The sequence below is a fragment of the Canis aureus genome, chromosome 32, assembly GCF_053574225.1.
Source record: "Canis aureus isolate CA01 chromosome 32, VMU_Caureus_v.1.0, whole genome shotgun sequence".
Classification (NCBI taxonomy): Eukaryota; Metazoa; Chordata; class Mammalia; order Carnivora; family Canidae; genus Canis; species Canis aureus.
The window spans coordinates 18,252,291-18,324,379 of NC_135642.1; positions in this window are offsets into that span (position 1 = coordinate 18,252,291).

Here is a 72,089-nt window from a genome sequence, read left to right on the forward strand (position 1 = left end):
CTGAAATAATATTCCTTTCCACCTGACTTAAAGCAAATCCTCTGGAAGGTAGCTTATGTTAATTGACTGAGTATTTTGAAAGAGTGCAGGCAAAGCCATGTAAAATGTCTTCATTTAAATAAGCTTTACGTCCTTTTATATTGTAAGCTGAGGTGTTTAAAGGTAAGATGATTGGAAATTTCTAAAGTTGCACATAATTCAAGAGAATGTGAAACATGTTAGAATGAGTGACTGACACAGAGGTACAGCGTCCGTTTATTCTAAATATACAAGTAATATCAATTATAGAAGACAACCAACAAAAGATCTTAAGCTTGTCAGGTTGGGTTTGTGTGACTGCTTCTTTTCATTAGAATTTTAGTAACTGGGAAAAATGCCAGATTCTAAACCCTAGAAAACGGTATCTTGAATAGGATAGCATATACCAGTAGATCTTAGCACTGCTCAGGAAAAAAATCACTTAAAGATTCAGAAAATGTTTGTTCATCTATGCATTCAGATGGAGAATCTGAACCTCCACCTTTCTGTGTTTGGATTTACATACCTCTGATGGTTGGATGTAGGCAGTGATTCATACCTTCTGCAGTGAATTCTTTAATATCGCTTTGGTGTTTTTGAGAACAATTGTTCTTCCCCCAAACCTGTGAGATTTTACTCTCCATCATCACAGAAACTTCTGTCATGGTAGACCATGATGATTTACACTTGTATTTTGTGTGGGAAGTCATCTTCTAGATACTTAGAGAGTCAAACTTAACTGGTTCTCCATGTGCTGACACTTTTAAGTTTTAGCAGGCAGTAAATTCTCTCTCTTAAATTTTTGGAATAGGGTAGAAAATCAGAAGGATGAATAGGATGGCTCCTCAAATTCTACATTTAAATTAGATTGCAGGTGTCCTATAGACTGCTATTCTGTCTTCCTTTGCTTTGTTATATTTACCTCAGAGGTTGAGGCTTGCAATAGTATCTTTTTGTGATGAAGACTTAGGTTAGGGAATGCAAGTAGGGAGTGGGATTGGGAAATTAATTGAGATAAATCCACAGTGGTCTTTTTCATGGCCTCTGATTTAACTCTAACAATAACAACAAAAATTAGTGGGAAAAAAAAATCCCAGCATAGCCTAAAATCCTGCTTGACGATCCATGACTCACTGAAGGGCTTTTCCCAGACTACCAATTTCTATTTCTTTGGCTGCTTTGGGCAATTTATCAAAAATGTCTTGATTTGATCTCTTGATATATGGATCTGGATTTCCCATGCTACCTTTAATTAATATACTGCTTAAGATATAAATTACAGTGTTCTAACAATTAATATTTCCTATATTTTCCAAATTTTTAAAATTGATTATAATTTTTACTGTCAATATTTAATTCATACTTGTAAAGGAACAATTTTTGTATATATTTAAATCTTTGCCTTGCTAAGTCAAGAGGCCATTGCCCTGCAAAAGGACAGAATTGGTTACCACATTAAATAGGAGGTTCAGTGATCAACTTTGCATTTCAAAGCTTAACTTCTTGACTGCTTTAGCACAATAATATTCTTGAAAATCAGGTATTGTTGAGGAAAAGGGATTTTCTAAATCCATTAGCTGTTAGTAAATCAAATCCGTTAACTCTCAACAAGTCAAGAAACAAGAATGGTAGAATAGATCAGAGAGGTTTAGTGCATTTCACGGGGTAGAGCAAACTCAAGATGAGACTGAGAAAATGGAAAACCTGCTCCTTTGGCCCTTTATAATTATGTCAAGAAAAACAGTTATGGACTTAGGGAATGAGGTGGCGGGTTTTTAAGATCCTGACCCTTGACAGGAGAAAAGCTTATGCAGTGGACACCAATGAGGGGTACTTGCAGGTTCTTCCAAAAGCCTAGGTGGGACATTCAAATTTCAGTAGTCACGCACAGGGCTTATATTTAGCAGGTCTGCAATGGCATGCTTATATCATGTGTTTATAGTCAGTATCTCTTCTGATATTTTTATCAACTGGGCATCTGTTTTGATTGGTTCATGCTATGATATACTCATTGCTAAATATTTTGAATTTACTTCAGGCTATCTACATAGAGAGCAGACTAGTCCTACTTCTCTATTTCTGGGACCTGAGAGCATTTGAAGTTAACTGGCATGGATTGAAGCTCCTTCTATTCACTGTTGTAAACCCATGGTCAATCTACAAATTATCTCAGGAAAGAATGGGAGAAGAGGAATAAATGTGAAAAGACAGAACATGTATGATAAAAAGACTATATCCTCCAGAACATGATGAAATAAATAGTCCTACTAGTGACTTAACTTTGAATAGACCCAGTACTTAAGCTAGAAAAAAAATAAAATATTGTGAATTAGGAAGTCCAAATGTGCAGTTTAAAGAAGAATCATATGAGACAAATAAAGAAACTATATGTTCTTTTCACATCTCAGAATAAGGTGAATAAATCTCCTCCTACCTCCTACATATGCTTGCTGATTCCTCTATGGCAGCAATAATTTTGGAACTATGGCCCAAGCTGACCTCTGATTCCTTTGGTTCATTCCTCTTGCTTCTCATATGTGTTCAGAAATCTATAGGGAGGCACACATTGCTTTGCATTGCCTCCTTCTTTAAGTGTCTCGCTTACACTAGACTTTTCCAAGTCTAATCCAGAGGTGGTACCATCAGCCCATTGTCTTTTCTATGTTTCCTTCCTCTAACTGCATACATCTGAGTGGGTCTATTTCCAAACCTAGTAATCAACCCATTTCTTTGGTTTTGTCTCTTAACCTCTATGCTGTTCTCCCTTTTTAAAAATGTGGATCCCATTGTGGCTAAGATCATGTTGTTCCCTACAGATAGTGATTTAAGACAGTGAAATAATTGAAAACAGCAGTGCTTTGGATCCCATCGTTTTCATCTCTGAAATTCCTGTTGCATAATTCCAAGGGGAACTTTTAACACTGTAGGTACACAACACAGGGACCTGCATTCTTCCTCACACTTTGATGAGGTAATTTTTTTTCTGTCATTTGGGGGAGGGTGAAAAGAATTCGTAAATTAATACACAAGAGAGCCAATATTCAAACTTTTTTTCTAAATCTAGACCCAGATTTTTAATTCCACTTCATTGGCACCAATATTTTTATGACATTTTGGTAGCAAACGATAACAACAATATATGGTGACAGGAGAGAGGGCAGCTATATATGTCAATATGTTTTGGCCTCCAAGTAACGAGATTTTGTTGGGTGTAGTGTGAAGTCCCTTCCTGGAAAGGAACTTTCTCTAGAAGCCTCATTCTGAAGACTTTAAACAGGTAAAAGGGAGAGGTGGAAAAGAAGAACTCTAACCTCTTAGGCATTTTCCCTTTGTTGGTTTTGCCTGTGTACCTAAGCACCTATGGTAGGTACTTGGCCTTTTAAGGCCATTGAAAGTTTCCATCTGCAAGTCCAATTGTTTGTTTATTTGTTTCTGTCTATTCCTAACCCTCCCACAAAAATATTTGAGGTACTAAAGCTGTTAGGATAGTTCAATGGGCCTATTGACTAATGAGGTTTATAATAAAGTGAGGAAGAAATCTATGAAAACAGGTTGTTTCAGCTGCTCTCATTACCAGCCATGAATCACCCCACCTGAAGAACTCCACTATTCCAGTGAATTAAAAGTATCTTTCCAGCAAGGTGTTTGCTGGGCAATCTTGGTGCAGATTAGGTTTTAAAGTAAACAAGGCAAAGCTTAAGCCACTGACAGCTCTACCTGAGGATGAGTGCATGTATATGTGCCTTACCCAAAAGGACAGAGAATGCCAGCATTCCTGTTTTATTTGTAAAATGTTTTAGAATGAACATGTAAATATCTAAGTGTGCATGTGTGACATTTTAGCAGTTCCTTCAAGAAAATTATGTCATTTCAAGGTAAAAACCTCATTGCAAAGGAATTAAAAATGTATTTTCCCACACTGAACTCTGCCCTGGTAAAACATTCCTCAAATATTTTTTCCAAAAGAATTTCATAAGCTAAATGAGATATCTCTCATGCCTTCACAGAAGTAACACAGAAAATTTATTCTAGAGTATTTTCTCGAATGTGTAAGCTGAGGTATCTAATAAAAGTAGTTGACATTTATTAAATTAATGCTATATGCCTTGCACTCTGTTAGGTTAGGTAGTTCCATATATTAATCTCATTTCATGCTCATTATGAAGGTTCATATAATTGATACTATTTGACAGATAAGAAAACTGGGTCATTGAGAGTTTCAAATAGTGTGCTCAACCTTTAGCTTGTTGAGGGTGGGACTGAAGCCAGCCTCAGAGACTACACTCTTCATCATGTTTCCTGGCCTTCTGAAGCAGAGCAAAGTGTTCAGTAAACTTGAAAGCAAGATTGCTAAAGGAAGGAGCATGTGGAAGATTATCTCTGTGCTTAAGTTGCCAGAGGATAAGGTAAAAATCAGTGAGATGAATCAAAGGACCTAAGTTTTTTTTTTTTTTTTTTTAAGATGTATTAATTTATTTTAGAGAATGGGAGTGAGTGAGCAGAAAGAACAAAGGGGGAGGGAAAGAGAAAGACAAGGAGATTCCGCACTGACATGGGGCTTGATCTCAAGACCCTAAAGCCATGACCCTGAGTTGGTTGCTCATACAATTGTGCCACCCACATGCTCGCAGAGGACCCAAGCTTTAATCCAGTTCTTCTGCTTCCTCACCATGTGAATATCTGATGTACTTACTTTATCAATTTGTTGGGAAGACCAACTGCATCTCTGCAAAGTGTCTTAAGAATAAAGAAGGGTGGAAAACAAAAGCCAACCAACCAACATTAAGTGATACATATTCATGGTAGAATTGGCAATCCTTCTCTGGTTGGGATATTATGTTTTATAAAATTCAGCTATCTGTTAGAAATAAAATGTTTACTAAAAAGCATAAAACATGCCTGAAGGAAATCCAAAGTCCTACTTTTAATTTATAGTTTTTCTCATCTCAGTCAATGTTAACTATTGTTAACTATTTTATTCTAGTGAGTGGTTAAAATGAAGAAAAACTCATTATATACTATTTCCACCAAATCAAAAGTTCTAGAGTTGAGTCATCAAAAGTTTCAACCTGGTATTAGAATACAATGCATTCATTTTACTGTTCTACTTGTGCTGACATTTTCAGGCTAAATTTAAAAAGCATGGCAGGTTTTTGTTTTTTTTTAACTGCCCTAAAGACATTATGGGGATACATCTTACACATTTGTACAATCAAGAATTATTTTGTAGTGCATAGAAACCAGGAGAGTTTGGGGCAGCATTCTAATTCTTGATTGTTTTGAAAAATATTGCCAGAACAATATGATGACTTAATGGTATCTTCTTTCACTAGAGCTGCATGGTTTCTCTGGGTGTGTTTCAAGGGAGAGGGAGAAGAGAGGGAGGATATAGGAGGCAATATGGAAGCTGTACTCAAGGTAGTCTCTGTTGAAACAAGAAAAATCATCTTCTGCCTTGGCTTATCTGTTTAGTAGAAAGCTTGTGTGATTTGCATTTTAGAATGCTCAGTCCTTTTAATTTACTTCTAAATAATTTGTTTCTACATTATGCTGCTTTGTTTGTAGAGAACAATACTTACACAAGTGTTTCACGAAGCAAAATGAACTAACGCTGCACTTTACAAAGAGAATTTCAAAATAAAAACCATTAAGGATGAATGGCATGTATTACAGAAATCTCTACCATATGTCTGAATAGGTCTGTTGTACAAGCTTATTTATGAAATTCATAGGCACTAATTTATCTAAGAAAGAATAATAATGCTTTCAAGCCAAAGGGGGGGAAAATGGAGTAAATAGAAAAGACACATTAATAATCTTTCCTGTATCCCTGGTCTTCTTTTTTGGTCTTTTTTTTCTTTTTAATTTTCCATTAAGAGTCACATCAGAAGGGTTGGTTTAATAATATAGATATTATTTAAGCTCACCAGAAGTTTGGTGGCTGGAGTAGCTGGTTTGGAGGATGGAAGAACTTGGTCAAACTACATAATTTCTTGAATGTATGAGGCTATAAAGCATATTCTGTAAAAATAAAATAAAATATGTGTATCATTTACTATAGTGCATGACATATTTTAAGCACTCAATGATGGCTCTTGTTTTGAGGGAGGATTCATGTTGGAGAATAGTTAAATTTGTTGGAATAACATAAACATATGTGTGTGTGTATATATATATATATACACACACACACATGCATACATACATCTTTGGGGATGAGGGAGAAAGAGTCGTAAAAATCACAATTTAGGGATGCCTGGGTGGGCTCAGAGGTTGAGCATCTGCCTTCAGCTCAGGCCGTGATCCCAGGTCCTGGGATTGAGTCCCACATCGGGCTCCCTGCAAGGAGCCTGCTTCTCCCTCTGCCTGTGTCTCTGCCTCTCTCTCTGTGTGTCTCTCATGAACAAATAAATACATCTTTTTTAAAAATCACAATTTATTAAGCACTTACTATGTTTTGGATAGTGTAGCAGGAACAGAGAAGAAGAGAAAGCCTTGTAAGAGGGAGAAGGAGAACATCAAAATTAATACTTAGCTGACCTATATTTTTGTCTTCACATCCTGGAACATGCGGTGATTAAAGAAGTGACCACATATGTCCTCACATAGATTTCTCTTTTTGAGAAACCCAACTGTCGAGGGAAGGTATAACTTTAAAGATTTATTTATTTATTTGAGAGAGAGACCGAGAAAGAGAGAGTGTGCACATGGCAGGGGAGGGACAGGGGGAGAGGAAGAGAGAAACTTAAGCAGATTGAACACTGAGTGCAAAGCCTCACACAGAGCTTGATCTCACGACCCTAAGCCAAAACCAAGAGTCTAATACTTAACTGAATGTGCCACTCAGGTACCCCCCATCAAGGGAGGATATAACTTTGAATAGCCAGTGTCTAGCATATTAACATTACATAGTTGTGCCCAGTAAAAGATTTTTGAATGGATGAGTGAATAAATCAATTAGGATGAATGAATGAATGAATGAATACATGAATCTCCAACATAAGTCCAGAGTTTTTATGAGAAGAGTCAAAATATTTATTGAGGACTCTCTGTCATACATATATCATTGTCACTCTGCCAGTTTTGAAATGCATAAAATATTTACATAATAAAAATGATCATGATCAGAGATGATGAAGTTTTGGTAAATATGATGTGTTCATTCCTTGCTAGTGGTATTACCAGTTGATAATCCCTTTAGTAACATGACCATCTGTAGCAAAAGCCACAAATATATTCATATGCATCGCCTGAGAAATTCTTCTTTTATGGAAACATTTGAACAGGAACAAAGCATGCTGAATATAAAAAAATTATTATAATCAATATTAATAGCAAAGAGTTGGGGACAAAATAAAAGTCTAGTAAAATAATGATTTAATAGATTATGGTACATTAACAGAGTTTAATACTATGAAGCCATTTAAATGATAATTATGTAGAAACACCAAGTTATGTTTATGAGACAATTTTGTGAAAATAGTGAAATGTAAAATACTATGTGTATCATTGTCATAATATAAATATAGTATGTATGTATAGATGATATGGATAAATAAGAGTAGTTGTGTCAGGATGATAAGTGATTTTGCATTTAAAAAACATTTATATTACCTTTCAATATATTTCTAAAAATTATCCCATTTTCTTTTGTCATAAATATATCTTGTGTTGCCTTTTTATCTGATAATTCAGTGTCTTTATAGGGCCTGAGATTCATCATCAGTTGTTCTTAACATCACTGTCCTGAAATTTTGGAATAGATGACTGGGTTAAATGTGTCTCTGGCTATATATTTTGAAGGTTGTTTTAAAACATAAATCCCTAAAACACATTAATTTTCTCTTATAGTATGTTTTCCCAGAAAGTCAATTTAAGATAAAAAGTCAAAAGCTTTTTACCTGGTGGTAAAAAGTCAAAAGATACTAATGTGCGTGTGTATCTTTGTTAATTTGGAAGCAGCACATTACACTATAAAGAAACTCTTGGCCAGCAGTTGGAGCTGCTGATTTTACAGGTGAGGGAACTCTGGCAGAGAGATGAAGTGATTTAGACAAGGCTACAATGCCAGTTAATGGCAGAGCCAGGATCAAAATGTACATGTTCTGAGTGAGCTGAGATCTTTTCCAGCCACCCCTCATCTAGAATGCTTTCCCTATCATCCTAAAATGAGCTGTCAGCTTCCTTTCAACTTCAGAGCCCATGAAGACTTTTCTCTACCTGTAGTATCATATCTGTATGACATTCCTGTGTCTAAGGAAAACAGGTGTTTTCACCTCAGCCAGTAATTGCTACTTTGTATACAATTTTACAGAGATAAATGTATAACTCTCAGGTAGTCTTGTCTGCATATACTCATTGGTTGCATCTTCCTGAGATCAGAAGTTATGCTTCTCAGCTCTATAGCATTAATGTGTTCACCTAGCTATAGCATTCTTCTCTGCCTCAGCAGCCTTCCTGTGGCCCCCCCTCCCCACCATCGCAGGCAGAAATCCTGGTCACAGCAAGCTGCTCCCACTGGGGTAGCTTCCAAAAATCCACAAAGGACAAATTATTGTTCCTGATTTGCTTCAGACGCAAACAGCAAAAAACCCTCTCCAAAATGCTTGAAAAAAAAAAAAAAACCCAAAAACCAACAACAAATAAGAGAAAAAATAGCTTCAAGGGAAAACCTACTGCTATCCTTAAAGGGGGCTCTAGGAAAAGACTTCAAAAAAGATATTTCGTTGCTGAAGATTGTTTGAATATTAGCCTGTGGTGGGCCAATTAGGCAGCAGTGAAGGGGGGATGAGTGGGCAAATTCATTTGAGGGTCCTATGAAGCCAACCTTGAAAGAATTTTTAAAAAGCTGTACTCATTTGATTTAATGAATGTGGTGAAATGAATATAGATCTCTACATTGATGTGTAGTTTGTCTAACCAGGCATGATTTAACCATGGTTTCCTCCTTTGCTCCCATTTCTTCCTTTGTGTCAATATAGTAAATAAGCCCTCTTACTATGTCCCATTTACAATGTTGTGGGAAAAGTAATGATTCTTTTATAATCAGACCGATAGGTGATAACTAGTCAGAAAACTTAGTGTTTTGGAAAACCATTATTTTACTGTCGTTTTTTTCAATAAGATTCACCCGGAAACCAAAAAAAAAAAAAAAAAAAAAGATTCACCCAGAAACCTAGGCATTAAGTATTAACTGAGCATCTACTATGAATCAAGCACTAGTCTCATAGTCTCACTCATAGAAGGTCAAATCTGAGCAATGCTATGTTCTTGTCCTCAAGGATTTAATAGTGTGAGAAGAAGATGCAAAGACTTCAGGCTGTTTCAGGCTGATTAACAGGCTGATTTCACCAATATATCTGGCTATGCTTTGTGTCCTTCCTCCTCTATTGGCTTCTGTGAACCTGGATAGTGTCTTTGATATATAAGGTCAAGAGAGAAGGGTTCTAAATCAATGGCTTCCAAACATGGGTCTTTGAATCTGCCTCCAGATTAACTTGTGCTTTTTGAAATTATTCAGTCTAGTATGGATCAGAGTATCTTGAAGAGAGAATTCTGCTGTCTCTAGGTGATCCTGATACTTCATCAGGCTAGAAATCAATGACAGAGGAATCACAAGAGGTAGTGATTGTGGAAATGAATGAAGTAAATAACCACCAGCAGACATAGATGAGCAATATATAATTAAATGATTAAAGATGATGATTAAAGACTGTCACCTGTGGAATCAGATTACCTGGGTTTAAATCCCATCTCTGCTACTTAGAACTATGAGATTTGGGGCAAGTTTAGAATGCTAGCTGGTCTTTTAGTTTCCACATTTTGCAAATGAGAAAAATAATTTTAACCTACTACAGGGCATTATTATAGGGATTAAATGAGTAAACATATTTAAAACATTCAGAACAGTATAGGAGATCTAGAAAACATCCAGTAATTGTTATTACTATTACTAGTCCTCCTCATTATTATTATAATTATTATTATCATAAGGAAGTTTATGCATAGAGTCTTAGAAAAATGCAGATGAGGGGTAGGAGTTGGCCTCTATTTAAGCCCCCAGGGTAAATAAAACAAAACTACTGGTACACGAGACCCCTTAAACCCATTATATATCATAGACCAGGTTATTTTTACCTTGTGGTTCTATAGAAGCTTATAGGTTTTGTGTTTTCTGTGCTCAGTAGATGAGTGATATCTAGCCACTACACTCATCACTATACTGTACTGTTATGCATTCCATTGCTTTCTGTTTCTTCAGTTCAAAGATCATAGGATCCATAGAAATTATACAGCATGGAAGAAATATTGAAAAAAATTTAAAGATTTTATTTATTTATTCATAAGAGACACAGAGAGAGGGAGAAGCAGGCTCCATGTAGGGAGCCTGATGTGGGATTCAGTCCCGGGACTCCAGTATCACACCCTGGGCCGAAGGCAGGGGCTAAACCTCTGAGCCACCCAGGCATCCCAAATACTGAAAAATATTTAAGTGTCTTCAGTTCTTTTCTCATCATAGATTTATATGGGCCCCCAAATAATACTAGTGTTCAATTATATTTAAGCTAATTAATCATCTTTCAACTCATCACTGGACAGAAGTTGATGTGGGCTCTTAGGAAGTATTTTGGCATCACATTCAAAATGGGTTCTCGGACAGCCCAGGTGGCTCAGCGGTTTAGCGCCGCCTGCAGCCCAGGGTGTGATCCTGGAGACCCTGGATCGAGTCCTACGTCGGGCTCCCTGCGTGAAGCCTGCTTCTCCCTCTGCCTGTGTCTCTGCCTCTCTCTCTCTCCTCTCTGTGTATTCTCATGAATAAATAAATAAAATATTAAAAAAAAAACAAAAAAACAAAATGAGTTCTCATACCAGGGCTGCTCCTGACCACCAGAATAGTCTTGAATATATTATGCAGTATTTCTGGGATTATTATTGTCATTTGCAAATGAGATTGAGTTGACCTCCAGGATGACTAAAGTGCATCCCTATTTCCCCCAGTGGTTTGTCTCACTCTGCCTCTTGTCCAAACCTGAGTCACAATAAGGCAAGAATATCCATTAATATGTAGTCTAGTTGGCCCAATTTGAGAATCCTAATCGGGCATTGACCTAGCATGTGGATCTTTCCTTTTTATCCTTTTTCTCGTTGAGATACTCACTGTCTTCTGTGGTTGCTTGCTCACAACCATTCTGTTATTCTAAACAGGTAGGGTTATCTAGTGTTATCCAAAGTATCATCTATATGGAATATTAGTTAAATGAAATATGAATAAGTACATGAGGAAAATATTTCCATGATAAAAAAGATTGAGAAATAATATGTAAAACAAGGACACCTGGTTGGCTCAGTGATTGAGCATCTGCCTTCAGCTCAGGTTGTGATCCCAGGGTTCTGGGATCGAGTCCTGCATCAGGCTCCACACAGGGAGCCTGCTTCTCCCTCTGCCTATGTCTCTGCATCTCTCTGTCTCTCAAAAATAAATAAAATCTTTAAAAAATATGTAAACAAAATTTAAACTGGCTTATTTGTTTGACTACTCAGGAGTCTGGAATATGTAAATGTACACTGTGAATTACCATTAGGAAGATATAGTACAAAATGTTTCCAAAATGTTTTGATCATGAACCCATGGGTGAGTGTTCCATGGATATATAGTTGACTCTTGGACAAGTGGGTTTTAGGGTCACTGATCTCCTGGGCCATAAAAATTTGTGTATAACTTTTGACTCCTTGAAACTTTACTAATAGGCTACTATTGACTGGAAGCTTTACTAATAACATAAACAGTCGATTAACACACATTTTGTATATTATTATGTACTGTATTCTTATAGTAAAGTAAGCAAGAGAAGAGAAAATATTATCAAGCAAATCATAGGGAAGAGAAAATACATTTACTGTACTGTACTATATTGTATTTATTGAAAAAAATTAGAATATAAGTAGACCCATACACAGTTCAAACCCGTGTTTTTCAGAAGTTATCTGTACTTTTGCAAATGCAAGAAGAGTATTACCAGTTTGGGCTTTTAAATAAGAGTTAACCATATAGCAACCTAGTTTTCTATCTAAGGTTCTTTTTTTTTAAGATTTTATTTATTTATTCATGAGAGACACACACAGAGAGAGAGAAATAGGCAGAGGGAGAAGCAGGCTCCCTGTGGGGAGCCCGATGCAGGACTCTATACCAGGACTCCAGGATCATGACCTGAGCCAAAAGCAGATGCTCAACCACTGAGCCACCTCTATCTAAGGTTCTGTAGGGAAAAGTTACTTACCTGAAGACACATTCATCAAAAATAGCAAATTTGAAAACTATATATTTATCCCCCACTACACTATAACACATTCTGTTCTTTCAGTTCAAAAATCTCAGGAAAGGTATACATTTTCTGAATATTTCATTTAAGAATTTATACAAATGTTGAATGTGAGGAAGAAATCTTAAGTCCATATTATTTCTTGGTTCATATTACCTATTCAGGTCCCCACCAACGTTCATATGCCAAACAAACAAGGGTTAACTTTCTTTTTTTTTTTTTTTAAGTATTTTATTTATTTATTTGAGAGCAAGCAAAAGAAAGCATGAGCAAGGTGGGAGTTGAGCATGGCAGAGGGAGAGGGAGAAGCAGACTCCCTGCTGAGCAGGGAGCCAGAGGCCATTCCCGGCTCCATCCCAGGACCTTGGGATCCTAACCTCAGTGGAAGGCAGATGCTTAACCCACTGAGCCACCAGATGGCCCAGGGCTTAACTGACACTTAAGTTTCTAAGAGGCTTCCAATCCTTAGTCTTTTAGTATAAAAAGGAAAAAAAAATTGAAATTATTACTCATACTTGATTCATTGGGCCAAAGGAGTAATTGACAAGGGTCCATCAGGCCCTTAAAGTGGAATGGCTGGCAGGTTTTGTTCCAGTTGTGAATGTTAGTTTTTTTGTCCTGGAAGAAAGAAAATGTACTACACTCCTTTGTTTGAAAAAGGGGACTGGGGTAAGGAAAATGAGGTAACAAGTCTGCTTGTGATAGATGTCCTCTTTCTGAGAAAGTACTAGATCTTTTCCATCATGACCTACCTTTACATTTCAAACTTTAATATTTTTGAATATAGTTAGCTTCTTAAACATTTCTATAACATTTTCTTTTTTTTTAAAGATTTTATTTATTCATGAAAGACACAGGTGGAGAGAGAGGCAGAGACACACAGGCAGAGGGAGAAGGAGGCTCCATGTAGGGAGCCAGAATCTCCAGGATCAGGCCCTGGGTCAAAGGCAGCGCTAAACCGCTGAGCCACCTGGGCTGCCCTCTGTACATTTTCTTAAAAAAAAAAAAAAAAAAAAAGGGGGAGATATTGCTCGCTTTTACTGTGTCCAGATGTTAGTGGAACTTTGAATGGTTACAAAATAATAATTCTTCCAAGCCATAATTTATTTTTTTCTGCATATTTCTGTTTCAATCTGCAGGCAGGGGAACACACAAAAGAAGGTAGAATTTTGGAAAGTCATCATAAATAAATGGAGGATATTATGTGACTTTTTTTTTTTTTTTGAAGATACAGGCTGTGATTTTTTTTTTTTTCTTTTAGGATAGGCACTCATGACCAGTGATATTTTTTTGACCCAATTGTTAGATACCCAAACCAATATCACTCTATTATTTTAGAAGGCTGCTCCTGAAAACCCAGCCATTTGGCAATGCGAATTTTGCAAAGAAAATGATAGACCAGTTAAACTTTCATCAATAGTATGAAAGGTTATTTATAAAATGACATATACTGTATATGTGTGTGTGTGTGTGTGTGTTTAATAGAAGTAGGAAAGCAAGAGGATTACAATGTCAATGCCCATGTAACTCCTGGTGATAGTTTCTAAAAGTAATACATGTACATGATTAGAAAATTTAAATTATACTTAAGTATAAAATAAAATGTCATACCACCCTCCATGGAGGTAACTACTATTAAGAGATTTTTGTGTGTGATGCTTAATGGTGATGATAATAATAATCTACCAGCATTCATCCATCACTCTGTATTCCTTGTCTATCAATTTGACAGTCATTCAAATTTTCAGGTTGCCTAAAAAGAAATCATAGCATGCTTATACTTGTACACTTGACTGTTTTCACATAACTATATTTCTTGGATCTTTTTTCATTCTAATAATTATAGATTTTCTTCATTCTTTTTAGTGGCTACACAATTATTCTGCCACAAAATCTATCACAAATTAATCAGTGGGGCCAATTTTTAAAGTTGTTTTGTAGGCAAAATAAGAGTATATTTTCCTTACTTTGTTTTAGCCCATTGATAAGACAAAGTAGTACATTTCCAAGAATATGTTTTCTTATTAAGATACATATATATTCTTTAAATGTGTGATCCTAATTTGACCATCTTTTGAGATATATATAGACTAAGTATCCATTAGCATTAATAGTAATTATAGGAGATTTGAAAGTCATAATTGGTAATTATTCTCCTTATACCATATCTATAGAAGATTTGGATCAGAAATTGGTTTTCTGCTGTGATCTTGAATCAAAGAGGAAAATGCCTAGCCAAATTTACTTATAATCACAATTTTTATTATAATCTGTCCCAATCATGGGGATAAGATGAGGAAAGGGAGAAAAGGAAATAATTGTGAGTTTTGTGTGCCAAGGATTGTGTTCAGTGTTAACACATACGCTATCTTTAATTAAGAGACTATTGGTATTGATTATTTAATAATTAGCTTTCCTGAAGTTATTTCCAGCCAGTATGAGATGGATATTGCAGCAGTCAAGAGTCTATTATTTCCTTAAATGTACTTTCATCCATAACAGTTCTGCCTCATGACTGCTGGTAAAAACAACTAGAAAGGAGATAATGCTAAAAAGGCCAAGATGGACGGAGATCCTTTCTAATATCAACAATAACCTTACAGGTCTGTAAAAAATGCATAAAATTAATCCATTCACCCAAGCCTACCAACCTAGAAAACCTTAATGTCAGCCTTGAAAATGATTATGAATACTACGTACAAACTTAGGGAAAAAAAAATTAGGACATATGAAAGGATAATTAAGAAACAGGCAAATTAAAATTTAAATGAGGACTTTCAACAATGGCAATGCATTTCTTCACTGACTGTCATTGGACATTATCTTTTCTTTCATCACTTTGTTGTGTGTACCTGGGAAAAGGCTTTGGGAAATTTCACTTAAGACGATAAGAAAGAGGTTAATCAGTCAGACCTTTCTGCTTCCCAGACTGCTATTTTATTTCTGACAGTGACATTCTCACCTGCACTTCAGAAGGTGGCTGATTATGAACATGAAGTATTGAGCACAGTAAGCATTCAATAAATGGTAGCTATTGTTATGATGATCACTGCTACTACAGTTTTAGTTTTGGCAATTCACTCATTTCTATCTTCCCTTAATAATGAAACTCAGTCATTCATTTTCCATAATTCTGTTTCCTTTTTTGTCTATACCATCTTTCAAAATAACACATTTTGCATGTTTGCTGGATATATAAAGTAGCATTTCCTCTTTTTATGTGCTTCGTGACATGGGACTTCATTCTTAAACTCCTTTATCTTGAACATGTGAATAGTAGCCATAACTATACTGTGTCAAGGAGTAGTAGAAAGAGGATGGCATGAGATATCACATAGATATGGACTCAAACATTTTCCAAGCTTCTGCTGTTAGGTCAATAGCAATTTTGGGGCTGTGAATATTAAGTGAAGTGACAAATGGAAAGCGTATTAACAAAGTGCTTGGCAGATAGTAGGTAGTGAAAAAATATTATTTTTCTGCTGTAGCATCACTCTTGTTTTTTACACTATCCCATTCCCTTTCTTAGCATCCCAGCATAAGAGATCCTATGGTTCTAGAGTAGCACTGTATAATAGAACTTTCTTCAGTGATGGAAATGTTCTATATGTATAGAACACTAGCCACATATAACTATTTAAATTTAATTTAATTTATATTAAAGTTTCAGTTCTTCATTTGTACTAAACACATTTCAAATGCTCAGTAGCCACTGGTAGGGGACTACACATATTGGACAGCATGAATACAGAACATTTTTCTTTTCCTTTTTTAAAGATTTTATTATTTATTTGATATGTATAGAGACACTGAGAGAACACAAGCAGGGGGAGTGGCAGAGGGAGAGGGAGAAGCAGGCTCTCTGTTGAGCAGGGAGCCCAATGTGGGGCTCAATCCAAGGACCCTGAGGTCATGACCTGAGCTGAAGACAGACACTTAACCAACTGAGCTACCCAGGAACCTCCATTTTTCTTTTCTTAAAGTTCAGTTGGACAGCATCTGAAACTATAGGCTATGAGTAGGACTAGTGTGACTGCAGAACTGAATTTTTAATTTGGTATATTTTAGTTCATTTTCATTTATATTTGAATAGTCACAGCTGACTACTGTCTACCTTATTGAACAGCACAGTTCTAGAGTATCACAAATGCTAGTCGACAACTTGGCAGATTGGCTTTTTGAGAGTTTATCTGATGCCAGTTGTTTTGAGGAATGGGTAGATTGATCTATTAACTCCAAGTGTTTGTAATCTGTTTTTGGTTCTCTTTTTCTACTGTGATTAGGTTTAACTCTACCCACATTTGATATTTTTCTGTGCTTATCTGTTCCTAATTTTTTAATTCAAAAACTCTTATATATCTGATTGGATTTTTCTGAAATCACTTATTTTTAAACCTAGCTACAAAATCAATAAAGGGTTTCTTGTGGTATGCTTAACATTGTTTGGTGAATGACAAGGTTTAGAGAAAGTATATGAGAAAATAACAGTCTGTAGCAAGTAATCTTAACCACAGAGACACAACACACTGATAAGCTGTGATCATTTCTGTGGTACGTGGTAAATAATTTGTTTCTATTAATACAGTGTCAACATTTGCAAGGTGTTTCCCTTTTTGTTTTAAGAAATTAAAACAATCCTGATCACTGGTATAAGGAAGTAGGTCTTATTCATTTACATTCTATTTTGCTCCTTGAGTGGGAAAGAAAGGTGGTGTAGAGTTGTGTCTGGCACACTGATGGTTGCTCCCATACCTGGGTTCACTTATGAGATTGGGTCATTGATCAGAATGTCATCCATGTGTGTCACCATGGAGAAAACTGTTAAAAGCACCATAAGCAATATGATGTCAAGCTGTACATTATACTGATGTCTGGTTATGGGGACTAATCATTTCTCTCTCCCTGCCTAAATCTTGTTATTAAAAAAAAAAAGATGGTAGCTATTTAGTAATTAGACCATTTTAAATGTAAAAAGTCTGACTTAAATGAATGTGTTTTTAAGGCAAAATAGGGTCAAGGAATCTCTTGTTGACAGAGAGAAGGGAAAGGTGATGCAGTGGGAGAGGTATTAGGGGGATTAGGACAAAGTTGAAAAGCACAGAGTCTGGAAGGCTTCACAAGCAGAGACGTTTAAAACATTTAATGGAAAAGGAGGAAAAGGTCACATGAAGACATGTCTGAAGGTCAGGAAGTAATATAATATTGCTAGCAGCATGCAGAATGATTATTTAACTGAGTTCTTGAATGTGTTCAGGTTTTTGTAGATTCTGAAGACACTTGTGTTTAGAATATACATAATGAGGGAATTTGGCATCTGTTCTTGTCTGGTTCCTCTATTTTACTTATGGGCAGAACAAAACTGTTATAGAAAAGATGACATGTTAGAAATTCTCATAGGACTCTCTAATCTTCCAACCCAGATACAAATAAATGACCATTTATAATGACATTTCATCATGAGGAAAACTGTGATCACTTCTATTTCGTTTTGATATTAAGGTAAACTGCATGGGAAGATTTATATTTCCCAGTTTTCTCTGGTTAGAGTCTGAGTTCATTCTAGAAAATGCAGATGGGCACAAAGACCATATCAGACCCCCTGATTGCTGGAGGAAGGGGGAAGTTTGGCTAATGTAGTATCATATGCCCACTTAGTTTGTTCTTTCTTTGCTGACAGTTACATGGATTTAAAAGTCCATTAGGGAAGAGTGGGTTCTGTCTGTAAGCAGTGGAAGCACATGATCTCATGACTGTTCTATAAACAGACCTAAGCTTCATTTTAGACAGGAATAGGTTTTCATTTATTTGGAGGCTAATTATAAATTGGAGCGATGTTCCTTTTGATGGACAATTCAATTGCATTTAAATTCAAATTAACATCTGCTGTTTATACTTTATATTGTGTAATCTACCTGAATCTAGACAGAAGCTATTAAAGATCTGTAGCTAGAGAATCTTTGTTCTCTGAGGAGTTTAAAGGAAAAATGAGCATTTTCTAAACTCTAGTTATTGGAACCAGGTTGTAGTTGCCCTTGAAAATCAAGGATGCTTTCCTTTGTCCACAGATGTATTAAAGGGGATTGCACAAATAAGCACAAACACATTTTGCTACAAGGAGGACTTTTAAAAATGTTTGATACTTTTCAAATAATATGTGTTTTGAATGAATAATGCCATACGTTATGCTATTTGTATATTTTCTGTACAGATATTGTCTTATTTAATAATTTTGTTTATATGCAATCATAAGTAAATTTCAACTCATAGATATATTAATTCTATATATTAATTTATAGCTGTACTTCATTATATATGAACCATGTATTTATAAATGGTAATACTTGTCAGTTGGTAAATGGTATAGATACACATGTATGTACATAATAAATTGGGATCTCAAAATTTAAAAACTGAAAATAATTAGCTATAGCTCAGAGTTTTGAGTATTTTGCTTTTTTTCCCAACAACTCTCATTCCTTATACACAACATGATAATGTTATAGACCACATAGGAACTGAGTATTCATATGCCAAATGCTTGAAGAATGTGGTTCTCACCTAAGAAGCACGTAAAGTTTAATGACAGAGGAGTAGGGAATCAATGTTCCTATAGAGTTGTGGGGAAAGACTATATAATCCACTTATAAGTGTTATTTTTTAAATTATAGGGTCATAGAATTGGCATTTCCCCCAAACATAATTAGATAATTTGTAAAATGACAGGAAGTTCTTCTGTCGTAACACTCAGGACTAAAATTAGTCCTGATGTCTAATTACAACCCTGCAGAGGTAACTGATCCTGTTGAATGGTCATTTTTTATCTTTTAGATATAGTACTAGGCTGATTTACCTTATTATTTGAAGATTTTAATGTAAAATTATAATAAAATTATTTAAAAATGCAACAGGTTTTTCATGAGCTTGAATAAGACTGCAAGGTTTCAAATTATGTATTTACTAATTATTTGTTTGACAGACTATAGTTTTGAAGCTGCAAAATATGTAATCAATGTTAATTATTAATAATTGTGAACTGAGATGAGTAAATGTGAACCTTTACAAGGCTCTCAGGAGGAGCACAGAGTTTGGAGGTTCAGTGTTCCAAATCCCTTGAATCCTCCCAGTGCAGCATCTAATTCTCTTTAAATGTTAAAAGCTGCCTCATGCTCCCGAACAATCCATCTCCCCAGAATTCTTCCTGGTTTACAAAGATAACAATGACCAGAGCCCTACCTCTACATTTTTCTTCTGTTGATGCCCAGGTGCTCTCTAAAAAGTTGGAATGAAGAGGTAAAGGCAAGGTTGGCAATTTCCAGAAGAAAGTGATTGGCAGCCATATGGGACACACTGAGCTACCTTGGAGAGTTAGCATGAATGTGGCATTAACAATGACCCCATGTGTTGCTCTCAGTCTTGTAGGATCAGAAAATGATTTCCTACCTGAAACAGACTTAACACTGTATATTAACTATGCTGGAATTACAAAAAAAAAAAAATAATAATAAGAAAGAAAATGTTTTCTTTGCTCACCAAAATTGGATCTATCTTTGAGAATTCAAAATAACAAAGATTCAAAACAAGCTTATGTACACGGACATACATAATTCTGAGCAGTATATTTAAAAACTAGATTGCTAATGTGTCACTTCACTAGAGGAAATGAAACTCTTACACATCGCAGAATATTCCTTTTTTAAAAATAATTTTTAAAAATATTTTATTTATTTACTCATGAGAGACACAGAGAGAGAAAGAGGCAGAGGGAGAAGCAGGCTCCATGCAGGGAGCCTGACATGGGATTCGAGATTTGGGACTCAATCCTGGGTCTCCAGGATTACACCCTGGACTGAAGGTGGCGCTAAACCGCTGAGCCACCCGGGCTGCCCAAACTTCATAGAATATTCCTAATAGCATAACCAGAACATATTCTCTTGCAAGATAATTTAACAGAAAGTCAGATCATAATCAGAAATTTGCATAAGAAGATGAAGTTGAAGTCGAAGAGGTGGCTGATTAGTAGAAAGAAAAAAAATACGCAAGAGGCATGAAAAACAAAGAGGCAGTTTGTTAATTTTGAAAAAGCTTATACAAATCAATAAGAAAAAAGATGTGAGTTAAAAAAATGGGCAAAAAGATAACTACCAAGTGAAAACAATTCACAGAAAAGTTAAGTACAGATAACTAGTAAACATATACAAATCATGAATATCACACATACTGAAAGTCAAACTAAGATACAGTTTTTGTATTGGGTTTGGCAAAAAGGTAATCCAGTAATATTTAGCATTGGTGAGGTTGTGAAGAAAGAAGTTATCTCAGACAGTATAAGTGGAACTAGAAACTGGTGCAACATTTTTGAAAGGAAATTTGACATTGTTAATCAAAAATTTTAATTATAAGACCTTTGACCCAGTAACTTCACAGTTCAGGAGTTACCCTAATGATATGCTGCACAAGTAAGTTATCTGAATGGGATATACCTTGCAATAGCAAACAATTGGAAAACACAAAATTCTCCATCAATAGCAATTACTAATAAGTTAACATTTTGCACAGAATATTCTGCATCTGTGAAAAGAATGAGTTTCACCTATTGATGATGTAGAGAGAGCTTTAAGGTGTATCATTAAGTAATATACACAGCATGCAGTATAAATTCTCCTTTGTGTATGTGCAGTAGTCATATGCTTTACTGGAAGAATACAGATAGAACTTTAGGTGGTGGGAGTTCCTTAACTTTCATTTTATATCTTCCTGTACTATTTGAAAAATTGTGTATCATTTGTCTAGATTTCATTTAATTACATATATTTAAATAGACAAATTGTTTGTGTATATAAGTGTGCATATGTATAGGCACACACTTCTGTAAACTATTTTTTAGCCAATACCTGTAAAGGATACTCCACATATGAAGGTAACTCCTCCTGAAATCCATTAGCTGAAGTCTTGTTTCCTGATCACGTCTTGATTAGTCACTGACTTTACCACATTGAAAATGTTCTTTCATTAGTTGCTTGTTATGTGACTTTGGATAAATTACTTAATCTTCTTGAACTTCTAGGTTGTTTTAATTGCTGTTTATTTATGTTTATTGGGGAAATGCCTATGTCAAGGAGATGCTATACGGATTAAATAATAAAACTGCTATGCACATAGCTCAATGCCTGGAACCTAAAGGATGCACCATAAATGTTAGCTATTTTCACTTATCCGATACTTTGAGTTTTTTTTTTTTTTTTTTCCCCTCCACATTTCCCTTCTCCTCTTCTTCATGGTAACTTTCTGTTCTACCACATGAGGCTCTGCTCCTGGGACTCAGAGTTCAGGTACTTTAGTCAACCATGTTTTGGGTTAAGTATACTCTTCTGAGGTGGCTTGAGAATCTAACCACCGTCTATAAAATTGTTTCCAGAATATGACTCAAATTTAGTTTTGGAATGCAATCCTTTGAAAATTGGAGGGTTCCTGGACGGTGACTAACAGCATCAAACAAAGATGCATTCTTTCTCAGTTTTGCTTATTATCTACAACTCACAGTCATGCTTTTTACTGCCTCCGAAGAGTATGATTGAGCTCTTGATAAAAACTCTGTTCAGTTGAAACACTATGATAGCCAAAGTATTCATGAAGATTATGCTGTGCCTTCAGCATAAGGAACTAGCAATGTCAATTTATTGAGCACTTGCTATATGCCAGCCACTGTGTCAATTTTTTGATAGCTACTATCTCATTTAACCTGCAGAATAACCCTCTGAGGCAAGCATTGCTCTTACCATCTCCTAAAACATGAAATAGACTCAGAGAGTAAGCAATATGGACAAGGCTTTATACGTTGTAAGGGACAAAATTGAAGTTTAAATCCAGGACCATCTGGTGCCAAAGCCTATGCTTTTTCTAGTGGTTGCTAACTGATTGAAGTGTGCTACTCCAAAGCTTCCTACTTCTTACTTCCATAGCTGTTCTTGATTTTTTTTTTCTTGTCAGCATTGGCACTATAACACTTAACCCTTCATAGTCCTCCTGTACAGCTTTAAACTTGCTGTTTAAAGAAAGCTTTTCTGACTTGGTAGAGCAATTTCTCAGGGACTGTCTTATAAAAAAATACTTTTTTATTGGCAGGAGTCATTATTCTTTGTACGGTTGCCCATGTACTTACTAAAAGCTTTTGGAATGGCTTTTCTATAAGTCTACTGTGTCAAGATGCTCACCAGTCAGTTGCCAGAGGTGGACCATGACCCTAAAACTCCTGCCCATACACAAAACACATTCACTAAGATTCCACGAGGAGGTTAGAAGCTGCCAGGTCATAAGCACTGTTGCTCTAGCATTGAGAAATTCAAGGTTTTAGACAACATGACATAGGATCCTTAAGAATGTGTTTTTTATTGCTCTTGTATTGTATTTCCTGTCAGAATCTCCTACTAATTTCTCAAGGACAAGAAACCTGATGTTTTTATGCTACCCACATGCCTTTCGGTAATTGTTTTTAAAAATTGTGAACTACAATGAGCCCAGATAGAGTTCTATTCTGTGCTTTACTTATCAATTAGCTATTGGGGCATAACAAACCATCCCCAAAAGCAGTGGCTGAAAACAACAAGCTTTTATTTTACCGATGTTTGAGTGGGTCAGCAATATAATTTGGAGTCTACTGGGTACTGCTTTAGTCTTGGCTAGACTTCTGTATTAATTTGTGGTCAGCTCAGGTCAGCTGTAGACCAGCTTTACTGATTTTGACTTGGCTCTCACACATCTGAGGCCTTGGCTAGGACAAATGGTCTGACTTGATGCTGATCCACATGGTATCTCATCCTCTTGCAGGCTAGCTCTGGTTCGTTCACATGGCTGCTGGGCAGTCTTCCAAGACAACGAGCAGATGCAGAAAAAGTCTTAATGCCTGGGCTCAGAACTGGTATACTGTATTCCCTGCAATATTTTATTGTCCAAAGCAAATTGTAAGGGCATCCCATTTACAGGAAGTGAGAAACTGACTCCACTCCTTAAAGGAAGGAGCTGCAAAGCCACATTGCAAATGGTGTGGATGCAGGAAAGAGTGGAGATTGGCCCTTTTTGCAAGCAATCAACTAACACCTCTTTCTTTATGGCTCTTCTCTACCTCTCAACAAAGTAATTTTTAGCATTTAGCTAACCTGGACTAAGGTGCTATGCCAGTGAGAGGTAACTTCAGTGACAGGTACACAATGGTTTATTCATGATGTTTGAAAGATATATTGTGATCAGAGTGATTACCACAAGCTGATGTCCTCAGTGAAAAGGCTGTAGAACACTCTGATCTGCCCAGGATCCATGCTGACGACTTGGGATGTGCGAACTGCTTGCCACACAAGGAGTCTGGAGTTCCTGAACTAGGTATGAGGGGATGGGCTTTCTATAATGTTATGATGGAATGGATACTTTCTCAACTATCTCTTCTAGTAAAAAGCAACAAAAAATCCCCCCAAAACAAAACAAAAACCGAAACAATCCAAAAAACCAACCAACCAACCAACCAACCAACCAACCAACCAACCAACAATAACAACAACAAAAACCAGGGTAAGTTATCGAGGCTGTATGGATATATTTTCCTTCCATTGTATTCATTCTTGGTTCTCACTGCTGCCAAATAATTGTAGCTATTCCACAAATCAGGTCTTTTTGGTTTCTCACAGGTGTTTGCTAACTAATATGCTACCCTAGCTAGATAGCTAAATAACTTGATGTTATAAAATACACATATCTCCAGCAAATCCTAGAGTGGCATCTGCAAACTTGTGTTCTACAGAATATTAATCCTCCATGATGACCCTTGAAAACTGGATCCTGAGATAAGATAGCTTTGATAAACACCCCTTGTTAAATTAATAATTATATATATTGAGTGAGCACGGTGCATATTGAAGTATCAGAAAAATCTGCCCTAGCTAGTGTGGTAGTTTTTCTCATATTCCTTGCCACACCAAGCTATTATCCATCTTTCTTTGCCCTGCTGTGGATCCCCTGGAGGCTAACCCTTGGGAAAAGTTTTACCCAGGCTTTGTGCCAGCTGACCTTTTATGGAGTTTGGCCAATAGAAGATCTGCAGAAGATAAAACAGCACGAGGAGAATGAATTTTTCTTCCCAGCTTTTTTTTTTTTTCCCCCTGCTTTGGTGTCAGTGAAGTGGCAGTGGCTGACTTCTTCTATGATGGTAGGTCTTATAGGGCAGGTCCTCCCCATGGCTTCAGTCCTCCCTGCATTCTAGAAACACTATTCCTCTTCCCTCCACTCAACCACAGGCTTCTTTGTTGTTGCTCTCCCCTTGGGTGTTTCTGCATCCCTTGATTGTTTTATTAACCCTGCCTGCACTTCCTTAAGAAATTGCAACATTAAAGTCTATCTTTAGGGATTTTCTTCTCCTGGGGTTCAAGGACCTCAATGACATTATAGATAGCAAAGAGAGGATCAGTGAGCTTGAATGGGAAAAAAAAGACTGCGCTATGAACTGGCTTAGTAAAAAACTTACCCCTTTATTTTCACCATCTGAAAGAAATTTATCACTTCCTTCAGTTATGAATGTAAGTAAAAGGCATTCACAGTACCTGACTGTCATCAGCAGGTATCAGTTTTTTTTCACATCATACTGCAGTTTTGATATCTGGAAATATTGTTCATTGTTATCAGTGGTTTGAAACTATGTTCATTTTGAGACCTGATGCTTGATCATACTATTTAGATGATGTAGTATAGAAGCATATTTAATATTTATTCCAAAACTAAAACTTTTAAAAAAAATTTGTTAACTGAATTTTAACTTAATTGGTATCCTTTTATAATCTTTATGCATTTCATTTTATGTATTTTCTGAAATGGGTTTCATAGGCTTCACCTGACTTCCAAAGAGTTTCATCACACATATATTACACACATGCACACACACACCCATGCACATACACATGAAATTAAGAACTCCTAAATCATCTGAGTGAATTATATATCCTGCAGAATCAATACAGATATAACATGAGTTTTCCAATTATTTAACCAAGAAACCCATTTTTCATGTTCATGGATTAGTATTTAATGGAACTAGTCTTTTACAAAACACACTTTAGGAAAAGATATCCTACAGGAATGAATAACCCATTATATGAGATTTCCAGATAGGAGCAATCAGTCACAGAGATGTCTGCTCAGAAAGGGATCATTGCCCCTCAAGTCCCACTGGATAAAGGACTCAGGCTTCTCATACTTTCTCTGCCACTTGAATTTACCCCAACCTGTTTCCTTTTCAGATGCCACTTATTTTCCTTTTGGTTCCATGCTCTTGCCAGATGCCACTTATTTTCCTTTTGGTTCCATGCTCTTGCCACTTATCCCCTTTCACGTGAGAGTGTCTGCTTGAAACCCTCTCCATATCCGGAACCTTGTTTCCCAAACAGTCCATTTTCATTCCCAAGGTGAGAACACACTTATGGATTACAACACTGGCTACAACCAAACACACCAAAACAAGAGTCATCCGATAACCCCAAAAAGCCTCATACTCACTTTTAACCTGGAACAAATATGTTAGCTATTTTGCCTTTGTCACTAAAAAACAGAATTTAGTCCTGCCAGGGTAGTCAGTCTCACACATTTTCCCCCTTCAGATTAACCATGCAGAGCTCTAGATGACCACTAGTGTAATACCACAACTGAATGACCTTCTCCGTTAACTTGCTCTTTGAGAACAACGTTTCCCTTTATGTATTTTAGTATTCTCAGATCCTAATACCAGGAGTTTGATTATGCTTATTGGATTAATAAATGAGATGCAAATTTCCGCCTGGGCAAGGAGGGTTTGTTTTGTCAACAGAGTTAGTGACTGAAAAACCATGCTAAGGGAGACCACTCATGGTTTATTGATCAGTAGGTCCACTAAGGACTGGGTGCATAGTGTGGGCTATTTATTGACGGCATATTTCTCAGAGGCAGAGACAGAGTCAACACATTAACCCTTTAGAGAGATAAACTAAAATGCTGACCATTCTCCCTAAATATTTTGTTTCTTTGTAGATAATTACAAAATCTTTACAAGGGTTGTGACTATCTTCTTTGATTTTTTTTTTTTTTTTGGCCTCAAGTAATAATACTCTCTTCTTCAAGGGATAGAGAAAAATTTGCATTCTTTTGATTACATATATGTAATATATCATCGTGTATGTGTATATATATGTATACATATATACATATTCCACAGTTTCCACTCTTGGCTAACCATCCTTTTTCATTTCCCCCATCCTAATTTTTCTTATTTTGAAATATGAAAAATTCTGTTTTAAAATTATCTTCTTAAAGTATTAAGAATGATATGTAGTATCATAATTTGTAAGTTAGTTTTATCTTTTAAAGTTAATTTTCCTACCACACCACCCTTTGAATAATATTTTCTACATTTCATCTTGTCTCTTTTATTTCTGTAATTTTTTCCCCAAAGTTATTTATAGTCAGTTCTCCAGAGATGTTTGAGGGTCTTACTGAAGTTTAAGTTCTCTCCAAATTTTCTCCTTTTGATTTTCATTCTTATTTGTCACCTGTGGCAGTGCTCTTTAAGGATTTTTGAACTGTGCTTTACATGGCCAGTTTTCCAACATCAAACTTGTGTGTTGTCACTTTCTGTCAGATGGGCTTTAAGTTACTCTTGAGCTTTGAAGGTAGAGGCTTAAAGATTGCCTTCCTCTGTGTGCACTTACCTGTTGATAAATTATGTGATTGTGTACCTCTGCTTACTCTTTTTGATGGTCAGTAGCTTATTATGAAGCCTCAATTCTGACTGGTGAGTAAAACTATAGGTAGTTCAGCAGAGGATATTGTCCTGCAAAACATAATTCTTAGATGCACAAATGGCATATATACTTTTTGAATTATTCTTTTTATGTCTCCAATTATATTCCCTTACTCTATTCCCCCTTCATTACCCTCTGAAGTGCTATATATTTATATATATAAATATAAAAATATATATATATTATATTTATATATAAATATAAAAATTATATATCTATAATTTACAAGTCTGAGCAAAAATGACAAATTCTCTTTTTCTTTAAAGTTTGCTATAAAGTTGTGACTAAAATGCAAAAGCATTTTAATTCTGAACAAATTTGGTGCTTATGGTAGAAAGGATGGAGTACTGTTTATTATTATATTTCCACCCTTTAACTTTCATCCTAACCCAGACTTCCAGGGCCAGGTTGAATATCATCTCCTTGGTGATTCCATTCTTAGGCTGGTCCCACCAGAATTAACTCTTCTTTCCCCCATGCTATAGATAAAATAATAATATTAATTATGAATATATCGTAATACAGATAATTGTATTCATTGGCACTTAATGTTTTCCAGGCAGTGTGCTAAGTACTTTCCATATAATAGCTAGCTTAATTCTAATAATAACACTGTGAGTTAGGTATTATTATTGCCTCCATTTTATGCATAAGGAAACAAGTGCAGACAGACTGCAGATGGAATCTGATCTCAGGTCTCACCTTAAAAACTTAGCAGCCACTCATTTACTGTTACTTTAAAAGAAAGATTGTGATTTATTCACCATTTTATTCCCAGTCACCCAAATTCTTGTCACATGGTAAGTGCTCAATGAGTATTTGTTGAATAAATGACTATGCAAGGAAATTCTTCGCATCAGTAATTATTCAGTTAAATGTACAAGTACTTCTGGGATCTACTAACAACTACAACTCACCAAAAATGCTCTTTTATCCTTATTTAATATCATCTTGACCTATTTCTTTTCACTCCAAACCAATACTTTTACATTTCTTAACTTATTTATACGTTCTCTCCCCGCCCTGCCCCTTACTGCTCAGTACAGATGTAGGGATATTGGAGGGAACTCTGCTTGGTTATGTATTGGCAGAAGATCTTTAGTCTAATTTCTGAGGTCCTGAGTGCACTCTTCTCCTTCCCAATACACCTGCCTAGAAAGCCCTTGGCATCTTCTAGTCTCAAGCAGAGCAGAGGACCAAGTCCCCGAGTCATGTGGTCTGCCCAGATTTGATGAGTCTGGCTTTTATAACTGGACACTTGAGTAAGAAAAGGCACACCTCACAGAGGTCATATTTATATAGGAGCCTAAGCAGCGCTCCTTTTCCCTTATAGAATACATGCACACAAACACATTATTGTTATAGGTTGAGTTGTGCCTTTCCCTACTCCCAAAAGATGTTGAAGCCCTAACCCACACATCTATAAATGTGATGTTATTTGAAAATAGGATCTTTCCATATAATCAAGGTCATTAGGGCAGACTTTAATATAATATGACTGTGTTCTTATAAAAAGGGGACATTTGGACACAGACACAGATATGAAGAATATCATGTTCAAGATGAGGGCAGAGATCTAGGAGATACATCTCCAAGTTGAGGAACTCCAAAGACTGCCAGCAAACCACTAGAAGCTGGGGGGCGGAGACGTAGAACAAATTTTCCCCCACTGCCCCTGGAAGGAGTCAACCCTGCCAACATCCTGACCTCAGAATTCTAGGCTCCAGAACTGTGAGAAAATAAATTTCTGTTGTTTAACCCATCTAGTTTGTGGCACTTCATTATGGAAGCTTGAGGAAATGAATGCAATTATCTATCTATATTAGACCATCTCCCTGTCTAAAGCATAGATGAAATCCATAAACAAACCAAGAAGTTATCTAAATAGCTACAATAGATGTCATGGATAGACCCAAACATGAGTACTGTGCTACCTTTAGGCCCTCACAGACAGCCTGTTCATTCATTTTTAACTTACAGTTCTATTAACTGTCTTTGTTTTTCAAATCCATACCTGTAGCAAATGATTCAAAGGGCCAAGAGGGGTTCCTACATAGACACTGCCTTGGAAGGTGGCAATAGAGACTGATAAAATAGCAAGGGAGGAGAAGTCAGAGAACCCAGGAAAAACAACAGTATCAGAGACAATCAGGGAACATTGTTGCCTATAAAGAAGTCACACCCCGAACAGGATGAGCAGGGTCTGGCTCATCATCCATAGACTTCGTCTTGGGAGTCTCCTTTCTCTAACTCTCCAAAGCTCATTCCTTCATCCCATTTTTTTAAATCTTTGCTTTGGTTTGCACCAGGAATCATTGTTCAGGCTTATATTCTGGTTTCACTTTTCTAATTGTCCTTTCTGGCTCAACCATGCTCTCCTTGAATTTTTAACCTGGTAAGTCTGATGGTTCGGTATGTATCCTATACCCGAAAAAGTTTTTCTTCCAAGCTCCCTCCTGCCAGCCAAGGGAAATAGAACTCATTTGTTAAAATGCCCACGACCACAAAAAAACAAAGTGATCAGGAGCTCATTAGGGTAGAGACATACATCCTTGAACACATGATTATCCTCAAGGGCATTGCTGTATTTACAAAGTACTATATGATTATCACGGAGACCCTAGGTCATAAAAAGATTAAAAAGACAGCTACATGTATAATAATACAACTTCGAAAAGCTTCTCCTTTTGCTATATAAATCATTAAAAAGCTCAGTTGCCTTAAAGTCACGGTGTCCAAATTAACTCCTTATGGGTATTAGAGAGCTGTTTGTAGCTCTCTGTGTTTTGTGTTCTCTCCCTCTCTTTCTTTTTCTTTCTCCTTCTGCTTACCTGCTTCCTCTCCCACCTGTGTCACACACAAGCCCCTCCTTTAAAGATGCGGGCCAGCCTTACAAATATACAGGACTAGAATGAAGCTCACTTGCCAAAGAATCCCCACACTCAACTGATTCCCATTTAGTACTTTCCAGTATTTGTTCCAGCTATAATACGAATGACGTATGGCATCGTGTGAGCAAATATTGCTGTGGCAGGAATTATAGGTAACGCCTCACCTTGGGCTGTAAATCTACTTTGAACAACAGCAACAAAAGCATGTTGGAATGAAGCCATTGAAGTTGACATTATTATAAAGAAATTGATCTATTCTTTAAACACTGTTTGTTACTTCAACTGTTACTAGCTGATATGCCACACAGCTATTTGAAACATATTGGCTACCTGGAACCATGCCTGTGGAAAGAGCATCCATGTGGTATTCAGAGGAATCTAGACCACCCATGGCACTGGTGTTTTTGCCCTAAGGCAAGTTTACTGCCTATTCCCTGTCTCAGCTTTATCTATAAGATAATAAACTGTTGTCACGAGATGGTTATGCAGATCAAATAAGGTGATGCATGATAGCACTTAGCTCTGTCCTAGCACTAGTTAACCCTGAGAAATGTTTATTTTCTTTCTATTGGCTTTGTTTAATCTGAATGAATTTCTTCCAATTGAAGCCACGAGTCTATAGAAAAAAAAAAAGTAAGGCCCCCTTTACTTTCAGGTACTTCGATGTAAGCCCCCCTCTTTCCCTGTTTAGGGTTTTGACACCTTTGAGTTCATCAGATGAATTAATTCTCACTCCAGAGAGCTGAGGCCAGGAACCCCCAGTGAATGAAATGCAGATGGGTGGGGAGTTTCCTTGAGAAAACTTAGAGGAGGGAGTAAAATAAAGGAGAGGCAGCAGAACAAATCCTGGCAAGCTGAGTTCAGTGGGCCAGAGGCCAGACCCTCTATGGAGTGCCCAAGTAGGTCTCTCAGCATAAAGATGGGGAAAGGGAGCAAACTATTTGCTTCAGAGTTTTGCCTAATGATGAATAAATAACTATGAATAAATAACTCCCTTTGTATCCATCACAGCTCCTAACAAATTGCCTTACATATGGCAGGCTCTCAGTAAGTGTTTAATGAATGGATGATTTATTCAATTAATCACTGAATGTTAAATTGGAAGGGCCCTGAAAGATCATATAATCTCAGATTGTCACATTACAGCTGGGAAACTGAAGCCCAAAGACTGTCACTTGTGAGCAATACTCAAGAGACAGGACCCAGATCTACTGACTCCAAGATGCTGTAGCACAGACCTTCATTTCAAACTGGAATCAGAGATTGCATTGGACCAGAGATGCACTTATTTTGTAATTATAAAAGCATCCCAACCACCAGATTCTATTTCTTTGTCTTAAAAGCTCAGACTGTCTGGATATCCTATGGTGTGCTTTGCATTCAAATCTCTCCATGTGGTTCTAGTGAAGTTGAAACAAAATGGGGATACAGTTGATGGTCATGGATATATATTGAAATATTGATGAGGGTCAGTAATTGTGCTCTAAGAGGTCTTATATGCCATACAGCTGGTGAGGGAATTGGCTCAATCTGTCACAAGTGATCTCGTTCCTTTCCCATTTGCCTGCTGTCCTTGGTCCAGATGCTACACTTCATATTCATGCTGTTTACCTCTTTTACATAGCTTTGTTACCAGCTTTTGGCTTATCAAATTCTACTTACCTTCAGTAGCAGATGAAGTTGTATTTGCTGATGGAGTGCCCCTTCCTTGACTCTTCCAGTCACATTGGTCTCCCTCTCCATTTTACTTAAAGTCTTTGCCATTTTTTTAAAGGATTTTATTTATTCATGAGACACACACACACACACACACAGAGAGAGAGAGAGAGAGAGAGAGAGAGAGAGAGGCAGAGACACAGGCAGAGGGAGAAGCAGGCTCCATGCAGGGAGCCCGATGTGGGACTCGATCCCAGGACTCCAGGATCATGCCCTGGGCCAAAGGCAGGCGCTAAACCACTGAGCCACCCAGGGATCCCCCAAAAAGCCTTTGCCATTTGGACATCATTTTATTATTTATTGTCTCATGCGTGGCACAGGATATCTTCTGTGCTTCTATCCTCTTCATAAGACTAATGACATATTAAATGTTCACTGAATGAATGTTTGGTCAAAGTCCATTTAGATTAGAGTTTCCAGATAAAATGCAGACCACTCAGTGACATGTGAATTTCAGGTACATAATGAGAAAGGTTTTAGTATAAGTTTGTTCCAAATAATACACAACACTTACATAAAAAACAAAACAAAACAAAACAATAAACCAACCTCATTGTATATCTGAAATTCACATTTAACTGAGTATCCTATATTTTTATTTGCTAATTCTGGTCTGTTTTCACTTCAGGCCTCTTAAAGAAATTCTCCTTTCACATAAAGACTATTTGGAAATTAAGCAACCGACTCAATTTTTTTAGCTTTTAACCCTTGGGGCATAGGTCTACTGGGGTTTCTTGATTTATCTGCTCCGGCTTTTGCTGTTTGATCCTCATGCCCTCATTTAATAGACTTTATTGCAACATATCCTTATTGTACCATTCTTCTCATAACAGAATCTGATATATACAAAATTGTATATCTTGGATTGAAATTCACAATACATTTTACTAATCCTGGATTTCCATGGTTACATATAAGAACAATTAGCATGTAAAATTCGAACAAAAATAACGTCACTATCAAAAATTGAGATACAAGTGCATAGGCATTAGTATTACATGAGAGTAACCATTTGCCTGTTCTGCTTCCATCTTGCATCTCTAGTACCTAGCACAAGGTAGGCACGTGTTCTGTAAATGACTGGCTCATGGTCGGCCTTCTCTACTCTCATCCATCCTTTTACAGACACTAGAGTCACAGGCCACCAGGATTTCTTTCTTTGCACCCTGCTGTTCTACATTAGTGATTCTCAGGGTGTGGTCTCTGAACCAGCAGCTGTCAGCCACACGGGGACCTTGTCAGAATTGCACAGTCTTGGGTTCCTTCTCAGTCCCAGGCCTGAGAAGATCTAGGAAGGATCAGCAGCTTGGGTTTTAACAAGCCCTCTGGGTAATTCTGACTCATTTGTAAGGAGCCACTAGGACGACAAATGGTTTCCTATATTCTTATCTATAAAATGCAGATAATGGATATGTGGGTAATTTTCACACTGCTTACATGTAGTTGATGCAAATAAATCAAAGTCACTAGTCTGATTTTTACTAGGCATTTCCTCTGTTTTACTGTCTTTTTTCTCCTCCCACATTGTCTTCTTCCTCACAGAGTAAGCCTTGTTTCTTCAATTTTACCATGTTGGTACATTGACAAGAAAGTTCTGGTCATCTTTCCTTTCCCCCTCTCCTTTCTCCTTCTCTTCCTCACTTCCATCTTCTTCCTCTTCCCTCTTCTCCCCCTTTTCCTTTCCTCTCTATTTGGTTGACATTTTCAGTTTAGGCACAGAAATCCTTCAAGTAAATCCTTTCTCTCACTCACACAAATGACCCTGGACTAGCATCTTCTTTACTAATACTGAAAAATCCTCACTCACCCAAACTGGCTGCTCTTAACCAATCTTTTTTGTCCCCTTTCCTAGTTCTGTAGCTTCTACACACTTCTCTCTTCTCATTTGGCTCTACCTTGATCTTTCAGATCTCAGCTAGTGCTTGCTATTCTAGCAAGTTACCACCCAACAAACAACACCCACTAAAATCCACTTTTCATCACCATTACTCCCACTTTTCCTAAGCAGGGATGCTTTTAAATTCACACACATAATTGAGGAAATGAAATTTGTCGCTTATACTTTCCAGAATTGGCCATTCACTGAGTTTCTATATATTTAATTCATAATTACTTTTGTTTTCTACACAGGACAATTCTTCTATTTCTTATTACATGAAACTGTGCCCCAGCAGTTTATCCCTTCAGGAGATGTCAGTTAGAACAAGAAGTATTTCCTAATTCTTAGCCTGCATTTGTTGTTTTCAAAAAAAAAAAAAAAATGTGTTAGCATAACCCATAGGCTAGACAGAAATTAGAACCTTTCTTTGGCAATTGATTTTTTTTCTTACATAAAATTCGCCATTTAAAAATATACGTTTCAGGGATCCCTGGGTGGCGCAGCGGTTTGGCGCCTGCCTTTGTCCCAGGGCGCCATCCTGGAGACCCGGGATCGAATCCCACGTCGGGCTCCCGGTGCATGGAGCCTGCTTCTCCCTCTGCCTATGTCTCTGCATCTCTCTCTCTCTCTCTCTCTCTCTCTCTCTCTCTCTGTGACTATCGTAAATAAATAAAAATCAAAAAAATATATATACGTTTCAGTGGTTTTTAGTAAATTCATAATTTTATGAATTTTGTGAGTACTAATTCCAGAACATTTCTATCACTTCAAAAAGAAACATCTTAATAGCAGTCAATTCCAATGTCTTCCTTCCTCTAGTTCCTGGAAACCACCAAGCTACTTAGTGTCTCTTTAGATTTGCCTTTTCTGGATGTTTCATTTAAATGGAACATACAATGTGTGACTTTTTCTCTCTGACTACTCTCATTTAGTTAGTATAGTTCAACCATGTTTTAACATATGTTAGTACTTCAGTCTTCTTTGTGGCTGTATAATGTTTAACTATAAGAATATACCACATATTGCTTATCCGTTTATTAGTTGATATAATTTGTGGTGAGGATTTTGTGTGGATACTTCTCTTGAGTATGTACCGAGGGATGGAATTGCTGGATTAGATGGTAAGTCTACGTTGAAATTTTTGAGGAACTGTCAAATTGTTTTCCACAGTGGCTACCACATTTTATATTCCCATCAGCGATGTATGAGGGAATTTTTCCTCATTCTAACACTTGTTATTTTTTTATAAATATATATTTTTAAGGTTTTATCTGTTTATTCATGAGAGACACAGAGAGAGAGACAGAGATGAAGGCAGAGGGATTCAGTCCCAGGACTCGGGATCACAACCTGAGCTGAAGGCAGATGCTCAACCACTGAGCAACCCAGGTACCCCTAACACTTGTTATTTTATGGGGTTTTTGTTTTTGCTTTTTACTATTATAGCCAACCTAGTGATTATGGGGTGGTATCTCATTATGACTTTGGTTAGCATTTCTCTAATAAATAATGGTGTTGAGCATCTTTTCATGTGTTTGTCATTTGTGTATCTTGTTTGGAGAAATGACTAGTCAAATATTTTGCAAGGTTTTAAATTAGGTTGTGTTTTTTTTGTTAAGTTGTATATTTTGAATTCTCTCTTTCTCTTTATATATGTATACTATATATGTGTGTGTGTATATATATACATATATATATTTATATATCAGATGTGCAAACATTTTCTCCCATTCTGTGGATTATCCTTTCACTTATTCATAGTGTTCTTTGACACACAAAAAATTTTAATTATGATAATGTCCAATTTATTTTTATTTTGTTGTTGTTACATGTGCTTCTAGTGTCATTTTTTAAGAAACCACTGCCTGAATCAAGCTCATGAAGATTTACCCCTGTGTTTCCTTCTAAGAGTTTTACACTTTTAACTTTTACCTTTAAGTCTTTAATTCATTTCGAGTTAATTTATATATATATATGAAAAGAGGTAGTGATCCAAATTTATACTTTGCCATGTGGATCTTCAATTATCCCAGCACCATTTGTTGAAACAACTATTTTTTTCCAATAGAATAGGCTTGGCATCCTTGTTGAAAATCAGTAGAATGTAGACATGAGTTTTTTTCTGGACTCTTAATTTTATTCCATTTATCTCTTTATTTTTATGCTGGTACCACACTCTTTTGGTTACTGTATCTTTGTAGTAATTTTTGAAATCAGGAAGTGTGAGTCTTCCAACTTTGTTTTTGTTTTCAAGATTACTTTGGCTATTTGGGGTCTTTTGAATTTCCGTATGAATTTTAGGATTTAGCTTGCCCATTTCTGCGAAAATGGCAATTAAAATTTTGTTAGTTTTTGCATTGAATCTGTAGATAAACTTGGGGAGTAACACCATCTTAATGATACTGCATCTTCAAATCTGTGGACATAGGATATCTTTCCATTTGTATAGGTTTTCTTTAATTTCCAGTGTTTTGTAGTTTTTGCTGTACAGATTTGTACTTCCTTGATTACATTTGTTCCTATGTATTTAATAATTTTAAATGCTATTATAAACAGAAATTATCTTTATATCATTTTCAGATTGTCTATTGCAAGTGCAAAGATATCAGTGGAGTATTAAATCATTATGTTGTACACCTGAAACTAATATAACACTTTATGTTAACTAGCTGGAATATAAAAAAATAAATCTGTGGATTTTTGCTCATTGATCCTATATCCTGCAACTTTGCTGAATTCTTTTACAAGCTCCTGCTTATAGTGTGTGTGTATGTGTTTTCTTTAGGACTTAAGGCATAAAATATTATGTTATCTGCAAATAGAAATAGTTTTACTTCTTCCTTTCCAATTTGGATGCTTTTTATTTTATTTATTTTGCTAGCTTAATTGTCCTGTCTAGAACTTCCAATACAATGTTTTGTTTTGTTTTTTATTAATTTTTTTATTTTAATTCCAGTATAGTTAACAATGTTGAATAGAAGTGGCTAGAGCAGGCATCCTTGACTTATTTTTGGTCTTTGGGGAAAAGTTCATTCTTTTGTAATTAAGCATGATGTGTTTTTGTAGATGCCCTTTATCAGTAAGGAATTTCTCTTTATTTCTTGTTTATGGAACATTTTTTTTTATTATGAAAAGATGTTGAATGTTGCCAGATGCTTTTGTTATATCTATGGAAATGATCATTTTAAGATCATTTATTAATAAAGTTTATTACATTCATTGATTTTCATATGTTGAACCAAACTTTTATTCCTGGAATAAATCCCAGTTATTCATGGTGTGTAATCCCATTAAAGCTGCTGGATTCAGTTTGCTAACATATTTGCATTTATATTCATATGTAGGCTTTTATTTCCTGTGATGTCTGACATTGGTATCAGGTTAACACTGCTTTTGATAGAAGGAGTTTGGCAGTATTTCTTTCTTTTCTATTTTATGGAAGAGTAAAAGAAAGATTGGCATTGGGCAGCCTGGGTGGCTCAGCGGTTTAGCGCTGCCTTCAGCCCAGGGTGTGATCCTAGAGATGGGGGATCGAGTCCCACATTGGGTTCCCAGCATGGAGCCTGCTTCTCCCTCTGCCTGTGTCTCTGCCTCTCTCTGTCTCTGTGCCTGTCATGAATAAGTAAATAAAATCTTAAAAAAAAAAAAAAAGAAAGATTGGCATTAATTCTTTAAAAATGCTTGGTAGAATTCACCAGTGAAGCCGTCTGAAAAGAAAATCCTAGGATTTTTCTTTTTTTGAAATTTTTTGATTACTAACTCCATCTCTTTGCTTTTTCAAAAAATAATTTTATTTAAATTCAATTTATAACAGAGGTAGAACTCAGTGATTCATCAATTGCATATAACACCCAGTGCTCATTTCATCAAGTGCCTCTTTAATGCCCATCACCTAGTTACCTATCCCCACTCCAGAAACCCTCAGTTTGTTCTCTATAGTTATGAGTCTCTTATGGTTTGCCTCCCTCTCTTTGTTTGTCTTATTTTCTTTTTCTTTCCTTTCCCCTGTGTTCATCTATTTTGTTCAGATTTTTTATTTCTTCTTGAATCAATTTTGGGTAGTTTGTGTATTTTTTTATACTCTGTCCATTTCATCTGGGTTATCTAGTTTTTTGGTATACAGTTGCTCGTAGTATACTTTACATATATATTTTTTACTTCTGTACAGTAACATATTTTTATTTCAGTAGTAACATCCCCACTTTTATTCCTGATTTTAATAATTTGAATGTTCTCTCATTTTTACTATGTCTGTAAAGCTAAAGGTTTTCCAATTTTGTTGATCTATTCAAAGAACCAAGTTTTGGGTTATTCAATTTCCTCTATTATTTTTCTGTTTTCTTTCTGTGCTCTAGGTTTTATTATTTCCTTCCCTCTACTTGCTTTGGGTTTGGCTTGCTTTTATTCTTCTAGTTTCTTAGGATGCAAAGTTTAGTTATTGATTTGAGAACTTTATTATATTTTGTAGGAATTTACAGCTATAAATTTCCCTCTGAGCACTACATATGTATGTTGTATTTTCATTTTTATTTATCTTAAAGTATTTTCTAATTTCCCTTGTGACCTCTTCTATGACCCATTAGTTATTTAGAAGTGTTTTTTTTCCTATAAATTTGTGAATTTTCCATATTTCCTTCTCTTACTGACTTCTAATTTTATTTCATTGTGGCCAGAGAATATACTTTATATGATTTTATTCTCTTTGAGTTTACTGAGACTTATTTTGTAGTCTAACATATGCTCTATCCTGGAGGATGTGTCATGTATGCTTGAGAAGAATGTACATTGTTCTCTTGTTGAGTGGAATGGTCTGTAGATGTCTAAGTCTAGTTGTTTCACAGTGTTGTCAAATCTTCTGTTTCCTATCTGATCATCTGTCTAGTTTTTTTGTAACTGCAAGTTTGGTATTAAAGTCTCTCACTATTGTTGAACTTTTTGTTCCATCTTTCATTTCTAGCAGTTTTCACTTTATGTATTTGGGGGCTTATGATAAGTGCATATATGTTCATAACTTTTCTTGAAGAATTGATTCTTGTATCGTTAGATATGGATTCTCTTTGTCTGGCATGTAAGTTTTTGTCTTGAAGTCTATTTTGTATAACTACCTCAGCTCATTTTGGTTATTGTTTGCATGGATTATCTTCCCCAGTCCTTTATTTTCAATTTATTTATTGATGTAAATATAAAATATAAAATTGAATATAAAGATCTACAAATCTAAAGTGAGTCTCCACTCAATAGCGTTTAGTTGGATCTTAGAGAAATGAACAATTCTAATGCTGGGAGAAAGCAAGTACAAGACGGTCCTGGAATGTCTTGTGCCAGAAAGCAAGAAAGTGTTCCTGGTTCGTACAGCACATTTATTAGAACTGATAAACTAATATTGATTCATTATTATTAACTAAAGTCCATAATAGTTTGCATTATAATTTGCTCATTGTGTTGTGCAGTTCTTTGTGTTTTGACAAATGCATAACATCAGTGAAACTGTTCTGTATAATACTGCCAGATTGTCTTCCAAAGCAGCTGAACCATTTTGCATTCCTACCATCAATGAATGAGAGTTTCCATTTCTCCACATCCTTACCAGTATTTGATTTCTAAGGGTTTGTGATTTTTTTATCCATTCTGATAGATGCGTGGTAGTATCTCATTGTTGTTTTAATTTGCAGCTCCCTGTTGGCATATGATGCTGAGCATATTTTCATATGATTATTTGCTATCTAGTCTGTATATATTCCTTGGTGAGATATTTGTTCAGATCGCTAGCCCATTTTTAAATGGGGTTGTTTGTTTTCTTATTATTGAATTTTAAGAGTTCTTTGTATATTTTGGATGCAGGTCTTTTATCAGATGTGTGTTCTGTAAATATCTCCCACTGTATGGCTTGAGTTTTCATTCTCTTAATGGTGTCTTTCACAGAGTAGAAGTTTTTTATGTTAATGAAGTCTAACATCAACTTTTTGTCTTTCACAAATCATATTTTTGGTATGGTATCTGAAAACCTATTGCCAAACTCAATATCACCTAGATACTCTCCATCTTACCTTAGAATTATACTTTGGTATTTTAGGTTTATGATTTATTTTGAGTTAATTTTTGTGAAAGGTGTAAGATTTATATCTATATCCATTCTTTCATATGTATATCAAAGTGTTCTAAGCACCAATGTTGAAAAGACTGTCTTTTCTCCTTTGAGTTGCCCTCGCTTCTTTGTCAAAGATCAGTTAACTATTTTGTGTGGGTCTATTTCTGGGCTGTCTATTTTACTCCATCAATTCTTTTTGGTCTTTTCTTTCACTAATGCCACTATTTTGATCTCTATAACTTTATAATAAGTCTTGAAGTCAAGTAGTATCAGTCTTCAACTTTGTTTTTTTCAGTACTGTGTACTATTCTGAGTTGCCTTTCCATGTAAATTCTAGAATCTTTCTGTCAATATTCACAAAATAACTTACTAGAATTTTGATTGGGACTGCCTTACATCTGTAGATCAAGTGGGGAAGAACTGACATCTTAAAAATATTAAATTTTCCTATGCAAGAACATGAAATATATCTCCATTTATTTAAATCTTTGATTCCTAATATTAGCATTTTTTCACTTTCCTCATATAAATCTTACACATATTTTCTTCAATTTATACGTAAATGTTCCTTTTTCCTTTGGTGCTAATATAAGTGTTATTTACTAACCAAAACGCTTGGTAGAAAAGGCTGGGGATTGAGATACTTTGGAGAGTAAGAGCTTTGAGAAACTCTGATGTATTTCTGGGATTCTTGAAGGTCATGTTCAGGCCCAGGGCTCTGTACAAGCTCAGAAAGAGCTTAGAAGGCCTGAAGCTCCCACCTCTGGTTGACCTCCAACCTCTGTGTATGCAAGACATAAAAGCTAGAGGCTGGAACATCTACCTGTGTTTTTGACAAAGTCCCCAGGGGTAACAGCTTTCATACTAGGCAAGTTCCTAATTAGATGAGGTAAAGACAGGCCTTCAGGGATCCACGAGACAGACAAAGAAGAAGTCTTTTGGGGCATTTGGGTGGCTCAGTGGTTGAGTATCTGCCTTTGGCTCAGGTCGTGATCCTGGGGTCCTGGGATCAAGTCCTGCATCGGGCTCCTTGCAGGGACCCTGCTTTTCCCTCTGCCTATGTCTCTGCCTCTCTCTCTCTCTGTGTCTTTAATAAATAAATAAATCTAAAAAAAAAAAAAAAGAAAGAAAAAAAGAAGAAGTCTTTGCTAAAGTGTTGCATTCTGCTTCCTCAGGTATTCGTACCTGGAATGTGTGCTATTATTTTCAAAGCTGCTGTTGAGCTGGGTATTGAAGGATATGAATAGTATAAATTAAGACCTAAGTTTGCACTTCTTAAGTAGAATTAGCCAGTTTTTTTTTGTTTTACCAAATCTTATCTGGATTGCTGCAAGCTTTCAGTTAGATTCTAGAGTTCTGAAAAGGTTGATTCTGATGGTTTTGCCATAGTTTTCATTGCTTTTATGGAGGGGCAAACTTTTGGAGTTCCTTAATTTTTCATTTCATAACATCTGAGAATTGATTCTTTTTTTAAAAAATATTTATTTATTTATTCATGACAGAGAGAGAGAGAGAGAGAGAGAGAGAGGCAGAGATACAGGCAGAGGGAGAAGCAGGCTCCACGCCGGGAGCCCAACGCGGGACTCGATCCCAGGACTCTAGGACCATGCCCTGGGCCAAAGGCAGGCACCAAACCGCTGACCCACCCAAGGATCCCCTGAGAATTGATTCTTGAAGAAAAATGAGATCCTCCCTTTCCTGGATAGCTTGAGAAATGGATTGCACACATTGGGTATGTTTAGTTCTGCCAGAAGAGGGAGGATTCACATGGGGTTCTCTCTAGCCCTGTATACCTGTATTAATCCAATATTGAATATGTAGTATTTTAAGTACTTAATATTATGATTCACAACATTCAGTGTGACCAATATTAGCAATAATGCAATTAATAACCAAATCATAAATTTATAGTCTTTCAACAATAGTCATGTATATTATCAGTTTATTTTTTATGTCTACCATATTGTATAAAGGAGTTATTTTCTTAATAATACTCTATATTTTCTTTCTAATACTCCGTAAAGCTCAATTTATCATATAGTCACTGAAGGAATTTGTCAGAACCCAAGGTACAAATAAGTGACAATAACGTTGGATCTATTTTGCTAGATAATGTTTGTCTTTTGTTGAATTAAGTGAATACATACACAACAAAATACTACCAGCCTGAATAAATTTCTGTGCCCTTAAACAGGGTTTTATCAGAGTGGTTCTGTGGCAATATCTAGGTTATATAATTCAACACCATTCTTAGGAAGAAAGTTGAACTAGCGGTGGATCTAAGCAAGCTATCTAGAATCCTGTTCAAGTTTTCAGTGTAGCCTAACATCCTTTTGCCTGCCAGGCCACAAAATTACTAATATTTTTGTATGTTCTTTTCCAAGTGTAAGAATATGGCATAGACATCTTGAAACTGTCCTCTGTACTTATTGGTGCAATATACAATAGTTATCCCAGGAGTACCTGACAAACCTCAGAGGAGTTCTAACTTACCAGCATTGGAAAACAAACTGTCATGATAATGTTCCTAATAATTGTCCCACCTGTCCTTTCTTCAAATTGAAATATATAGGGAGGCAAGTAGTTGTGTAGGACAAAAGATATAGGAATGTTAGTCCAGCTCTGCTGCTAGCTAATTCTGTGGCCTTACTGACTGTAATTGGCTTGGTACTCTGGTCTTGCATCTATAAAGTGGACTGGATTAGTGGCTGTCCAGGTGTGACGTGCAGAACTCAGAGGGCTCTGTGGAATTATTTCAGGTTGTTTAAGGATGTGAGGATGGTCTGAACAGGTAGGATTCCATCACTATCCCCCTTTCAACCAGAACAGTTCTACTATTGTTTGTTTTATAGATTTGAGCTTCTAGGTATGAAGCTCTTTAAAGGAAGATTCTGAGGCTCTGAAAGTCTATTATAAATCTCCTTAGCCGAGTGTTACTAAACTCCATATTCCTGGCTTAAACATGACAAAACTGTACAACTTTAAAATTAATGGAAGTTGTTGTACAAGTAGCAACCAAAGAACCAGCAGCACCCTTTAAGAAAGGTCAGTGGTTAGGAAGAACTGTGGGACGATGTAATGTGTAGACTATGTTTGTCAAGTGTGCAATTTATTGATAATGATGATGACACAAGTATTCTGACAGTAGCTAGGTATTTTTGGTGTGTGAGTGTTCTTTTTTGCTGCAGTGCATTTTTATTTTTGTCATATTTTGCCAAACAATAAATAAAGACAGCATTAATATTCATGAGAGGTTGCAGAAAGAAAACGTGGAGTTTATTTTGCTCTCAGGGACACAGACCACTGAAGAGAAGATGCTGTAAACTCATACAACAGTAATAATGATCTGCCTAATTCTCCAGGGTACATTAAAAGCACAGAGAGTTGTCTAAACTCATTTATGAAAATGAAGCACATTGTAAGGCACCATATCTCACCTTTATGTGCCTTGATTTGACCCCTAGAGTGCACCTGAACCTGTTCTAATTTTCCCACACATAGCAGAAACTTGAACTTGAGTACAGAGCCAAAAGGGCTTCTTATTTATATTCCTCCCACTAGATCGTGCTTTTCTTTCTTTTTCTTTTTTTTTAGATTTTATTTATTTATTCATGAGAGACAGAGATTGAAAGAGAGAGAGAGAGAGAGAGGCAGAGACATAGGCAGAAGGAGAATCAGGCTTTCTGCAGGAGCCCAATATGGGACTTGATCCCGGATCTTTGGGATCAGGCCCTGAGTCAAAGCAGATGCTCAACCACTGAACCACACAGGCATCCCAGATTGTGCTTTTCTTAAGGACAAGGAATCTGAGTTCCCCTAAAGTTCCTACCATAGTATTTCATAGCATTTTTCCCATAGTTGGAACTCAGTACATGTTTGTCAATGTGAAAAGTTAAGGGAGGTGATATAGATCAGAATTTCATCTTCAGATGTAAAAGCATTTCTGCAGAACCCATGCACGTTTTCTGATCCTGGTTTACTAGTTGCCATGCTTAGGCTGGGGCCAGGCCCTATCTCAACAACTACCCACTAGTCACCTGATGAATCAGTTAAGAAGTGATGAGAGCTTTCATTCCAAACAACAGGGAAGGTACTCATCTACTCTTTCCTCACTTAGGAAAGAGAAGGCAACTCAGACAAAAGTACCTTCAGTTTACGTGCACAATAAAATGACCATATACCTTCAGTGGAAATCCTGCCTCCTGAAATGCTGCCCATATTATTTTAATGAGAAGCCAGGGCTGAGAAACATGGAGACTTAGGAAAAATGCTGGCTTTGGCGTTCAGGTCTGAAGTTCCAGTCCTTCTATGGCCACTTACTCCCTGTATGATATTGAGTATGGAACAGTGGATAAAAGCCTGGTTGCTGGAGCCAGACTGCTTGGATTTGCGGAAGTTACTTAGCCTTTCTGTATAGTATTTTCCCATATACCAAGCAGGTAAGATCCTAGTGCTTGTCTCATAGACTTATTATGAAGATAAGGTATTATATTTGTAAGATATAAAAACATATATCAGGTCAGGTGTTAGAATGTAACACCTGACCCACTGTGTATCCTATACAAATACTTTCTGTTATTATTACTGCTGTTATTGGACCTAAGCTTCATCTGTCAAATGAGGTTATAATTTTTACCTTTAAAGTTTACATGAGGCTTTGAAATAACATTTTTTGAAATCCCTGACATGTCATAGGTGTTCAATAAATTGAAGTTATTTTTATAACAAGATTATTAAAAGTTCTGATCTCAGTTATATATGTTGTTGGAATAAGCCTGATGTTCTCCTACCTGTGGGGTGATGTGTCATCCCCAAAGCAGGGCACACAGGTAGTCTTACCATTTCCCAGTTGTCTCTGTACAAGCTTTTAACCACGATCGCCTAGAGGGGAAAATTTGCTGGTTGGCTTGTTGGTATTTTGCTGCTAAAGGTTTTTGGTTCGATCTCTGAACTAGGACCTCCAATAGAGAATCTGGGGTTTGAGAATAGCCATACCCCTGAATTTGGGTAAGTTATTTCCATATTATTCTTAGGTAACATGGGGGCTGTGATGGAACAGAGGAGGATTGAATGCACTGGTATGGTAAAGCACTTAGCATAATACCTCAGCTGCTCAGGATATTTGGCCTCCCTCTTTTCCTCATCTATAAACTCAAACCTTTCCACTAGTTTTTTCCTTTTTAAGAATCATTTCCAACTGCAGCATTCAGTCTCAATATGATATTATAGATTTGGTATATTTTATGCTTTGGCACTAACATGGAATTTTTGCATCTTGATTTCTAATGTCACAAGAGGAATTTTACTCCAACAAAACAGTATTTTAATGCTGTTGAATATTAATATTTATGTTCTAACAGTTAGTTAAAGTAAATTTCCCTGACTATGGAGAAAAAGGGCAGATATTTGAAACGTACATAATAATTGCTTTTTGCCAGAAATTCAAATTCATTGATTAGTCATGGCCAAACATTTTGGGATCATCCAAGGATTTAGGGAAATTAATCCAATTATATGGATATATTTCCTTTGTGAATCCTATTGATGACTGTTTGGGGAAAATAGAATATGAAAACATAAATATGGTTCAGAGAGAAATCTTTTAAGCCAAAACATTATGAAGGATTTTGCTATAATCCATTCAGAAATTCTGAAAGGTAGATTGGATGTATCGTTCTTGCTTAACCACGGAGGAAATTAAAACACCACAAGAATGAGAGATTCATCTATCTCCTTGCACGGCAGGGACAGAGCCAGGATTAGAATGCAAATGGCACTGTTATCCAGACTTATATAAAACAATGTGTCTTTGGGATGCAGCAAAAGCAGTCCTAAGGGGGAAATACATCGCAATACAAGCATCCATTCAAAAACTGGAAAGAACCCAAATACAAAAGCTAACCTTACACATAAAGGAGCTAGAGAAAAAACAGCAAATAGATCCTACACCCAAGAGAAGAAGGGAGCTAATAAAGATTCGAGCAGAACTCAACGAAATCGAGACCAGAAGAACTGTGGAACAGATCAACAGAACCAGGAGTTGGTTCTTTGAAAGAATTAATAAGATAGATAAACCATTAGCCAGCCTTATTAAAAAGAAGAGAGAGAAGACTCAAATTAATAAAATCATGAATGAGAAAGGAGAGATCACTACCAACACCAAGGAAATACAAACGATTTTAAAAACCTATTATGAACAGCTATACGCCAATAAATTAGGCAATCTAGAAGAAATGGACGCATTCCTGGAAAGCCACAAACTACCAAAACTGGAACAGGAAGAAATAGAAAACCTGAACAGGCCAATAACCAGGGAGGAAATTGAAGCAGTCATCAAAAACCTCCCAAGACACAAGAGTCCAGGGCCAGATGGCTTCCCAGGAGAATTTTATCAAACGTTTAAAGAAGAAATCATACCTATTCTCCTAAAGCTGTTTGGAAAGATAGAAAGAGATGGAGTACTTCCAAATTCGTTCTATGAAGCCAGCATCACCTTAATTCCAAAGCCAGACAAAGACCCCGCCAAAAAGGAGAATTACAGACCAATATCCCTGATGAACATGGATGCAAAAATTCTCAACAAGATACTGGCCAATAGGATCCAACAGTACATTAAGAAAATTATTCACCATGACCAAGTAGGATTTATCCCTGGGACACAAGGCTGGTTCAACACCCGTAAAACAATCAATGTGATTCATCATATCAGCAAGAGAAAAACCAAGAACCATATGATCCTCTCATTGGATGCAGAGAAAGCATTTGACAAAATACAGCATCCATTCCTGATCAAAACTCTTCAGAGTGTAGGGATAGAGGGAACATTCCTCGACATCTTAAAAGCCATCTATGAAAAGCCCACAGCAAATATCATTCTCAATGGGGAAGCACTGGGAGCCTTTCCCCTAAGGTCAGGAACAAGACAGGGATGTCCACTCTCACCACTGCTATTCAACATAGTACTGGAAGTCCTAGCCTCAGCAATCAGACAACAAAAAGACATTAAAGGCATTCAAATTGGCAAAGAAGAAGTCAAACTCTCCCTCTTCGCCGATGACATGATACTCTACATAGAAAACCCAAAAGTCTCCACCCCAAGATTGCTAGAACTCATACAGCAATTCGGTAGCGTGGCAGGATACAAAATCAATGCCCAGAAGTCAGTGGCATTTCTATACACTAACAATGAGACTGAAGAAAGAGAAATTAAGGAGTCAATCCCATTTACAATTGCACCCAAAAGCATAAGATACCTAGGAATAAACCTCACCAAAGATGTAAAGGATCTATACCCTCAAAACTATAGAACACTTCTGAAAGAAATTGAGGAAGACACAAAGAGATGGAAAAATATTCCATGCTCATGGATTGGCAGAATTAATATTGTGAAAATGTCAATGTTACCCAGGGCAATATACACGTTTAATGCAATCCCTATCAAAATACCATGGACTTTCTTCAGAGAGTTAGAACAAATTATTTTAAGATTTGTGTGGAATCAGAAAAGACCCCGAATAACCAGGGGAATTTTAAAAAAGAAAACCATATCTGGGGGCATCACAATGCCAGATTTCAGGTTGTACTACAAAGCTGTGGTCATCAAGACAGTGTGGTACTGGCACAAAAACAGACACATAGATCAATGGAACAGAATAGAGAATCCAGAAGTGGACCCTGAACTTTATGGGCAACTAATATTCGATAAAGGAGGAAAGACTATCCATTGGAAGAAAGACAGTCTCTTCAATAAATGGTGCTGGGAAAATTGGACATCCACATGCAGAAGAATGAAACTAGACCACTCTCTTTCACCATACACAAAGATAAACTCAAAATGGATGAAAGATCTAAATGTGAGACAAGATTCCATCAAAATCCTAGAGAAGAACACAGGCAACACCCTTTTTGAACTCGGCCATAGTAACTTCTTGCAAGATACATCCACGAAGGCAAAAGAAACAAAAGCAAAAATGAACTATTGGGACTTCATCAAGATAAGAAGCTTTTGCACAGCAAAGGATACAGTCAACAAAACTCAAAGACAACCTACAGAATGGGAGAAGATATTTGCAAATGACATATCAGATAAAGGGCTAGTTTCCAAGATCTATAAAGAACTTATTAAACTCAACACCAAAGAAACAAACAATCCAATCATGAAATGGGCAAAAGACATGAACAGAAATCTCACAGAAGAAGACATAGACATGGCCAACATGCACATGAGAAAATGCTCTGCATCACTTGCCATCAGGGAAATACAAATCAAAACCACAATGAGATACCACCTCACACCAGTGAGAATGGGAAAAATTAACAAGGCAGGAAACAACAAATGTTGGAGAGGATGTGGAGAAAAGGGAACCCTCTTACACTGTTGGTGGGAATGTGAACTGGTGCAGCCACTGTGGAAAACTGTGTGGAGGTTCCTCAAACAGTTAAAAATATACCTGCCCTACGACCCAGCAATTGCACTGTTGGGGATTTACCCCAAAGATACAAATGCAATGAAACGCTGGGACACCTGCACCCCGATGTTTCTAGCAGCAATGGCCACGATAGCCAAACTGTGGAAGGAGCCTCGGTGTCCAACGAAAGATGAATGGATAAAGAAGATGTGGTTTATGTATACAATGGAATATTACTCAGCTATTAGAAATGACAAATACCCACCATTTGCTTCAACGTGGATGGAACTGGAGGGTATTATGCTGAGTGAAGTAAGTCAGTCGGAGAAGGACAAACATTATATGTTCTCATTCATTTGGGGAATATAAATAATAGTGAAAGGGAAAATAAGGGAAGGGAGAAGAAATGTGTGGGAAATATCAGAAAGGGAGACAGAACATAAAGACTGCTAACTCTGGGAAACGAACTAGGGGTGGTAGAAGGGGAGGAGGGCGGGGGGTGGGAGTGAATGGGTGACGGGCACTGGGTGTTATTCTGTATGTTAGTAAATTGAACACCAATAAAAAAAATAATAATAATAATAAAAAAAAAAAAAAAAAAAAAAAAAAAAAAAAAAATAAAACAATGTGTAGCCCGAAATGTATATTTAAAAGACATTCCTAGTGCTAAATGGTTCTGTTGAAGTGTATTTTCCATCTTACTATTCAATAATCCATTCCTATTTAGCTCTTATATGCCTATTAGAACCACAGAATGTTAAATATATAAAGGGCCTCGGAAATCAGAGTCCCTCTTCCAGATTTCACAAAGGAAATGATTGAAAGCAAGAGAAGGAGGGAGACAGCTGCCGACCTGGCAAAGCTAGACTAAGTGTAAGTGGTCACCACCTACAGAGTAAAAAGTGCCCCTCTATGTTGTTGTTATTATTTTTAATCCTAAAACTTTATTTTATTTGCTCAGAACTGCAGTAGGATTCTTGTGCCCTCTCTCTCTCCTAGCAGTTTTCACTGCATTCTGGTTCCAGATGTATTCTAAGGCCAAGTGCATTGAGAGGAAATACTGTAGACATGACCCAGAGCTGGGATTGATTTAGGTTATGGAACCAGCAGGTTTGGGGGTGGGGGTGGGGGGAGGGAGGAGAGGTGAAAATGCTGAAAAGAGAAATCTCTACAATCAACTGTGACCCAAAGCACAGCTTACCAAATGTGTGGCTGGCTCATCAGGCTTTCTAGTTCTGCTTGAATCTACTTGGGTGGATGTAGAGGGTAATTGGCACAGGGGAGAAAAAGTTTTCCTTGACCGTTCTCAGGTCCTAGGCTGGGCCTGAAAATTAAACTGACAAACAGAAGAAAATCATATGAATTTTCCTAAAGTTTTACATTTACATGGGAGCATTCATAAGAGCAAGAAGCTTTTATACCTTTTAGACAAAGAAACAATAGGATTGGGAAGAATTGACCATACAAAAGGGTTTGAACTATTAGTAAGTGGGGAAGAAGTAAGTTAGAAGATAAAGGCTATTTAATATAGTTAAGAAATCCGCATTCCCTCTCTCTGTGTGTCTCTTTTCCTTGTGGCATAGGAGGGTACTTTCACAGGGCAGATTTATCTCTGGACTTCAGGGCAGAAGGGTGAGGTGGGGAGGTCAGAGTGACCTTTCTGCTTCTGTCATTTTCTCAAACTCCTTCAGCTTAAGATATTCAACATGCCAAAGAACCATATTTTGGCATGTCCTGAACCCCATAAGTGGATAGAAAATTCTGCATCACATTAGCTTTCTTCTTTGTGTTCCTGGCTCTGGTGCTGGTTCCTGGCAGGGCAAGATTCCTCAGTATGGATCAGCTGGGTATAAAGAAAAGAACTAGTGTCAGGAGTCAGAGACGAGGTTTGTGAATTCCAGTTTTGCTGTTTACCACTGTTTTGACTTTGCACAAGTCACTTAATCATTCTGGAATCCTAAACCTACCCTTAAAATTGGCATAAAATAGGACCTGTGGCCCAGTGTTGCCACAATATTGTTGTCACAACAGCCTGACTCCAGGCTATCACATTTTGAGTACTTAACATAATTGTTATTATAGAGAACATGGACTTAGGTATGTTGAGGTGTCAACCCATTCTTGTCTGATTTTCTGGCTTTGCTTTCTGTAGTTGCTTTTTGAAGTTTTTAAGGTTCACAAAGCTGAGCTGCTTAATCAGAATTTTCTCCCAGTTGTTCCTTCATGTTCTGCATAATGCTTTATAAACTTTGGTCAAGCTTAATCAAGCAAGGTTTCATGCTAATGACTTTGGTTGGTATGTGATGAAGAAGGAGCCATAGGGTATATGCATATATATGCAAACTTGAGGGTCAGAATTGAAGTTTTGTTAAATCTGCAAAAAACAGATATTGAGTTAAATTACAAACTAATGGCAATTTGCTCAGGGATCTGAAGGTGAAAAAAACTTTCAGAGAAAAATTTATTGGTATCCTTATGGTCAACTATGTGCTGGATTGGAAATAAGTTCTTTGTTAAGATTTTATTTATTTAAGAGAGAGAGGGAGCACATAGCATGAGGTGGGAGTGGAGTAGGGGAGGGACACAGAGAGAGAGAGAGAGAGAAAAGCAGACTCCTCCCTGAACAGTGTAAGGCTTGATCCCAGATCCCAGGACCCAAGCAAGCCAAAGGCAGACACTTAACCAATGGAGCCACCCAGATGCCCCAGTACATTTTTAAAAATAATATTGTTTCTGATTATGAAAGCAATCCTTGATTATTATAGAAAATTTGGGAAATGTGGACAAGTAGCAGTAACCATTGCTAATAAAATACTTTATTACCTTTTAGTGCATTATCTCAGCAAATATTTAATGCATAGTGTATGTACATGTCTGCTATATAATTTTTTTTTTAGAAAACCAAAGTTAAACTATTCTTTTTACCTATAGTCTATAACTAAACCTGTTGAGCATAACTAAACCAGAGAAATGGGAATCCCTAAGCCTGAGTGTAGTTTGGGATTTAGGAAGCCATTTAGGGGGAAATGCTATTCTATTGATTTAATTTTATTTGGTTTTAAAATTTTTATTGAAATGTACTTGACACACAATGTTACATTAGTTCCAGATGTACAGCATAGTAATGCGACAACTTTGTACATTATGCTGTGCTCACCACAGGTATAGCTACCATCTCTCCCCATATAATACTATTACAATACCATTAACTATATTCCCTATGCTGTATATTGTATCCTCATGATTTATTCATCCTAAAACTGGAAGCCTGTATCTTCCACTTCTCTTAATCCATTTTCCCCATCCTTCTTCCCTCCTCTCTCTGGTAAATCTGGTAACCATCAATTTGTCTCTGTATTTATATGTCTGTTTCTGCTTTTTGTGGTTTATTTCTCTCTTTTTTTTTTTTTTAGATTTCACATACAGGTGAAATCATATGGTATTTGTCTTTCTCTGGATGACTTAACCTCATTTTGCATACCATCTAGGTCCATCCATGCTGTCCAAATGGCACAATGTCATCCTTTTTTTATGGTTATACTACATCTTTATCCCTTCATTTATCAGTGGACACTTGGGTAGCTTCCATATCTTGGCTATTGTAAATAATGCTGCAGTAAACATAAGGTTTTGGGGAGAAATGCAATATTCATGCAAAATGTGGGAGAAAGTACAAAGTAGAAGAATTAACAAACAGTAAAATCCAGACTAGGATATCTCACTAATGTATACCTAGGCTAGTGGACAGAATGGTCTGACTGCTTTCAAAATCCCCTTACCTCTCTCTGGCAACTATAAAACATGGATGAAAGAAATTGAAGACAACACAAATGAATGGAAAGCTATTCCATGCTCATGGATTGGAAGATCAAATATTAAAATGTCCATACTACTCAAATAAATCTACAGATTTAATGCAGTCCCTTTCAAAATTCAAAAATAGCATTTTTTCATAGAACTAGAACAAACAATCCTAAAATTTGTGTGGAAGCACAAAAGACCCTGAATAGCCAGAGCAACCACCAAAAAGAAGAACAAAGCTGGAGATATTTTATTTCAGATTTCAGGGATGCCTGGGCGGTTCAGTGGTTGAGCATCTAACTTTGGCTCAGGGTGTGATCCTGGGATTCCAGGATTGAGTCCTACATCGGGCTCCCTGCAGAGCTTGCTTCTCCCTTTGCCTGTGTCTCTGTCTCTCTGTGTCTCTCATGAATATATAAATAAAATCTTTAAAAAAAATAAAGATTTCAAGGTACACTACAATGCTGTAGTAATCAAAACAGTATGGTACTGGCACAAAAACAGACATATTGGAACACAGTAAAAAGCCCAAAAACAACAAATCCGCGAGGATATGGTCAATTAACATTTGACAAAGGAGGCAAGAATATGCAATGAAAAAAACACAGTCTCTTCAACCAAAGGTGTTGAGAAAACTGTACAGCTACGTGTAAAAGAATGAAACTGGACCACTTCTAACACCATACACAAAAACAAACTCTAAAGGGATTAAGCTTCTAAATGTGATATCTGAAACCATAAAAATCCAAGAAGAGAGCACAGGCAGTAATTTCTCTGATATTAGCCATAGCAACATTTTTCAAGATGAGTCTCCTGGGGCAAGGTAAACAAAAATAAGAATAAGCTTTTGGGACTACATCAAAATAAAAAGCTTCTGTACAACAAAGGAATAGCCAACAAAACTAAAAGACAACTTACTGAATGGGAGAAGATATTTGCAAATGCCATATCCAATAAAGGGCTAGTATCCAAAATATATAAAGAATTTACACAATCATCATCAAAAACCAAATAATCCAATTTAAAAATGCATAGAAGACATGAACAGACATTTCTTCAAAGAAGACATACAAGTGGCTCACAGGTACATGAAAAAAATGCTCAAAAAAAAAAAAAGAAAAAGAAGAAAAAGAAAATATGTTCATCATCTGGGGAAATACAAATTAAAACCACAGTGAGATATCCCCTTACACTTGTCAGGATTGCTAAAATCAAAAGCACAAGAAATAACAATTGTTGGTGAGGATGTGGAGAAAGGGGAATCCTCATGCACTGTTCATGGGACTGCAAACGGGTGCAGCCACTGTGGAAAATAGTATGGAGGTTCCTCAGAAAATTAATAAAACTATGATTTGATCCAATAATTGCACTACTGGGTATTTACCCAAAGAATATGAAAACAATGATTCAAAGGGGGATATATATATGTGTGTGTGTGTGTGTGTATGTGTGTGTGTATATATAAATATACAGGTATATGTGTGTGTATTCCATTGTGTGTGTATATATATACATATGTATATATGTATATGCATATATGTGTGTGTGTATGTATATATATATATATATATATACATACACACACACAATGGAATACACACACACAATAGAATACTATTCAGCCATAAAAAAGAATGAAATCTTGACATTTGCAATGATGTGGATGGATCTAAGAGTATAATGTTAAGTGAAATAAGTCAGAGAAAGACAAACAGCATATGATTTCACTCATGTAGAATTTAAGAAACAAAGGAACAAAGGAGAAAAAAAAAGACAAATAAAAAGCAGGCTCTTAACTATGGGGAACCAACTGATGGTTACCAGAGGAGAGGTAGATAGGGCAATGGGTGGTAAAAGAAGTGAAAATCATTAAGAACACATTTATCTTTTTTTAAAAAATTTTATATTTATTTGTTTGTTTGCTTTGTTTTATTTAAATTCAATTTAGTTAACATATAGTGTATTATTAGTTTCAGAGGTAGAATTTAGTGATTAATCAGTTACATATAACACCCAGTGCTCATTCCATCAAGTGCCCTACTAAATGCCCATCACCCAGTTATCCCATCTCCTCACCTGCCTCCCCTACCTCAACCCTCAGTTTGTTTCCTGTATTTAAGAGTCTCTTCTGGTTTGTCTCCCTCTCTGTATTCATCTTATTTTTCCTTCCTTTCCCCTATGTTTTTCCCCTCTGTTTTGTTTCTTAAATTCCACATACGAGTGAAATCATATGATATATGTCTTTCTCTGACTGGCTTATTTTGCTTAGTATAATACCCTCTAGTTCCATCCATGTCATTGCAAATGACAATGTATTCCTTTTAATGGCCGAGTAATATTCACATATATACATACCACATCTTCTTTATGCATTCATCTGTCAGTGGAGATCTGGGTCTTTCCATATTTCGGCTATTATGGACATTGCTGCTATAAACATTGGGGTGTGTGTGCTCCTATGAATCACTATGTTTGTATTCTTTGGATAAATACCTAATAGTGCAATTGCTGGGAACCTCCATATTGTCTTCCAGAGTGGCTGCACTAATTTGCATTCCTATCTACTGAAGAATACATTTATCTTTATGAGCAACTGAGTAATATATAAAATTACTGAATCACTGTATTGTATACCTGAATCTATTATAACACTATACATCAACTATATTGGAATTAAAATTTTAAAAAAGATCCCCTTACTTCTCATGGCCTCAACTTATGAACTGGTTATTTGTGTGTGTTCTCTGTCCTGACTTCTTACACCAGCACTGTTTGTGCTAAAATATTAAGAACATGGAAGGTAGAACAAGGACAATTTAATTTTCATTTTTATGGTATCATACATAAATAAACAAATGGTTTGTAATGATCTTATGGAGACCCAATTCTTTAGAAAGAATTGATTAGAACTTGAATAGCTTTGTGATGGGAAGAAATGGAAGTTTTCATTAGGCAAATTCAAGTCAGTATAGTTATGTTCAAAATAAAACAGGCAATAATAATTAGAATTTGTAACATAGCAGGAAATGAGAAGAGTTAGTTTTAGAACAAAATGGGGAAGCTAATAAAGAGCCAGAAATGCCATGGTTAGCAGGTTAGAGTTAAGGCATCCTAGAAAATGTCAAACACAGTAAGTTTTTAAGTAGTAATGGAGCATAATTAAAATGACACAAGGTGTTTCCACTGCTCTGTGTACAATGGCTTCATATGGACAATGACTTTAAATAGCAGAAACAAGGAAAGGGGGTATCTCTGAGATGTGGGTTTTATGCCCTGGCAAATGATTTTGACTGTGAGCCTAGAGAGGAAACCAGTAACTATGTAGAGTGCTCTTGTTGAGTGCACTTATTATATGGTATTTGGGAGAATCTCATTCATTCATCCATCCATTCATTTATTCATTCATATTTCATCAAAATATTTTTGAACACCAATCATGTTCCATAATGTATTTTACATTATTTTACATGCTATGTATACATGGATAGAGAAATAGACAAAATTGACCAAAGTCTTTCCTTGTATGGAGTTTACAATCTGAATGAGGATGATGGAAAATAAGCAATGATTATGTAACATGATGTCAGATAGTGATAAGTGGTATAAAGAAAAATAAGGCAAAAGAAGTGCTAAAGAGTATGTGGGCTGTGCTAGTTTAAATAGGATATTTGAGCCAACAGTAACCTGAGGAAAATGAACCTCAGGATATCCACTGAACATTGGGATGGGCTGACAAACACTGCTTAGAAGAAAGAGGTAACAGCATGGGAGCGTGTGAGTAAGAAGCACAGGTTTTAGGCTCAGGGAGATCTGGATTTGAATTTTTTCTACTGACAGGAACTTTATGACTTTAGTCAAGTCTTTAAACTCTGTGAGTCTCAGTTTTATGGTCTGTAAAGAAAATGTCTTTGCTGTGGAGTTGGTAAAGACTAATTATGCATAAAAATACATGACTTTAATTTTCCTTTTGATATTTGTAACACATTTACTGGTTATAAGTATGTATTATAAAGCCCTTTATAGATATTGTCTCATTTAATCCTCATAGCAACCCTGTGGTAAATAATACTATTACCCTCATAATACAGGTGTGAAAACTTAAGCACAGACAAGTTAAGTAACTTGCCTAAGTTTGCACGGTTAAGTGATGGAGCCATGTTTCAAACTCCTAGGAAGCCTGACTCCATGACCCAAACTCTCTCAGGGCTTTCCTTTCCTTCTTTATGGAATGAAGGTAGTGGAGTAGATATTCTCTCAGGACCACCCATTCTTTTGTATTATGGTATATGAACACAGAGAAGTAGATCTTACCTGAGAAGTAAGGCCAGAACATCTGGATGGGGCCAGAATATGGTTGTTTGGGAATGTCAGCTTCTGTCCACAGCTCAGAACATCTGGATATCTGAACAGATAAGAGAGGTGCTCCACTGTTATATCTCCATCTTATTACTCAAAGCCTTTGTCTTATAAACATGCAGTTTTGTGCATGCTGAATATGTGTTGTAGTTGGGCATAAATTGGTGATCTTTGTGGTGCTTATTCTGAGAATTTGATCTTGTTTTCAGAGATGTTTCTGTTCTGAACATTAAATACCAAAAGGTGAAAAAGGATTTCAAACACAAGAAATTGCAAACACAGAGAGTAAATACCCATCAAGAAAAAATATTTGTATATATATGGCTGTAGTGGAGGAGTGAGAGTTGGGATCGTGAGGCTATGGGGACATCACAAAATAAGGCAAAAAATCACAACCATGACTCATGGGAATGGAAATGTCAAGAAATTCAAAGTTTCTTTCAGAGGTCAGATAGTTTCTCATGACCCTTACCCTTGTCTCTCTAATATGTGTTCCTCTCTCAAGTCCACATGACCTTTTAGCAACCTTTCATAATACTTTTAAGGAAACAAGACTGCCCCTAGCAGGGACAGATTCTTCCTGGACTGTTCAAAGAAAAATTGTGTAGTGGGGGACCACTAATGGAGATGTGGGCAGAGTTAAGTGAATAAACATGGTAGAGAGAGACACCTCCAGAAACTAACTAACTTTGGGAAACCATTACTATCTCTAAAGGTGAGGAATGAAGCAAGAAAATAGTATTGCCAGAGACCAGTGGGAGCTGGATGCATTGTAGAAGATCTAGCCAGTGGCAGCTACAGTCAGAAAGGACATAGGGTCAATGAGATGAATGTCAGTTTGGACTGACATATAGGGCTGAAATAGGGAGGGAGCAGGGAGGAAATTGACTCGGTGCTCTTTTCTCTTTGTAACCATACAAAGTCCTACCAGCCCTCTCACTGACTGAATCCAACAAAGGTCCAGCTAGAAGTAGACACATAGTTATATTTCTTCCCCATTATTACTGCTGTAACAAATCACCACAAACTTGCTAGCATAAACCTTATAATTTAAATATCCTATAGGGGATCCCTGGGTGGCACAGCGTTTTGGCGCCTGCCTTTGGCCCAGGGCGCGATCCTGAAGACCCGGGATCGAATCCCACGTCGGGCTCCCTGGTGCATGGAGCCTGCTTCTCCCTCTGCCTGTGTCTCTGCCTCTCTCTCTCTCTCTCTCTCTCTCTGTGACTATCGTAAATAAATAAAAAAATTAAAAAAAAACAAATCTTTAAAAAAAATATCCTATAGTTTTGTAGGTCACAGATTTAACATGGCTTTCACTGGTCTAAAACCAAGGTGTCCCCAGACGGTGTTCCTTTCTGAAGACTCCAGGGAAGAATCAATTTCCCTGCCTTTTCCATCTTCTAGACTTCATCTGCATTCCTTGGTACATGGTACTTGCTGTCTTCAAAACTAGTGACTCAACAGAGTTGTGTCCTTATGTCACAACTGTCTGACCCTGCACCTGTTACCACATTTCTTTCTCTTACAAGGACTAGGAAAGGTTCCCTACATTTAAGATTGTGTATGATTACATTAGACCCACCAGAATAATCTCCTCATCTCAGTATGTTTAACCTTAATCACATCTGCAAAGTCTCTTTTGCCATAAAGTAATATATTCACAGGTTCTGAGGATTAGGTCATGGACATCTTGTGGTAAGGGGGTGATGGGCATTATTTTGTCTACCATAGTAATCCACAGGGGTCTTCCTCATGAGGCACATACCAGAGAAGTGGAAAATAGATCTGGGTGTGTGGAGAGGGATAAATGAAATTCTTCATTTCAGCACAAAGGCAAATTGATATCTATATCTCTTCTATAAAGTGTACAAATATATTGAACTTGGCTAATTTCAGTGTTACCAATTTATTGACATTTATTCATTTGTTACTTGGTCACCTATTATATAATTAGATATTTGCTGGCTTTGCTAACTTCAAAAGAAAAACTATAGAAAAACTGTACTAGAAATGTAAGATATAATCTTTGATCTGAGAATTACCATCAAACTAGGTCAAGAGATACATAGACCTGAAACTTAATGAGAGATCACGGTAGGAGGTTTTGGAGGAATGAAGAGAAAAGGGAGAAAAGAGTTTTGTGGAAATCATGGAAATTTTATGGAAGTTGTATGTTCAGCTGAACCCTGAAGACTGATTAAGGTTTTTAAAAGGGAGAAAGTATTCCAAAAATATTGAAAAGGAAAGAAAAAAATGCTGGAATAGAAATATGTTATTTTCCATATATTGTACCTTCTAGATAGTAAGAGTAAAAATAAAAATAAAGGGATGCCTGGGTGACTCAGTGGTTGAGTGTCTGCCTTTGGCTCAGGGTGTGATCCTGAGGACCTGGGATCGAGTCCCACCATCGGGCTCCCCCAGGGGGCCTGCTTCTCCCTCTGCCTGTGTCTCTGCCTCTCTGTGTGTCTTTCATGAATACATAAATAAAATATTTTTAAAAATAAAAATAAAATGCCATCCATTAAATGTCAACCAAACCCATAAAAATGTGTAGTGTTTCTTAGTTCACATGAGTTACTTGGGAATTTTATTTAGTATTCACTTTAATGGTGGAAACGTAGTAATCACTATAAACATACATCTATTTTTATTTATGTCTCTTATCTACCTATTTATCCATCTAATATTTGCTTACTTTTTGGTCTCATTTGACATTGCTTAATTTCTTCTAGTTCCCATACTTTTATGTGTACCCATGTGTAGCTGGATTAATAGTTGATACTTGATTTTAAAAAATGAGAAGAAATAGTGTGAATCTAAAAATTCTGTCATCATTTCATCATTTGTGAGATTACCAGACCCTGTAGGGTCAATTCACTTTTCAAATACCAGAACATTTGCAGAGTGTAGCATGCTGGGAACTGTGTCGGGCTTTGAGGTCAGGAGGCAAGGGATGAAATTTTAATCCCTTTATATTGACTACAGGGATGTGGACATTTTAAACCTTGAAATTCTCACCTATAAAATATATGAAATAATACAGGACTGGTATGAGAAACAGATGATTCAAAGCTGTGACATTGTTCAAAAAAATACAAATACAGATACATGTAAATACTTACAAGTCAACTATCTACAACCTCATGGCCTCGACATAGCCATGACCCTGAAGGAACCCAAACTGGACATCCTTTTCAGCAAAAATAGGTGACAAAATATAAGCCCACCGAAAACCAGAGCCTATTTGTTCTAATTTATTGCTAAATGAAAAATGAATGTTGGTTTCCCATCTTCTAAGCCTTAGCAACTTAGAAGCAATAAGATAAAAATTATAAAGGAAAGACAACAGCTATTATCCAACAGAGCATCATGTCCTTTTATCGAGCAATGAGTGAGAAAACTGTTTAGCAAAAAACACTTAAAAGTAATGAAAGACAGATCTTGTGGGTTTGGGAAAATCCAGCAGTCAGGGTCATTTCCTGCCATGCAACGAGCACAATTTACTCCAAAGTGCCCAGAAGGCACTACTGTTTATATGGTCTGGCATAATGAATGCTTGCAATGATTACATTAAATTATCATGGAAAGGTTAAATTATGTTTGCTATGATTTACTCAAGAGAGCAGGGATATATATAATGAATTCTAGAAAGATACTCATTCAAAATGGTTAAAATGTTAACAGTATTGGGAGATTTAAAGAGTTATTTAGAAAACAGCTCCCAATACCTGAAGTTTTATTATACTATTCTACTGATTTACAATATAGACTGTTAGAAATGACAATCAGCATTTGTCTGGCTCCCTAAGACATGTATATTTACAAGGTTGATTATGAAATAACAGAAGTCTCTAAATGCTGCGTGTCTTATCACCTTGCTTAAAGAAGTTTAGTTAACCTTATCTGTAAGGCTTCGGACTCTCAGTAGCATATCCAAGGAATTGAATAGGTTTCTGACATGTGTGCTTAGTGACAGTTCTGCAACTTCAATAAACACTGGGCTATCTGTGTTCTAGTATCTTATAGTTGGCATGCGTCAAGAGAGTTCACCTGTGTTGCCCACAGTTCAATCGTATACTTATTAAATATTCATGAGTGCCCAGGGTATGCCAGGCCTATTGTTAGGACTGTGTTAGGCACTGGGGACACAAGACTGGATGGTGAGATAACCTGAAACAAAGTTGTTGTTGTTGTCTTTTCCCCATGGGTTCATTATAAACTCTCCACCCTGACACACACAGGCACGGACACACACACACACACACACACACACACACACTTCAAGAAGGTGAGAGGGTGTAATTCTGGACTCTAGACCATCCTGTGTTTTAGGAAAGGTCCCAAAGTCTTATAATCAAGGTAGCTAAAGAGATAGGCCTGGACCAGGAGTCAAGAGGTGGCTGAATCTCTACCTCCAGAACTGGAAAAATCAAAGAAAGGGCATCAGAAGAAGTGACATAGAAAAGCTGATAATCTTGAGAAACAAGTAGTCAAAGGTCCTTGCCTAGCAAGCAGGGCAGATATGTAGTTAGGATATGGAACAATATTTAATTTGAATTTTAAACATAAAATAAGATCATATACATGCCCGAAGGAGTTGTGAAGCAAATTCATATCCATTAGGAATGAGTAGGTCACAGACCCTGCCCTAGAGGAGCTTGTAGTCTAGGATAATTCCTAGACAATAAAACTAACCACTCTGTCAGACCTTTTACTGGCAGGTTTTCTTATGTTCACCGTAAACCTGCGAGGTGGGAATTGTCTGTTTTTGTAACTAAAGGAAAACACAGGAAGATTTATATATCAATGAAAGTGTGTGTAAGTCATGACATACAGTGGATAACCATGGAATGCCTAATTTCCTGGGATGTCTATAAATAGAGCACTAATTAAAACCACAAATGCTGAAAGAAAACACTTTTAAATGCTGCTGTGGAGGAATGGTCCCATTGTGTTTATTTGTTTAAAAACTTTCTTCACATAATTTTTCAAATACTTTGGAATTTGTGTAAAATGAGTGACAGTTCCTTTAAATAGCAATTGCTGTTACTAGCTCCGTTTGACTGAATGTTATCTTTAAGAATAAGAGGAGTAAACGGTTTCCAAAGTGCCCTAAAGGTCTGCCCTAGAAAGTGAGACACGCTGCCCCAGAGTGAGATCTGAGGACCAGAAGGAATGAAGGTCACCGAATGTGGCTCTCTTCTGTCATATGCCAAGTGCTATTTGACACAGTTGTGGGAACTGTAGTGTGAATAGATGCATATTTTTGCCTTAGAAATTTTCCAGTTACATTTTCAAAAAGGTGGAGGGATGACTTGGAGAGAATCCTTTCTCTGGTTTATAACATCAAAATATATTTGAAATAATTAATGCATTAAAAGGTTTAGGTACCTTGATTCACATTTATATACAGTAGTCCCCCCTCGTCTGCAGGGGATATGTTCCAGAACCCCCAGGGGATACCTAAAACCATAATAATACTGAACCATATGTATACTATGTTTTTTATACACATATACCTATGATACACTTTAATTTATAAACTAGGCACACTAAGAGAATAACAACAAAAATAAAATGGAACAATTATAACAATACACAATAATAAAAATGTGAATGGGGTCTCTCTCTCTCTCTCTCTCTCAAAATATCTTATTGTACTGTGCTCACCCTTCTTGTGATGATATGGGATGATAAAATGCCTACATGATGAAATGAGGTCCGGCGAAGGACATAGACATTGCGATGTAGTGCTAGGTTATGGTTGACCATCTGATGATCTGTCTCAAGGAGGGTCATCTGCTTTCAGACCACTAACAAACCATGAAAAGGCCACGGGCAAGGAGGGACTGTTGTACTGATTTACATCTTGAAGCATCAAATCAAAGCTACCTGAGACCTGCCTTCCAGACAGCACCTACCAGAGGGAGACAGTACAAAGGGATAGGTTAGAGAGTGCCAGATACTCTATATCCAAGATTAATAGCAATTGAAAGTAGCCAGAGCCTTTCTTTTCTTAAGGTAGAATTCAGTTAGATTAGTGATCCACAGTTCTAGTTTCCCTCTGAACTGCAGATCTTCTTTCTACATTTCTGACATAAAGTTTATCCTGCCTCTGCTTGATCTCATTCTGTACTTTGTGAGCAGATTGATTATCAGGAAATCTGTTGCCATGGAAGCTCTACTCATAGCTCTGGTTTCTAGAACATAATACATAATATCTACTTTCCCTTCTATATGACAGCCTTCAACTAAAGATGACTATGGTTCTTCCCTTCAAATTACTTTAGTTCAGATTTCTTTAAACATGTCATCCTGCTTATTCTCTTCTGGATGTGCAACCATTTCCAATTTACTTCCTAGATTATGTATTAGGGACTCAAATATGTCTTTGTTATTAGGGTAGAATTATTGCTTATTTTACACTTTATTTTTATTTCCAAATTAATGACTTCATGATCTTTTAAAGATTACATTATAAAAGTTCAAACAATGCAGATAAATACAAAGAAAATAGCCATACCTCAACCAAATGTCTTCTACTCAGAAACAGCTAGTTTTTACATTTGGTGATCAAATGCATATATACACTTGGCTTTACCTACAAATTATGTATTAAATATGTCTACTTTTTTAATCTATTTTTTATTAGAGCAATTCTAATAAGTGTGTAGTTATACCTCATTTGGTTTAAATTTGCATTCCCTAATGGTTAAGGATGATGAATCTCTTATCATGTGTTTGTTTGCCATTTGTATATCCTCCTTTAATGTATATCCTCTTCAGAAATATCTGTTAATATATTTTATCCATTTTCTAATTGGATTAGAAAATTACTACTGAGTTTGGGATTTCTTTATATATTCTAGATGTTAGTCCTTTTTGTTTATGTGACATGTAAATATTTTTCCCAGTCCATGGCTTATCTCTCCATCTTTTTTCACAAGATCTTTCACAGAGCTAAAGTTTAAAATTTGTTAATTTAAGTTTTTAATTTTTCCAGTATTTCTTTTATAGGATATCCTGAGGCATCAAGTCTACCCCTAAATTTAAAAAATAGTCTTCTGTGGTTATTTCTAAAAGTTTTATAATTTTGTGTTTTACATTTAATTGTGATCCATTTTGAGTTAATTTTTGTATAAGGTGTGAGATTTAAATTGAGGTTCATTTTTATTGCCTGTAGATATCTACTTGCTCCAGCAACTGTTTGTTGAAATGGAATTGCTTCATAGAATTGCTTTTATTCATTTTCCAAAATCAGTTGAGCATTTTTGTTTAGGTTTGTTTTTGAGTTCTGTATTCTGTTTCATGGATGTTTCTGTTCCTCTATGAATTCCAGATAGCTTCATTAATGCTGTATAAGAAACCTTAATGCCAGAGTACTGAACTTATTTTTCTTTGTCAGGATAGTTTTAGCAATTTTAGGGCATATGTCTTATCACACAAATTTTAAAATCACCTTGTCTCTCAAGAAAAAAAGTCTTGCTGGAATTTTGATAGGAATTGCATTAAATCTGTGGATCAACTTGAGAAGAATGGATGTCCTTAGTATCAGGTGTGTCTTCCATTCCATGAATATAATATGTCTTTGCATTTATTTAGGTTACCTTTGATTTCTTTCATCATCATTTTGCAATTTTCAGCATGCATGTTGTCTTTCCTACAACAGTTTTAAGTATATTACTTAAGTATTGCATTTTCTTAGGAGCAATTATAATTCTTACAGAAATTATGTTTCCACATGGACAATGTTAGTATATAGAAACGTTAGTGATATTTGTGTATTGATTTTGTATCCTGTGATATTGCTGGAAGCACTTAATAAATCTAGATTCTCTTATACATTCCTTTGCATTTTCTAGGCACATAATCATGTCATCTGCAAATCAGAACAGCTTTATTTCTTTCCAATCTGCATGGATTTTGTTGATTGATTTTGCTTTATTGTGCTGTCTAGGACTTTATTATTGTGTTAAAAAAGTATTATGTTAAATAATAATGGCAAGAGCAGAAATTCTTTTTTTCATGATCTTAGAGGAAAGCATTCTGTTCTTCATCATTAACTGTAATGTGAGCAATAGGTTGTTTTTACATATTTTTTAAACAAGTGGAGGCAATTCTCACTATTGCCAACTTATATCATAAATGGGTGTTGGATTTTGTCAATTTTTTTTCAATGTTAATTGATGTGATCATTTGATTTTTTGTTCTTATCCTTTTGATAGAGTGGATCACAGTAATTAATTTTCTATTGAACTAGGTTTGCATATCTAGAATATATTCCACTTGATAATGGCATATGATTATTTTTAAACATTGTTGGATTTGGTTTGCCAAATTTTGTTGAGGATATTGTATCTAGGTTCTTGCGTTATATTGGTCTGTAGTTTTCTTCCTATGTACTGTCTTTGGTTTGTTTTAATATCAGAGTAATATTAGCCTCATAAAATGAGTTGGAAAATATTTACTCTTCTATTTTATGGAAGAGATTGTGTAGAATTGGTGTTAAATCTCCACTAAATGTCTTCTAAAAGTGTTCATTGAAACTGAGTATGGAGATTTCCTTTTGTAGAGATTTTAATTATGAATTCTATTTTTTCAAATGGCTATAGTATTTTTCAGGTTATCTGTTTCATCTTGGTTGCATATTGGTGGTTTGTGGTTTTTGAGAAAATTGTCCATTTCTTCTATATTGTCAAATTGGGTGGCCTAAAACAATAGAAATTCATTCTCTCACAGTTGCAGAAGTCAAGAGTCTGAAATCAAGATGTACATAGGGCCAGACTCTCCCTAGATTCTCTAGGGAAGAATCCATTCCATGCCTCTCTCCTAGATTCTGGTGACTGCAGCAATCCTGGCATTCCTTGTTGCCTCCTTAGTCATATTACCTTCTCCTCTCTGTTCTCCTCTCTTTGTGGCTGTGCCAGATCTCTTTCTGCCTCTTCTAAGGACACCTGTGATGGCATTTTAGCCACATCTTGGATAATCCAGCATAAGCTTTTCTCTAGGTATTCAATGTAACCACACTTTCTACCATGTAAAGTATTTAAGTTCTAGAGATTAACATGGATATCAATTGGCAGTGGGGATGGGGTGATTTTTCAGTTAATGTCTTAAATTTGACACTTTCGTTGATCTTTCAGAGGGCTATTGATTTCATTGATTTTATGTATTGATCTAATCTCTATATGATAAGTTTCTGATCAAATCTTTATTATTTTGTGTGTGTGTGTGTGTGTGTGTTTGCTTTAGGTTTAGTTTTCTGTTTTTTTTCCCCAATCTCTGAAGGTAAAAGGCTATGTTATTAATTTGAGATCTTTCTTCTTCTTCTTCTTCTTTAAAGATTTTATTTATTCATGAGAGACAAAGAGACACAGGAACAGACATAGGAAGAGGGAGAAGCAGGCCCCACAAAGAAAGCTCAATGTGGGACTTGATTCTGGATTCCAGGATCACACCCTGAGCCAAAGGCAAACACTCAACCACTGAGCCACCCAGGTGTCCCTTCCTTTTTAATATGCAATTACAGATAAAAATTTCTCTGTAGGCCATGCTTTGGCGGCATCCAGTAAGTTTGGTATGTTGTGTCTTTGCTTTCACTTATCTCAAAGATATGTCTATCCTTTTAAATATATTAAGGTTTGTTTTATGGGCTAGCACATGATCTTATCCTGGAGAATGTTTCATGTGCACTTGAGAAAGATATTCTGCTTTTTTTAAGTGGAGTGTTCTATAGATGTTTGATAGGCCTACTTGGTTTATTGTGTTATTCAGGTCCTCTGTTTATTGATCTTGTACCTATTTGTTGTTATTGAGACTGTGATATTGAATCTCTAATTATTATATTGAATTGTCTATTTCTCCTTTCATTTCTGTCAGTTTTGCTTCAGATAGTTTGGTGCTTTGCTCTTAGGTGCATGAATGTTTGTAATTCCTACACCTTTCTAATTTTTTGACCCTTTTATTACTATAAAATGTCCTTTGTTTCTCTTAGCCTTTTTTTTAAATGTGCTTTTTATAATATAATTGTAGCCATTCCCTCTTTCTTATGGTTGCTGTTTGCATGATATTATAATTTTCCATCCTCCTATTTTTTTAATGATTTTATTTATTTATTCATGAGAGATACAGAGAGAGAGGGAGAGACACAGGCAGAGAGAGAGGCAGAGAGGAGAGGCAGGCTCCATGCAGGGAGCCTGATGTTGGTCTTGATCCCGGGTCTCCAGGATCACACCCTGGGTGGAAGGCAGACGCCAAACTGCTGAACCACCCAGACATCCCTAAGCCACCCAGGCGTCCCCCATCCTCCTATTTTTAATCTGTATTTTGAATCTAAATTATCTCTTCTGTAGACAGCTTATAGTTGGGACTTATTTGTGTTTTCCCTAAATCCTGTGTGACAATTTCTGCCTTTTGTACAGATTGTTTAATCCATTCACATTTAATGTTATTATTGATATAGTTGGATTTATATCTGCCAGTTTTCTTTTATATTCTATATGTCATATCTTTTTTCATGCTTCTCTTCCTCCTTTTTTATTGCCCTTTGCATTAAGTGAGTATTTTCTATTGTAGCATTTTAATAATGATCTTTTCCAGGGGTCTTTTTTTCGTTAATTCCTTAGTGATTATTTTAGTGCTTTATTATATACATCTTAGCTTTTCAGAACCAGCTTTAGATTTACACTACCTTAATACTAGAGAGCTATAGAAATGTTGCTCCTATATGGATCTATTCCTTTTCTCACCGTTTGTGGCATATTTTATATATACATATACATATATATATGTATATATATATGTATATGTATATATATTCTCTAAATGTTATAAACCCAAGAAGTCATTGCTATAATTATTTCCATATAATTTTATGTCTTTTAAATAAGCTTAAAGAACAGAGAACAGGTATATATTTTTAGCTTTTGTCGTATTAACCTTATTTAGCATTCCGGTTCTCCTTATTTATTCCTGAAGAATGAAGTTACCATCTGGAGTTATTTCCTTGGTCCAATACAGTTTTATTACCATATTTTTTGTCTATTATTGGCAAATATATTTCTATATGTTATGGACCCAGTGATACATTATATTCATATTGTTTTATACAGCTGCTTTCTAAATTGAGAAGAAATGAGAAAAATATGTACTTATACTATCTTCTGTAATTATATAATCACTCTTACCAGTCTCTTTGCGTTTTCATTTGGATTCAAGTACTGTCTGGGATCTTGATTTCAGCCTAAAGAAAGTTTTTTCAAGTTACAGGAACAACTATATTTTGTATGTTGTTGGCTAGCAAGAAATTTTTTTCAGTTGTTATTTTTTAATCTGAGAATGCATTTATTTCATTTTTCTTTTTGTAAAATAAATATTTTCCCTATATAAGATTTTTGGCTGACGATATTTTCTTTTTTTTTTTTAATTTTTTATTTATTTATGATAGTCACAGAGAGAGAGAGAGGCAGAGACACAGGCAGAGGGAGAAGCAGGCTCCATGCACCGGGAGCCCGACGTGGGATTCGATCCCGGGTCTCCAGGATCGCGCCCTGGGCCAAAGGCAGGCGCCAAACCGCTGCGCCACCCAGGGATCCCTGACAATGTTTTCTTTGAGAATTTAGAATATGTTATGCCATGGCCTTCTGGACTCCATTGTTCTGATGAAAAATTAGTTGTTAATCTTTGGGGGTTTTTATGCAGTTTGTGAGTCCTTCTTCTCTTGCTGTTTTCAAGACTCACCCTCCCCTTGTTTTGTATTTCAACATTTTTACTATGATGGGTCCATTTGTGGATCTCCTTCATTTATCCTACTTGGAATTTATTGACCTTCCTAGTTGTATAGATTAGTGGTTTCTAAAAATTTGGGGGAAATTTCAGTCATTATTTCTTTGGATATCTTGTCTGTTTTTTTTTTTTTTTTTTCTTTCTCCTCTCCTTCTGGCATTCCTATTACATGTATATTTATGTTCTTAATTGAGTCCCACATTTTTCTGAGTCTCTGTTCATTTTTCTTAATTCCTTTTCTTTTTTCTCTTTCACTTCTTTGGATTATATAATCTCTACGGTCCTATCCTCAAGTTTACCAGCTCTTCTGCCATTTCAAATCCACTGTGAAACTGCTGCAGTGACATTTTCATTTCAGTTATTGTAGTTTATAGTATTTTCAAAAAAATGACTTCTGTTTCTTTATTGATATTTTCTACTTGGTGTGAACTTATCTTCTTCATATACCTTCTTTTACTTTAATCATAGTTTCTTTTAGTTCTTTGAACATATTTATTATGGCTTTTTAAACCTTATATGTTAAATATGGCATCTGATTACTCTTACAGGTTGATTCTAGTGTCTGTTTTATTTGATCTGTGCATCATACTTTCATTTTTAAAAAATATTTTATTTATTTATTCATGAGAGACACACAGAGAGAAGGGCAGACACATAGGCAGGGGGAGAAGCAGGCTCCCTGCGGGGAGCCTGATATAGGACTTGATCCCAGGATCCTGGGATCGTGACCTGAGCCAAAGGCAGATGCTCAACCACTGAACCACCCAGGTGCCCCTGCATCAAACTTTCTTATTGCTTTGTATGTCCTCTAATTTTTTGTTGGAGGCTGGACATTTTAGATAATATATTGCAGCCACTCTGGGTACTGGTCTCCTACTATGGGGGAACTATTAACTGGTTAACTATTATTACATTTGCAAAATTTTCAACCATTATTTCTTGGAATACTTTGCTCTTTTCTCTCTCTCCTTCTGGCATTCTGGTTACATGTATTTTTATGTTCTTAATTCAGTTCCATATTTCTCTGAGTCTCTGCTCATTTTTCTTAATTCTTTAAAAAAATTAACCAATTAACTATTAATTAGTAACTGTTGCTATTGTCACTTGCTTGTTTATTCATTTAGTGACTTGTTGGAGTATTTTAGTGGAGTCTATATCCCCCCGGTATTACTCTTCAGGGAGCGCAGCCATGGGTATGATCACGGTCACCCTGAGGTAACAGTGGTTTTGGTAAGGCTTCGCATCATTGTCCCAGTCCCTGAATATATCCAGTTGTGAAGCTTCACCAGGTGCTGGCTGTTTTTTCTAATGTTTTCATTAATGCCATATGGGATAAATTGTTCTACAAATGAACACAATCAAATTTGTGCTCCTTTGATTGGTTAATTTCTGAAGTCCATATGCGGACTGACCCCTAAGGGGTTCCTCTCAGCTGTCTTTTTGCCCCATTCTTTCTGGCAAACCATCCAGCCTGTTTAGCTTCTCTCTCCAATGAATCTAATTTCCTTCCAATTACCTTTCATCATAACATTATTATTTTTTTTCCAGAGCCACCTGAAACTTAAACTTCATACTCTGTTGCATATGAAGTTAGGTTTTTTGTTTGTTTGTTCTTTGTTTTGCTTTGGTGTTTTAGGATGAGATTAGGATATGTTTCAAGGCTGTTTCTCTCCTGGGCAAAATCTCTTAAGCCACAGCTCTTGATCTGCAGGTAGGGGGAGCAATGGTTTGCTTCTTTCTAGATGTTCCCAACTCCCAGAAAGATAACCCACTAGCTGGGAGCTTGTGTTCTTGGCTATACCAAGTCTAGACTAGAGTTTCTGTCATGTTGCACTGGAAGAGAAAAGAAAGGGAACAGGTCATGGTTTAAATACCCAGACTCTTGCTATCCTAATCATGTTTTAGTAGATTTTCTTTAATAAAAACTTCCTCATTTTTTGCATGCTCTTAAGACCATTTCCAGAGACTTTAACTATTGTTTTAAAATAATTTTCACCAGTTTCACTGGGAAGCAGGTCCACAAAGCACTTCTCTGTATCATGTCAGAAGCAGAACCAGCTCCAGTAATTTTAATATGGCTTTCTCCATTTCTGACGTCCTCATTTTGCTTTATGCCTTGGTTGGCTCCATATCATCACTAAATCATTTGTTTTTTTTTTTTTTCAAGAGAATTCATGTGTATTCTCTGAATTTTTCCATATCAAAAAAATATCCTGTTGCATTTATACTTGAGTAATATTAGCCACTTAAAATATTCTTGGTGTGACCTTTTGTTTACCTTAGAACTTTGTAGACACTCTTCCATTGTCATTTGACATCAAAGGATGTTATGGAATAGTCTGGGCTCTGCTTTTTTCTCTTTGTACTTGGAAGTAACTTCATTTTTTTCCTGCAAACTTTTTTTTCTTAATTCCTAAAATTAAATAACTTACTGAAGTTATGTTTTAAATTTGACTATTTTATAGAAAGATATGTGCTGTATCCATTCAAGCTACAGATTCATTCCCCCCTCCTTATTTAAGAGAATGTTTCCCATATGTTTCTGAATATTGAATACTGAATAAATCTACTTATTTTATTCTATGATTATAAAATACCAATTATCCATATTGAATTATCTATATTCCTTAGATCCATCATTTTCTCAATATTTGTTTTAACCTTTTGACTTTTTTTTTTTTTTTTGTGGTTCACTCTGGTTATTTCACAACTATAATCTTATTTTTTCTCAGTTTTCCAATAATCTGATAGCAATTTGGTTCTCCATGTTTTCTACTTAGCTTGGTATTCTCCCTTTCTATTTTTTAAATCTTTTGTCCTAGCATCTTAATTTTGAGTTGATTTTACTCCTGTCAAATTCTTATTAAGTCCTGGAGTACATAACAACTTTTCAGAATTTGCTACTTTTTCTTTGTATCTTTTTCCAACTAGATTTTTTTTAACTGCCTTTGATTTTCCTTATCTTTCTTTGCTTTTATTCTTTTTTTCTTTTTTTTTTTTAATATTTGCATGACTTCCATGCCTTTCTCCTTTAATTTTTTCTTAACTTTACATCATCAGCTCTGTTTAGATTCTTGTTACCCACAGTATGGTCTTCACACCAGAGACATTGGTATTGTCTAGAGGCTTATTAGAAATGCAGAATCAAAGATTCCACCCAGGATCTACTGAAACAGAAACTGCATTTTAACAAGATCCCCAGGTGATCATTATGTACATTAATGTTTGAGAGGCTCTGCTCAAACTTCACTGCACACTGAAGTAAACTGGGGAGCTTTAAAGAATGCTAATGCTTGAGGTTCTAATTTGATCAGTATGGCATATGGCCTAGGCATGAGAGTTATTCCAAAATGCAGCAAAGTCTGAGACCCAAATGTTCTATTTATTTCTGATATTGTGTGGGTCACTTCTTTTTTGCCATTTTTTCCAGTTTATTTAATTTGTCATTTATTCCTTCCATTCTCCCCTCTGAACAAAACCAGCAGACTAGGTATTGCCTTCTATTTAGTCTGTGATCTGAGAGGGACTATTAAGGGAAATGGGGAGGGGAAGAAGATGAGAGGCAGTTCAGTTATGGATGGTGGAACTGAATTTAGATCCTTCTTTTTGATATCCATTAAATGTCTAACTTCACTAGCCAAGGATGCATCCCAGTTCTTGTGGATGTCATATTTGAAAATGGTAAGAAGTTAGACCCATTCCATTGGAATGCTGGGAGCTTTCACTCTTAAGGGTCATTACTCCTCTCAGGACCACTTATGCATCTTCTGGACAGAACAGCTTCTTATGTTGCAGGAAATTGGTGAACAATTCTTAGGTTTAGTTTTAACTTTTTTACTACTACTTTTGTGGATTGATGGTGAGGTTAGGAGTTATGTTAAGCCATTTCATAACAGAATTTTCAGTTTCATTTAAAAATATTTATGGCTCAAGGTTTTTCTACCACTCTGTCCTTTTACTGGTGGCAAATTTTTACTCATTTTTCCCTTCATTTCATTAAAGAGTTGATTAGAAA